At 40.5% G+C, this 72,089-nt stretch overlaps 1 protein-coding gene across 3 annotated transcripts; it reads left to right on the top strand.

The window, feature by feature from the left end:
* The first annotated feature begins 12,419 nt into the window (after positions 1 to 12,419).
* On the top strand, positions 12,420 to 67,030 carry Arhgap36 (Rho GTPase activating protein 36). 3 transcript variants are annotated; one of them, XM_060374787.1, is made up of 13 exons: positions 12,420 to 12,505; positions 59,134 to 59,292; positions 60,431 to 60,496; positions 60,953 to 61,191; positions 61,391 to 61,583; positions 61,802 to 61,857; positions 62,090 to 62,240; positions 62,781 to 62,929; positions 63,067 to 63,243; positions 63,441 to 63,538; positions 63,665 to 63,771; positions 64,164 to 64,340; positions 65,789 to 67,030. In XM_060374787.1, exons 2-13 carry the CDS (start codon positions 59,178 to 59,180, stop codon positions 65,947 to 65,949), a joined length of 1,689 nt encoding a protein of 562 aa, XP_060230770.1. In that variant the 5' UTR covers positions 12,420 to 12,505; positions 59,134 to 59,177; the 3' UTR covers positions 65,950 to 67,030. The 3 variants fall into 3 exon arrangements, with proteins under 3 accessions (XP_060230770.1, XP_060230769.1, XP_021483096.2); XM_060374786.1 differs by lacking the exon at positions 12,420 to 12,505 and adding an exon at positions 56,216 to 56,310; XM_021627421.2 differs by lacking the exon at positions 12,420 to 12,505 and having other exon boundaries at positions 58,996 to 59,292.
* Positions 67,031 to 72,089: the final 5,059 nt, after the last annotated feature.

Genomic DNA, 72,089 nt, shown 5'->3' with positions numbered 1-72,089 from the left:
GATTCTTACAAGCTTTTTTGTTTGTTTGTTTGTTTGTGTGTTTGTTTTGTCCTATCTGGAGGAGGTATTAGTTGAGAAGTATTGACTCAGTGCTTGCATGAAAATTGTGGCACACGATTTGGAGTCCAGGTAATAAGATAAATTAGTTTAGGAATCCCGTTGAGATGTTAGCAGTAAAATTGGAGATAAAACAACATAGTCAGTCAATATTATAGACACAGGAACTTTAAGATTGATTGATTGTTTGGATGTTTGGGGAACAGTGAATGAGAATTAGGGCTAAATTCCCAAGTGCCTAATTTGACTTATAAACTGTGTGATGGTAAATTAAGTGGGAAAAGTTTGTGTTGGATGGTGGACTCAGTTTGTCTGGAATGATGGGATTATTTCTGAGGTGTAGTTTTCTGTGGAGCATCAAAATAGAAGTGTCAAATTGTAAAAGGAACTTTTATTCTCCTGGTTAAGTTGCTGTTTGGGAGGCTTACTGCCCCCTTCTGCTATCCTCGGCCTGGTCCAAAAAGCTTCTGGCCTCCATAAAATCTAACCTAGGACTAGAATGTTTTCAGCCTCTGATATTTACTGCTTTATAAACTCACACTTTTTTATTCTTTTTGAGTTCTAGGCTGGCTGGATCAACTCAGCTGCTCTGGCTCAAACTCCTTTCCCAACAAATTTACTCAGTCTGGCTTTTCGCTCTGTCTCTGAATTGCTCTGCTTGGCTTTAAACTAGTTCCAGAAATCTGCTCTAATCTCCTGGCTCCTACTCCTACTCTGACTCATTCAGTCTTCACCTGAGTCTAGCTTGTTCTCTCGTTCAATGTCTCTTTGTAAAACTCTCCTATTAAAACTGTCTCTTCTCTCTTTTCCCTTCGTTTTAAGTAGTTTCCCTTTCCTCTCTTTTCTCCCCCAAATTGGACATATCCTATTTTGTAAAATTTTTCTCTATTTTGTCACTTTTTCTGCCACTCAATTAGACATCACTTTCAAACATAGGTGCTTCCTTCTACAAACTAACTATACCTTCATTGTTTGGTATTAAAGGCATGTATCACCACTCTTAGAACTAAGCTTTTCTTTATCTGATACTTGTTCTGTACCAGGTTGGCCTTGAACTCAGATTTGCTTGCCACTGTCTCCTGAATTAAAGGCATGTTCATATTCCAGTAAGATCACACAGACCTAGAAGGTCTTTCGCTGTGATCTTTAGCCAGAACAGCCAAGTTCTGGGTTAAAATTCCTCTACATCAAATAGGTGACTTACTCTATGGGTCTTGGACTCCTAAGAGAGAAGATGTAGACTTACAGGCAATGAACATGTTAGCTGCAGACATGAGTGGGAACCATCTGGTCCAGAAATAGAATGTTTAAATTAGACTTTGGTAGAAAAGAAAGAGTTTAACTTATACCTATAAATGAGTGAGCCAAAAATGATGAAGCAGAAATTGGTACCCATGGCACTATTTGTGAAGAACTGAATGTCTCTGAAACAAAAGGCAGAGAGAAAAATGTCCAAAAGCATGAACCAACATTCTTAATAGATCTAATAGGACAGTGGCTGAGAAAGACACTATAGACTTCAAGGTTAGCACAAGTAAAGATGAACTTGGGAGGGATCCAAGGCAAAGATTTCAGGAAAAGAGAAGTGTTTTCTCCTAAAGTAGCTTGCCGTTTCTACTCACCCTGTAAAAGAAGCTGCCTTGTTTCCTCCCTCTTCCAATGTCCATCCCCTTTTCCTTTCTGAATGAAGATTGAGCTTCTTACCCAGGGCCCTCTTTCTTGATTAGTTTCTTTAGGTGTACATATTTTAGTGTGATTATCTTATGTTATATAACTAATATCCACTTACAAGTAAATATATACCATGGGTGACTTTCATCTTCTGGAATACCTCACTCAGCATGATCTTCTCTAGATCTCACCATTTGCCTAAAAATTTCATGCTTTCCTTGTTTTTAATTGCTGAGTAGTATTCCATTGTGTAACTGTAGCATTTCTGTATCCGTTCCTCAGTTGAGGGACATCTGGTTTGTTTCCAGCTCCTGGGCCGCTGAAAGAATCTACCCTGCATGGTATCAAAGCAGAGGCTGAGACTCATAGCCAAATTTTGGGCAGAGTGCAGGGAATCTTGTGAAAGAAGGGGGAGATAGAAAGACCTGCAGGGGACAGGATCTCTACAAGGAGAGCAACAAAACCAAAAAATCTGGGCACAGGGATCTTTTCTGAGACTGGTACTCCAACCAAGGACCATTCATGGAGATAAACTAGAATCCCTGCACAGATGTAACACATGGCAGCTCAGTGTCCAAGTGGGTTCCATAGTAATGGGAAAAGGAACTGTCTCTGACATGAACTCAGTGGCTGGCTCTTTGATCACTTCCCACTAATGGGGAAGCAGCCTTACCTGGCCACAGAGGAGGACAATGCAGGCAGTCCTGATGAGACCTGATAGGCTAGGGTCAGAGGGAAGGGGAGGAGGTCCTCCCCTATCAGTGGACTTGGGGAGGTGCATGGGAGGAGAAGAGGAAGGAAGGGTGGGAGTGAGAGGGGATGAGGGAAGGGGCTACAGTTTATACAAAGTGAATAAACTGTAATTAATAATAAATAAATTTAGAAAAAGCAGCTGCCTTAATCCCTTTCTGGAGCCCATGCTGACATGACCTTCTTTTCTTTCATCTCCTGATCTCACGGAGAAATAGCAATCATTTTTGTCTTTTCCTAATGCTTCCATGAGCAACCACTGCTACTGCCTGCTCAGAAGGATATAAGTTGAAGCTAGACCCACATTATTTGACACTTACTACACTCTAGCTCAAAGCATATCTTGTCATTTTATGTTTTTCTTTCTTGTATACAATTCCCAGGGCCACCAAAATAAAATTATCCTTTGACTCTCATCTGGAGTTTTCCCTCTGTTCCTACATTATCCTTCTCTTTTTTTTTTTTTCCTAGTAACTCACCACTCCAACTCATTTTCTATTTCTTTAATTCTAGTGAGTCTTCGTAGATTGATATCATACATCATAAAGTCATTTCCAATAGATCAGAATCTTCCCTTTAGACTACCAAAACATTTTGTTCTCTCGTGGCATAAATTCTATTTTGCTATGTATTTAGTGTAAGTCATATTTACTCCTATTTTTTCCTTTAGTTTATGATGGGTTATTTAAAGGCATTAACCACACCCTGCTCTTTCTTGTGTCATACCCACCATATGAAGAAGAATATTTGAGACAAAATGGCCAATAATTGCTTATAGAATAGATGATTTAGTGGATAAGGGCAAAAAACCGTGATTTACGTGATTTGTGGAAGGATCCAGTGCTAGTCATGCATTACAAGTACTCGTGCGCGCACGTGCTCACACACACACACACACACACAGGGAAAGATAGGGATGGGGAGGAGAGATAGACTTCCCATTTTGGGTCTTTATTTTTGGTCTTTAGTATCTAAATTGAGTCTTAAAAATTGTGTTTGTTGTGTTATTCTAGTCTCTAAAATGTTCAACTGCATAGTATGCCATAGTTCTTCACTGCTAAGAATACAATGTAAGTTTCATTTTTTTTTTTTTTGAGTTCTACACATCCAGTGACGAGGTACTGCCCTAGTATAATATAAAAGGACAGTTTGAATGTAGAGTTCAGTTGGGTTGAAATACTAACATTATTTGATGTTTAGCCTTTTGGTTCCAGGACTTTTCATTTATACTTTCCGTGCTCTGTAAACAACAGTAGCTTCCTGTTCAGCACTCAAAACATATGCTGTGTACATGTTATTACAGCAATAGAGTGGACACAGGTCAAGTACTGCCATTAATGAGATAATTAATTTGGCTTGGAATAATACAATTCAGATTCTGTCCTTGTTGGAGAGATTGTTTTTCATCACCGTGTTCACTGTTGCAGAGCCCTGGGAAGTGACTTTGAGTTATGTAGATAATGCTTGTTAATTACATAACAATCTGTGGGAAGAAAGCTTAGAAAAGGTGGCCTAATGTGGGCAGCTTGGCTGGGAAGAAGCACAGATGACACCCTATGTCAAGTTAGTAATAATACCATCAGTGAAATAACGCAGGGGAAGGGGAGAGACTATCGAGGCAAAGGGTGGATTTTCAAGTACTTTGAGAAAGATGTGTGCATGTATATGTTCATGCCTATGCAGGAGATACAAGGTCTTTTCTTATAACTTGACATTTCCATAATAGCCCTTGACAACTTGCAAGGTATTCTCATAGCCACCATTTCTAAGATCAGAAAAATAGCATCTCTGCTTTACAAGACCACATCAAACTAAATTGGAAATGCATCTCCACATTGACCTTTGCCTTTCCTGTCCTCTTCTCTCATATCTACCAGTATCTTCAGTCACTCATTGTTAGAACCATGAGGACAGTTTTGGAAACTGAGTCTCAGGATGCAAAATACCTTGGACAATGGATAAAGTTAAGACTTGAATTTTGAGCTGATCTATATTTTTCTTTTATATTTTTATTGTTTACTACAATATATGATGCCCATCATACAACATCAAGGAGAGAGGAAAGCCTACGTATAGAAAACACATTTCATTCACATACAGCCTCCTATGGCTAACTCAATACTGGATATATATTTCCTTTTAGACCCCTTTTCTGTGAAATGTGAGCTACTTGATACTGCCAGTCATAAAATTATATATAGCAGTATAACTCCTTCTGCTTGGTGAACAGTATAGTATCCTTCTGTACTAGAAGGCAAAGGTTTCCCCAAATTCCTGTAGCCTTTCAATTTGTCTGTATTCTTAGCAATGCCCCTTTGGCCATTTACAGCTGAATTGAAGACTCTTTGTGATCCTAAAGGTAAAGGGAGTTTGGAAATCACACATGTGGCTGATGAAGAGTCTTAAGTGTAGGGCTTTAGACTGACTTAGTAAGAAGCAGCTCTGGCTCCTTTTCTAGAAGGCCCCTTTCCAGTCACTAGAGAACATTTCCTAGAACTTCCCTACTGAGCACTCTTTTAGCAATCTAGTTATGCCCATCCCTCCCATTTTTTTTTCCTACTTGGTGCTTTTTCTTGTTTCAAATTATCAGTTGACCCTGAAATAGCCTGCATGTGTGTCAAGATTTGATGATCATAAATATGACTTGAGAGAATGAGCATGTCTTCCTGGATTGTCAGGTTATTTAAAACAGCAACAATTTCTCCCTCTTAGTTTCTCTCTCTCTCTCTCTCTCTCTCTCTCTCTCTCTCTCTCTCTCTCTCTCTCTCTCTGTGTGTGTGTGTGTGTGTGTGTTCATGCGGAATCTTCATATTGGGCTATTTCTTGGTTTTCAATTGTTGTTTGGATTAGAAAGTAATCATTCCCAAGGGAGAGATTCTAGTAGTAAGAGTTCCAACTGCTATGGACAGAACTCCCTGAAAGATATTTTTTAAACCGATGATGAGCTTATATTTTTGGTGATGGTACAGTTTTTCACTGAGGGAGCCACAGTGGTGCAGTGTTCACTGGTGGCTTAATCCCCTGTGAGCTTCGATAACCGAGTACCCAGGGAAGTACTTCATTGAGCACTGCAATGAAGACAGTTATACTAATTATGTAGCCTGAAGAGAAGAGAAAAGATGTTTCTTTCCTCCACATATTTATGCATAGAACTGGGCTTTTTTAATTTTTATTTTTTTTATATTAATCACAGGTTGTTTACTTTGCATCCCAGCCATAGAACCCTCCCTCATTCCCTCCCAATCCTACCCTCCCTCCCTCATCTCCTCCCTGCCCCTTTCCAAGTCCACTGCTAGGGGAGGTCCTTCTCCCCTTCCATCTGGCCCTAGCTTGTCAGGTATCTCCAGGACTGGCTGCCATGTCCTCCTCTGTGGCCTAGCAGGACTGTTCCCCCCTCAGGGTGCTGAGGTAAAGGAGCCAGTCGTTGAGTTTATGTCAGAAATAGTTGCTGTTCCCCTTACTAGGGAAACACACTTTGTTACTGAGCTACCATGGGCTACATCTGAGCAGGGGTTATAGGTTATATCCATACATGGTCCTTGGTTGGATAATCAGTCTCATAGAGGGCTCCTGTGCCCTGATATATTTTGTCCTTGTGGAGCTCTTGTCCTCTCTAGGTCATAATAACTCCCCCTTCTTTCATATGATTCTCTGCACTCTGGCCAAGGTTTGGTTATGAGTCTTAATATCTGTTTTGATACACTGCTAGATAGAGTCTTTCAGAGCCCCTCACAATTGGGCTTTTTTTTAAATATTATTTTTATTTCCACTTTTTGCATAGAAGATTAATCTCATAGCAGACAATATTATTTCTCAATGTGTTGTATATGAACTCCTTACATTGGAAGCATTTTAGTTAAGGTCTGAGACTCTGCATTTGAAAAATATCCAAAGTAATTCAGACTCCTGCCAAAATCTAATGCCTAATGCTTCAGATCTTCAAATATTATATGAGAAAGAAAATGATGTATTGATTAAAGGAATTTTGGCTACACTGACCACTCTATAAATAAAACAACTTTATTCTTTTCTTCCCAGCTCTATATGGGACATCTATATTATGCTCTTCCCTCAAAAAGCTCTTTTAGAAAGAAGAAGCAGAAAGACGTTAAGAGCTAGAGGTGGTGGATGACTTCAAGAAAATAGTGTTTTCAGATACAACAGGATGGCTGGACATATGAGCTCACTGTGGTTGTGACAGCATGCACATGACCTGCATGTCAGGAAAAAAATCCCAGCATGAAGCAGAGGAGGTGTGTAGTAAGTTTTATCAGCAGGTGAGGAGCTATTGGTATTTGACAGTTGTTGGGAAACAGAGAGAGGAGAGTCAGTTTTTTTTTTAAACTTATGACTTTTCAGTATACCATGTTAAAGAGGCTCCACTTCCAGTAATAGTTGGGGAAAACAAAGTGGACTCTATGGTAGGAATGAAGAAAAATAAAAGTTGGATAAGTAGGGAGGTAAGGGTGGAGGTGGTGGAGATGGAAGGAGTAGGAATGAATATGCTCAAAGCAGAATTATGAAATTCTCAGAATTACTTTAGTCTAATTAATTCACATTATACTCTACACATCTCAGTGTATTTCTATACAGTTATGGTGGTTATTCTGAAGCAATGGAAGTTCATTTAGTGATTTGCACATTTACCATCAATCACATTATGTAGGTAATATATGCAAGTATTTTTATGATTCTTGCAATTTCAACACCCAGTAGGTAAGTTAATGTATCCATAATTTTTAAAAAATAAGAAAAACTATGACAGAGTTGAAAGTAGAAGAAAAATAGCTTTTTGCTCTCTTGGGGTATTCATAATCCATATTAGTATAATAAGTCTAAGACATTCTTCAAAAAGGAAATAATCTTGTGTCCAGAAATGCAAGATTAATAGAATAAGTTATAATACAGATAAAAGGAATACCTGTTGTCATTTTAACACAAAGGGTCCTGAGAGGAGGGTTGGTGTAGATATTAAGTATGTGCACTATGGAACCAGAGAGTCCCAACCTCAAGTCCATCCTGTATCAGTTAACAGGTATCTGATCTAGAAAAAGTTCTCTGAATCCATTTTCTTTTCTCCACAATGTTAAGGATAGTTGGGCTCATCTTATGCTGTTATTGTGAGTGGTAGATATAGGAAAATATGAAGTACTTTTGGACTTGTTCTTGGCACATGGAAAATGTTTTCATCATCACTGACACTGGAAAATGTACATGATATACAGTTACAGATATATATATATATACGTATATGTGTGTGTGTGTTATGCTTCGTATATATGCTTCATTTGTGTTAAAGATAGTATATGGTAAATAATTGCTTAGAAAAACATGTGTGAAAGAAGATGTATTATTCCAACAGGACAAGAGGTGAAGGAATTGTGATTGCCAATTTTTTGCATATACCATGATCTTCTGATATATATGGTAACTCAAGTTGGTTAACATATCCATTATCTCAGTAAAACCTCTTTCAGCCATCTTAATTGTACACTATTTTCTACAGTCACCACGCCATATAATACCTCTCTAAAACTTAAGCCTCTTGTCTAACCATTTGTAATTTTTTAACCAAAGATCTCTCCTTCTCTTATCTTTGAATAAGATCTTTTTAAATCTGAGAGATTAAAAAATAATCTTTGCTGGAACTGAACCTCAGTGTGGCCTGAGGAACGGCAGTGTAATCAGATGGGTACATGGTTCACTTTCTCCCATTTCTGGGGAGGCACACACACTTAAAATTTCCCCTACTTTGAGTCTACCATTCTAAGTCAACAAGCTGTCTGTCTACTGGCACTCCTGCCTCCTGTACTCTGACAGCTTCTCTGTATATAAATTTGTGTTTGTACATGTGAATTTCTAAATCCTGGTATTGGTTATTGCATTTCACAGAGGTCAATCAGTGCTCCAACCTACTGAAGTTGTTTATGATCTTAACTCCTACTTCCATTTTCTTAGCTGGATCCTTTGGGCTCCCATCACACTCACCCTTAGAGAGCATGACATCTGTCTTGATTTCCACATGAGTTGATGGATAAGAATGGCGACTTGACTGTAACTCATACAGAGACCAATGACCTGTCACCAGAGACCATGATCCACATTATTGGCAGCCACCTGCTAGCTCTGGAGTTTCACCTGAAGTCTGTATTTCTTCACCTGATCTACAAAGGCCTCACAGGAGCCCAAGTCAAAGGCCTTGTTAAAGTCCAGATGCATCCTGTCTACAGCATTCTCCTGATCTACAAGCTTTGTAACCTTATCAGGAGAGTAAATTAAGTTAGTTCTGCCATGACTTGTTTTCCTAAAGGCCCTACTTAGTGTTATTACTAAAAGAGATTTGATTTGCTCCCAATTGTAGTTTCAATTTAGACATATTTACTGTATTTCTCTACCTGCTTAGTGTCCTTTCTTATCCCCCAAGGTCTGCCTGGTGGTTGGAGGTAATTAGATATATAAATTCATGCAAAAGGACTAGCAGAAAACAGGAGCTTATAAATACTGCAGCAAGAAAGCTGTCCCAAATGTAGAAATGTTGACATATTTGTGAAGTTTGAATTCCTAACATTCAGTGTTGCATCATTGTACTTGGACCAAAGAAGGATTTTGAGGTTGTAGAGCTCCACATTAGACTGTGTTTTGAAAACCTTCAGAATGCCCAGTTCAAATGTATAAAAGATCACTGAGATGTATAAACTTTGGTCTGATTAATTTCAGTGTGTGGGTTTTTTTTTTAATTTTCAAATTTAACCAAGTTAATAAAAAATGACTTTGATGCTTTTTACACAACAGTAAGAAGTTATCCTTATATGTGTCATGAGACATAGTGATGAAAGAGTGTGTTAGTTTTTCATAAGGCTTTGGCCATAAATTCCCATCAACTACATGACTTAACACAATGGACATATATTATCTTAGTCTGAAAGTCAGAAATCTAATGTAAACTTAACCAATTATTCCCAAAGTTAACTTCCTTTGGAATGGTCCGGGGGGAAATATATTATTTGCCTTTTCTAGCTTTTGGTGGAGGATGGCATGCCTTGGTTTGTAACTACATCACTCCATGCTCTGCCTCTACAATCACATTGCCTTCTCTTCATCTGTAATTTCCCTCTGACTTGATATTTTAAGGACTTTTTTTTATTACAATTAGGACTTACCTGGACAATTCAAGATAATCTCCCCATCATAAGAGCCTTAAATAAGCTATATCTGCAATGTCCCACCCCATGCCATAGTCACAGATTCTGGGGGAGAAAGGACATTATTTAGGTTGTCATAAGGATCTATACTAAATGATTAGTGTATTCTTTTGCCATGCTCTCCTTAGTCTGCCTGAGGATGAGCTGGAACAAAGGAAAGCAAAATCTTACGGAAGAAGCCACTAGCTTTCCTTTATTCTTTTAGCCCCTTGTGCTATGTCCATTTGTGGTTCTGGTCATGTACATTTCAAGGTCCATACTATACTCAACCTGCAGGAAAGTAGCTTCATAAAACCCACTCCCAAAATACATCTTTGCCAGTTTTCACTTACTTGGGTAGCTTTCAAATTCCACAGTACAATTGCTAACAAGTGTTGAAACTTTGATGGGGAGGGATGAGATGGGGGAAGATTGATTGACTCACCAATAACATTTGTCTCTTAGGCTGGGAGTGAGCACAGAGGAGCCATTTGTGCAATCTAATTATTATGTCAATTGGGGAATGGAGTAATGTTTCCCAGATGTCATTTGGCACCTGGAGAGCGACCCATCAGCATGTTCATGTAAGAAACATTAATATGGATCACTGATTGGATTCCTTGACTCTATCCCTTTCCAACCCCGCCCCTTAACTTCTTGTTTTGGTTTACCTCTCTTAGCTCCCATGTTCAAACAGGGAACTCACACTGACTAGATGCACTTAAGGAATGAAGTGCAGTTCTGAATCACTCTCACTTTTCCTGACCTTACATCATTCAGAATATCAGAGGCCAGTAAGATGAATATTTAGGACATAAAAAAATACCCAATACAAGCAGGAGAAGAGTGATTAATAGCGATGTTTTTATAAAACTGGTGTCCTGAGCCTAGCAAATGGCTGCTCAGAGATTTTACTGGCCCTTAATTCTGCTGCAACATTTCCTTGGTGCTCAGGCGTTATAAGACCCCAATCAGATTTATTTTTGTTTGCTCTTTTCATTAGTACCTAAATAATCTGCTGGGATTAGCTTCAACTTATTACAGGGTCCTACCTCCTGAGCTAAAAAAGGAAATGGAGATTCCTCAGAATGTTTATTACATTTCCTTTCTTCCTCATCTTTCTTTCACAAATACTTCTCCCTTTTTACTCAGTGACAAAGGACTTCATTACATAGCTGGAGACAACACTTCAAATGGGGCTAAGGTCATGGAGGAAGACCATGTCCAGTTAAACTCACACTAAAGACTGCCTATTAGAGTAGGAATGTTAGAAACTGTCTTGTGTCTAACTCATTATAATGAAGAGAGACTGGAGAAATGACTCATCCACGACCTTACAGCAAATTTGTGGCAAAGTCTTTTCTAATACAAAGTTTATATTGGGAGCATCTTAAGAGTACTGAAAACAGATTTTTCTGACCACTTTTAAAACAACCTCAGTTCTAGGGCATTTCAAAATCTACCATTACTACAAGGCAATCACTAAAAGATTTAAAAATAGTCTAAAACCAAGGACCAAAGTACACACTTCTCTTGGTTCTGACCTGACAGCATTTGCCAAAAGTCCATATGTGTTATTTTCTGTCCACACAGTATATGCTATAGTGCCTGTCACACAGAAAACACTCAGTAAATGTTTCCTGAATAATTAAAAACATCTCTCCAGAAATATTAAAGGCTTTCCATTACCACTTACATGCTCTCTTACCTTGCTTCTTGTATACACATTGCTTAGAAAGCTGCCACACTTACATGTTTCATCTAGCACGGGACTAAGAATTATAACAGTGGTCAGAGATCCAAATTATTCCTATAGAATAATTTACAGTAGAACTCATAGTCCCAGCATTCCATGAATCATAACCAGAAGTACCCAGAGTAAGCTAGGATTTTAGAAGAGAACACTGTGTGTTCAACCTGTCTTTGGAGTCCAGCTACATCAGTTTTTCTCACTGTGTATTTTAGACTACCTAAAATGGGGACTGCAGGTTCTAAGTAGGAATTAGCACACCTTTTACTCTTTTAGGAATCCTCTCTCTATGGGCACACAGGATAAGGATACAGAAGACACTACAGGGTTTTGAATAGGTCTATTGAATATTTATAACTTGTGGGAAGGAAGTAATAACAATGTAAGTTGTCAAAAATCTTCCTTTAGCATTAAAGTATTCACTCCCACCAGTACTACCTCCTTATTCTTTTCCTTTGCTGATATGCCTGCACTCACCTGCAGGGGATGTGCAAACACATAACCCCTGTCCCCAAGTATGCCTACCTCTCATCAGGCTGCCTCAGTTAGGTGAAACTGCTATTTCTCCTGTGTTCTTGGCAGAAGCTTTCAGTCAAGGATGACAATGACGAGACATATGAAGACAGCCCTTGAGACAAGGCTACCTTCAGATCCAGATAAAAACAAGATCCCACAGCTAAATCCACTCCCGTTGGCTGGCGGCTTGGCATTGGCAGACACTCCAGAGAGACTTCTGTTAGCCTGGACCAATGAAAAGGAGCCAAAAATAAAATCTCTTTAGCCATTAAAGAGACACATCCACCTATGATTGGTCTCAAGATCATTCACCTCAAGGTTCTCTCATTGGCTTAGAACAGTAATGCTGGCAGCCAGGTCATCCTGTGCTGAGCAGGCACCTACGTAGGCATACAACCAAACACAGCCTTCTACTGGGCACTCAGGGGAGAGGCAGAAAGAGGAGGAGGTATTAAGATCCTCCCTCTGCCTAACTGGTGACATCTTGAGAACCCACCCACTTCTCCTTTCTGTGCCTCTCCCCTGAGGCTGGGCCTGCTCATTCTTCTGGTCCAATTTTCTAAAGGACTTCGATTCCCAGGTATGGTGGTGACTGGCAACGCATGGTGAGATGTAGCCTTTTCTCAAAGTTATTTGCATTGTTATAGGGGATTCCTAAAATCAGAAAGGAAGTAATGATCAAAAAAAGTCATAAGTCCATATGATTATGGTGTGAAAGGAAACTTTGGTATAGTTTCCATTTTATGGATGGGTTAGAGAACTGAGGTGAACTCAGATCTAATACTGCTTTCTCAAAGGCATATAACTGGTTAGTGGTGGGTCTCTCTACACAAGAAAGGACATTTTGGATACATCACAAATGAACAAGTTATAGTATTTCATGTACCTTTCTAGTTCTCTTGGTACCATTGATTTTATGCCCCTTGGGAATTTTTAGTTCCACTGGGGAAGTCTTCAGAACACAAATGTGGATTACTTACTTTTAGCCATCTTTATGTGTGTTCAGTAGAAGAAGGGGAATTGTGCCCTGGGCTTTCTTTCATTGGTATTCTCTTCTTGTTATTACTAAGACACAGTAATAAGTTGACTGTGGCCAAGACTCTGGAATCATGTAACCTGCTACCTACCTATAAAGCTGTTCAGTTGAGGACTCTAGCCAGTCATATTATGACTTGTGAGCCATCACTGTTCATTGTGCAGCAAAAAGAAAATTTCTAAATAGCAGAAGGTCCAAGTCTATGTTATTGTCTTATTAACACGAGTGAATCATTTTTATGCATCTATTTTCCAAATCACTTCACGTAAGAAACCTGGTTTTATTTGACTGTGTGGAAGATGAACCTTTGAAGAGTTTCAAAACTGGCCAAGGGTAGGCTTCTATCATCAACAACAAAAAGGATAAAAGGGTTTTCACCTTTTCAGTGTAGCTTTCCTTTGGTTCACTTTCCTCAATGCTTCTCTTTCCTCATTCTCCCTGTTTATTCTTTAAAAACAAACAAACAAAAAATTAAGTCCTTTCTTGTCCATGAACCTTTTTTTCTACCCACATTAATCTCTCCTGCCTTTTGATTCTAGCTGTCTTTCCTGTCTATCTTCCTAAATTAAATTTAATTATGTTCCATTTTGTATTTTTCACTATTGGATCATGTATATCTATCTCATCTTCTTACTCAGACCAAATTCCATAAAGGCAGGGTACACATTCTATATTTAAGTATAGCCACTGTGTCTGGCGAACATTTAAATTGCACTGGTTCTAATATTAACATGAGAAATGCCCTGCATATTCTTGAGAGTGTAATTCAAAACACAAAACTCTGTTAAAATTTTGTGAAAGACCTGGAAACATAAGCAAGGAAGGAGGAAATACACTAAAATGTGTAGGAAATGAAATGGCAAGTGAATTTAAGCTTTCATGTATTTATCTGGTTGCTTAAATTTTAAACAAGAAATATGTATTACTCATATAAAAATAATAAAAAATATATCTTATTTTTTTAAAGACATCACAGATTTGTTGGGCCTCAAAAGTAGAATGGGAAGAGGTGGTGGAGCGCGTATAAGTCCTATTCTCTTCTATTAAATACGAAGAGCTTGGGGAATTGCTGTAGGAGATACCAAACTTGTGATTTGAGGTTTCTGCCCTCTAGAAGCAAACAGTCTTGTGCCCCAAAGGTAGGAAGCTGAACCTTTTAACTTCTAAAATTTATCTACCTGGCTGGCTTTCCCTTCCAGTCATTTTGCTAAGAATGGTCACATGATCTTCTCTCACTGGAGTTTCCTGTGTTTCACTGGAATCTCCTGGATGGGAAAGCTTCATGATTTAACTGATTTATTCTCTACTCCTTTATCAATCTCTTTGGGAACCCTTGGTTTGTCTTTGGAATATACTAGGACTATAGAACATAGTACTCCTATTCCCCAGCTAGCTGGAAATAAATATCTACCTCTATGTTGAACTGTCAATACAAGCTCACTGAATTCTGCATATTGTCCTAAAGGGAGTTCTAAACTGACTTCCACTTACAAGCATTGCAAAGTCTAGTTGAGAATAATAGTATTTAAACAAAAGAACCCCAATTTGTTGCCTGAAACTCATTCTTTCCTTTCATACTGCATACAACAAAATAGTCCCAGGAACCTGCCATGCCAACATTTCTCTTCTAGTTAAATCTGTATTACCCACAGCAAGAAAAAGGACATATTTTTATGAGTGATTACTATTTGAGTACCAGAGATGTCCATGAGATCCCTGGCAGGGCATTTATGATTTGTAGCAGATTTACATGGGGTGGATTTCTGTAATAGTGTTCCTCTTGCCAGCAATGAAATTTCATTACTCACAATTGGGCACTGTGAGAGATATAAAAACCTTATTTAATGTGCATTTTTCACTTATTTGGGAAGACAATCACACGTAATGACCATATTATACCCATCTGTACTTCTATCTGTCTAACGGTTAAAAAAAAACAAACAAACAAACTAAAAAGAGGTTCTTACTACAATTTATTTTTCTTATTATTTTTATTTTTAAAAACAGGGTCTCACTTTGTAGCTCAGGTTGGCTGAGAACTTGCTAGTCAGACCAGGCTGGCTTCCAGCTCATGGCAATCCTCTTGCCTCAGTCTCCAAAGTGCTGGGATTTCATGAGCCTAGCAATTTCAATTTTTAAAAACACAAGGCACTGAAAACTAAAAACTTAAAAGTCTGACACTAAAACTCATTTTAACTTATCTCAAAATTTATCCACATTGTTGCATGAAAATATTACTTTTTCATCCCACTCAGCATGAATATTCACGTATTTCATAACAAAATATGAACATGTGTGATTGTATAAACTATGTCACTATCTGGTAAATGTATCATATGATAAAAACAAATGCATATGATTATCTTGATAACACCTTTCAGTGTCACAACTTTGAAATGTATCTGGCTCCAAGAGTTTTTCATTAGGCACTTCAATATCTTAGATGTCCAGATGAAGAAGTATTGGACCAACTACTCAAATTTGGCAGAGGCAAAAGAAGATTCAGCGTAAGAAGTGTAGGCATTGACATCTTTAGAGAGAAGAGCTTGCTGAGCTTCAGAAAAAGAAATCTAGTTTGGTCCCTTAGCCTTTAGTCTAAAGGGCATGAAAAAGATTGCAAATAGAAAATGGAACAGTTTTGTGGGGGAAGACAGAGATGCAATAGAGCAAGAATAATTTGGGAAGGGGAAAATAGGATTCTAGGCAATAACAGGTACATGATGTCTCTGACTTCAGTTTACTGACAGCTGTTAGATACAGGCTTGGTTCAACCTGGCTTTAGGGATAAAATATCACTGTAGATAAATACAGAGACACAAAAAGAGCCTTAAATCCCATTGCCAAGAGTGTGAGAGGATGAGTGCCTTGAGACAAAGGTGTCTGAATTTTTCTTAACTCTCTTTTAAAGATTTCTCTTAAAATATACTACATAGAAAGAAACACATAAATCACCAATGCATTGTTTATTACGTGAAAGACAGTGTTATCTGTTACCCAACTGAAAAGCAGAATATTTCTTCTGGTAACCATGGTATAGTCTTCATTAATTTGAGAACAGACTAGGCTAAATACTGGCTTCAAGTCTAGCCAGTCTAGAACTGTATAGTAAGACCTTGCCTCAAACATAACAACAGAAATAGGATATCAGCATTCCTAATTCCTAAACTATGTCTGTTTTCCTAACCTTAATCCCTTTATTAACTTCTAAACTGTAACAACTGTTATTTTACATGAATGGTTTTATGGCTTTTTTTACTCAAACAACTTACATAATTAAACATAAGTTTTCCAGTCACTGACTTTTATGAAATAATTTGGTAGGTACTTCTTAGCATTTGGATTTTTCATTCAATGTTATATTTGTGAGATTCAGCCATGCTGTAACATGAAATTTCTATTGTTCTTTCTTGTTGTTATATAATATTCCTTTTGTGACTATGCTACTGTTGATTTATCCATTCTAGTAGACATGAAAAGCTAATTTCTTCCAGTTTGGAGCTATTTGGATTAACATCACTCTGAATATTTTTGTTTTTCTCTTGGTGCATATGTGCCTGTATTTGTTAGGAGTGGAATAACTGAGTCATAACATATGCACATGTTCCATTTTGGTAGCTGTTGCCAGTTTTCCAAAGTGTGCACCAATTTACACCCCTTCATTGTGCCAAACCCTTATCAACACTGTTTTCAGATTTTGAAATTTTAATCATTCTGGTGGGTGTACAGTGATATCTCACTGTGATTTTAATGTGCATCTCTCTGGTGACTAATAAGGTTGAGCATCTTTTCATATAGTCATTGGTCTTTTCTATATTCTCTTCCACACAGTTCCTATTTAAACTTGCTATCCATCTTTTTTTCTAGTATTTTGTTCTTTTCCTTATTAATTTTTAGGGATTCTTTATAGATTTTATGTGAACATCCTTCTATATAAATATATGAAGGATATATATTTATCCTGCCTCAACCACAGATAAATTCCTAGCACAGTGGCTTCTCAGTTAATACTTGGGTGTCATTCCCACTACCCATAATTTCCATCAGACTTCCTGAGCCCCAATGATGCCCATTTTGCTAAGCCTTTTGCAAGCTCAGCCAGATAAATGGGAAAGGGTCAACTTACTAAGCCTGCAGAGCTGTTTTCTCTATCTCTCCTTTCTTTTCTAATCCCTCCAGTTGAACTTCCTTTCTTCCCTCAAACCTTCCCTTCTCTTCCAGGGTGGCTTATTATTCACAGAATGTATACCAATGACCTTTGTCCAGTCATGGTGCCAAGACTTTAGATTTACCAGGAAACATTCCTTCTAGGGGAAAAAAATTCGATGATCATGAATAATGAGAAATGGGAAGCTCAGATGAATTAAAAGACTTGCCCAAAATCATACTGCAAATTTAGTGTTCTACCAAAGACTAAGATCTTGCATGCATGTCACAGATTTTCCAACTGTGCTAAGAAAGCCCGGGGCACACAGCTGCATATTGAGTGGAATGGTCTTTTTGAAAGTAAGTGCTGTCTTTGTGTAACAGCGTAAGGACAATGGCTCATGTCTGTCTGGACCCAGGTTGAGAGATCACATCACCTCTGCTACTTTCCCATCTCCTGGTTGTCAAAGCCTGAGGGACAACAAATGGCTTGAGCAATGAGATGAGTTAAGATAGTGTCTTCCACGCTGAATTATGTGCCATTTCCCGGACTACAGGATTCTGCCACAATCCATTTACACAAGAAATTAAATTGAAGATCGCAATGTAATATTCATATATTAAATCCTGGAGGACAATCAAAGTAATTAAGACCAAATGCTCTGAATCATCCTGTGGCATCATGAAAATTCTATTGCTGGGTTTGTAGAAGGACTTATTTCTACAACCAGTTATCTTGGAAATAATTATGGCTCCTTCGGAATGTGAATAATTTGATAGCCACCTTAGTATTCAGTAACACTTGAAACCTCTCACCTCCATGAAAGAATTCTGCTAGACAGAATTGTTAGAAAGGCAAAGAAAGTGATTTTCAAGGGAAGAGCATTAGTGGATAAGAGCCTTAATCTCATTGCTTTGTTTTACAAATGGAGCGGATATGTTTCATCCTAAACTGAAACAGTTAAAAGTGAAGCAAGGTACTCTGCTAATCTCAGCCACAGAGTGGTCTGCTTGCTGTATTGCTCTCTGGATCATAAGAATACATCCTACTGTTTTAAAAGAAGACATAGAGGAAAGGAGATTGCTCCTCATCAGACCCAACACCATACATCCGACCCCTCTCACCATACATCACCAAAGTTTCCCTTATCATTTAGTCTCACCAGCTGCTCCTGTCTTTTAGCTCAGTTCACCTCATTGTTTAGTCTCAGTTCTTCTCAGTTCCTTTCCCCCAAATTTCTCTTAAAGCACTGATTATAAAGCTCTCAAGTTATCTATTGGTACGTTAAGCCCTTTCATAGGTCTAGGTATATTGGAAACTTCCCAGTGTTCTCACACTTACCCAAGTATGTGAGTCAGCAAAGGTGATTGTTATATGGTTGTTAGATACTTGAAATGAGTGCAAGTTCAACAATGTGCACCAAACTCTCACTATTTGGGAATGACAGGGTTATTGTCATGGTAGCATCAAAGAAAGTTTATGTTCCCTTATTTTTCAGTAAATGTCTAGACACTCTCCCAAAACAATGATCTCAAACAATTACCAACAAATGAAACCCTGTCACCAAGACTGTGCAACTAAAAGATAAAAAATATATATATATTTAGCTAACTTGTACTTTTTTGAGCTATACTTACAAAGCAAATTATTTCACCTAACCTAATTATAAGACTTCTGTGAATTCTGAATATTGCATACAAAAAAGGACCTCTGATTCAACTGTTTTGCCTGGGGGGATAATTAAAATGTGCATATACAGTAATATTCTTATCAAATTATTTCTTCCCATAAACATTTATTCATAGCCTAAGTTTGTTGATTTTAAGCAACATTGCTATTACTATTACTATTGCTTCCTTTCACTCTATCACAATCTGGATTTGAAGATGAGGTATTAAGTCTGTGTTCCCAGCTATAGTACAGAAAAAAGTTGGTGCAGAAAAAAGCATTCTGTGAAGAATGAACAAAGGAAGGAAGGAAGGAAGGAAGGAAGGAAGGAAGGAAGGAAGGAGATTTAAGGAGGCAGACCCTCTAAGTGGTGCTACTGATCATCAACGTAAAGCTATTCACTTTGGTTCTTTATGTTTGCTGCAGGTTATAGCAATTCAAAGCCCTTAGATTATCCTGATTTCCAGTACAAAATACCATTTCCTTTTCAAATGCAGTTTCTCACTCTTTCATGTGCTCAGCACTAGCCAGAAAGTGTGGTAAAGCCTTCATGTCATTACATGCTAGATGGACAGACACATAAATGCCATAAATGTAGCTTATCTGGTAGAGGCTGTGGAGGATATATATTTCACGTTATCGGGGGGCTACCAGTCAGTATTGAAAGCTGTGCCAAGAAATTTTCCTATTGAGCAAAATCAATAAATTGGGGCCACAGCTAAATATTCATTAGGAAGACAGTGACGTCATGTTAGTCCAGAAAATCCAATCAACTTCTCTTCAATTACTGAAAGTCTAGATTGGCATGATCTTAGCTCTTTAGAAGAGCTATGAAGACCCCCATGCAGACTGAGTAGCAAGTGGACTACATCTGAGCAGGGGGTATAAGTCCTCTCTATGCATGGTCCTTGGTTAATTTGGTCTCGGCAGGACCACTTGAGCCCAGATTTTTGGCTCTGTTGGTCTCGTCTAGTTGTGGATCCCAGATTTTAAGTAGATATTAGCCATATATTAAGGGATAAACATACTAAAATCTATAATCCTAAAGAAGCTACACAACAAGGAGGTCCCTAGGGAAGATGTTTAATCCTCATTCAGAAGGGCAAACAGGATAGACACCAGAAGTTGGAGAAGACAGGGAACAGGACAGGAGCTTTCCACAGAGAACTTCTGAAAGACTCTACCTAGCAGGGTATTGAAGCAGATGGCTGAGACTCACAGTCAAACTTTGGGAAGGGTACAGGGAATCTCATGAAAGAAGGAGGAGATAGAAAAACCTGGAGAGAACAGGTGCTCCACAAGGAGACCAAGAACGAAGCCAGTTTCTGACATTAGAAAACTCTCTGAATGCAGAAGGGATGAATTGAGCTAAGGATGAGCCTTCTCCTACCCTGGCTGTCTATCTCTTCCTATGGCCTTTTTTTTTTTTTCTGAGTCTCTGTCATAACTCTGTGGTTGTGTATCTCTACATCTTCTCAGTTTTCTGCCTGGGTCCCCTCTTGTTGGACTGGCTTTTGTGAAGTCGGATTTGGACAATGTCTTGCTTCTTTTGGCACCTAAATATCTGGATTTCTATCTTTTGTGTCTCCATTTGCCAGAGACAGACAGAGAGAGAGAGAGAAAGAAAGAGAGAGAGAAAGAGAAAGAGAGAGAGAATGTGTTTTTCTATATGTTTAGATCTGCATCTATACAGATGGTTAGTCCCAGCTTTGTTTCTACCTTTAGTGCTTTTTATTACAAGACTAGTGAGCAGCTGGTGAGAGGCAGGGAGCATTTTATGTAATATTTTAAAGTTTTTTTTAAATGGTATGTGTATGAATATTTTGCCTGCATATATGTATATGAACCACATCATGCCTGGTGCCTGTGCAGACCAGAAGAGAGAGACCATCAGGTCTCCTGTAACTGTAGTGACAGATGGTTGTGAGTTACCATGTATATGCTGAGGACTGAACATAGATTCTCTGCAAGAGCAGCAAGTACTTTTTTCTTTTGTTTTGTAAATATATTTTTTAATTTTTAAATTTAATTTTATTTATATATTTATTTATTACAATTTACTCACTTTGTATACCCACTGTAGCCCCCTCTCTCTTCTCCTCCCAGTCTCACCCACCCTCCCTATTCTACCCCTATGCCCTTTCCTTAGTCCCCTGATGGAGCAGGACCTCCTCCTCTTCTATCTGACCTTAGCTTATCAGGTCTCATCAAGGCTAGCAGCATCTGTAGCTGACAAGGCTGCACACTCAGGGGGAGGTGATCAAAGAGCCAGAAGACACATATGATATACACTCACTTATAAGTGTATATTAGCCATATAATATAGAATAAACATACTAAAATCTATAGTCCTAAAGAAGCTAAACAACAAGGAGGACGCTGGGGAAGATGCTTAATCCTCATTCAGAAGAACAAACAAAAGAGACATCTGAAGTAGGAGAAGACAAGGAACAGGACAGGAGCCTTCCACAGAGGGCTTCTGATAGACTCTACTCACCATGGAATCAAAGGAAATACTGAGACTCACAGCCAAACTTTGGGCAAAGTGCTGGAAACCTTATGGAAGAAGAGGGATATAGAAAGACCTGGAGGGGACAGGAGCTCCACAAGTAGCAAGTACTCTTAACTGCTGAGTCATCTCTCAGGCAACAAGGGAGTCAACCTTCTAAACAAAGATGGAAACCTAACCATTTTTAAGGTCAACCCTGGGCATCACATTGAAAATGTATATGTGTTCTGCAATCAAAGAGGGAAAAAGATACAATTGGGGAAAAGCATTTCTCATCCCTCTAAAGATTTGTTTCTTTTTCCACATTTCTCAGATTTCATTCATTGTGTTTACTATCTCTTATTTCCATGCCTTTTCTTTTAATTGTCTTTTTGTCTTTAATGATTCTACTTTTTATTTATCTTATTAAATTTTTTCTAGTTTATTTCTCACGTTTTTCTTCTGTTATTTGCTTTTCCTCCAGACTTATATTTTCACATACAAATTCAGTTTCTGCCTCTACTCTACTATCATTCCAAATATCTTTCTGGATGAATGGGGAGGAGGTCCCCCCCATCAGTGGACTTGGAAAGGGGCACGGTGGAGATGAGGGAGGGAGGGAGGGACTGGGAGGGAATGAGGGATCGGGACACGGCTGGGATACAGAGTTAATAAAATGTAACTGATAAAAAAATAATAATAAAATAAAATAAAGGTAAAATAAATAAGTAAATAAATAAACAAATAATTCCTTTATATAAAAAAAAAGAAACCTGATAGACTAGGATCAGAAGGAAGGAGAGGAGGACCTTCCTTATCAGTGGACTTGGGGAGGGGCATGGATGGAGAAGGGGGATGGAGGGTGGATTGGGAGGGGAGGAGGAAGGGAGATTCAGGGGGGATACAACATGAATAAACTGTAATTAATAAAAAATACAAAAATAAAAAAAACAAATTTCTTTCTGAGACTGTTTTTGTTTTTATTTTCCCCTCTTTTTTTATTTTCTTGAGTCTTTTTTTTTCTGGCTTTCTTTTTCACTGTAATCTTCTTATTATTCATGAATTTTCTGAGATGTTTTATTTTATTTTTCTCATCTCTCTGCTCACTCCCTATTTTATTCTTGTTTATCTCTAGTCCTTTACTTTTGTTTCTCTTTCTGCTGTCCATTCCTTTTATCTCTCTTTGAGAAGTTTCTGGTATGTCAAAGTGCCAGGCTCTTTTCTGCTTTATTTCTTCCTTCACCAGGCTCTAAACACCAGGAGAGGTCAGGAATTGATCCTGCAAATCTTGGGCTGACCTGTGGGTGGGTAAGTTTATTATCTTCTCACAGGTGGGTGGAATTGTCACTGCTTGGAGGGAACCTAAGCCCACCATGCTTTCCTGGCCCTAAGGACCCATCCTACACAGTCACTGTTTCAGTCTAGTCACTGCTTGCATTCCCTACACGTCCCTTGCAAAGCAAAGTGATGAGCCCCCAGGTGCAGTGGGATAATTCATCAGCAGCTGACAGGACTAACGATTTACTCCTGAGAAATAATCCATATCCAGATAATGGATCACCCACTACTCCCTAAGACCATTTGTTGGCACATGAATGGCACCAGAATCCAGGTACAGAGCAAGGTCTCTATCCCAGGTGCATTGGTAGATGAATAGGCTGGAATTACAATGTAAAGGATTACGATAAGGCACACTTTGAATTTTTGTAATGCTTTTAAGCTCTATAAATTTGGAGGAGATTAACCTTTCTTGGCTTGGCTCTCTTAAAGCTCACACACTGGACCCTGCCTGCAGATTCAGAAGCAGGGGACTTCAAGTGACTCCTTAATGCTCTACCACTTGATACTGGAAGAAAATCAGAGAAAAAATATTTTCTGACTTCTTGAGACTGTTCCCTCTGGCTGCCACATGGCCTCCCAACCTTTGAATCTTACTGTTTGTATATGAGAATGGAGACTGATAGCAAGATACATATGAGTAGTTTATGAATGTTCACAGGTTTGAATCTTGACTGTATTATTAGCTAGCTGTGTATTCTTTGGCAGGTTGCTTAGTCACTCAGATCCTCAATGTCCTTTTCCATGAAATAGGGATCTTAATAACCCTTCTTCATAGAACTATTATGGGATCAATAAAAGTTATACATGTAGAAGGCTTATTATAGTGCCTGGCTCATAGCAAAAACTACACAAGTGTTAGATATAATTATTACAATGGCATGTCTCATTGTAGGCTGCTAAGTGAGTTCATACAAATGCATGAGGAAATTGGTCTGGAGAAAGGGAAGAGATAATCGACGCTTCTACAGCATCCCTGAAGCCATCTATGGGGAAAGGGACTAGGAAGGGTGAATTCTTATGGCAGGAGGCACTAAGGCTTACAGATCCTGCAAACTCTGGAAACAGGCAAGGAGAAGGTAGAAGACCTAGGGCTGCATTTAAGATCTTAAATGTGCAACAGGATTAGCTGCTGACCTCAAACTGATGAAAATTATTCTTCTGTGGTCTTGGCTGTCCCTGCTTCCCTGGGTTGGATTCCATTCCTCCAGAATGGACAGGAGGCTGTTTTGAAGGAATGCTAAATCTAAAAGGGATTGAAAGAGCACAAACTAAAAATTTCAAAATCTTGTGCAGGAGCCTTTAGTGTAAATGGAAGTTCCCTGTAAAAAATATAAGGTTATTAATATTCCTAATAATAAGAGACACAATCTTTAGAACTTATTGTATAAAGTGTGGCTGCTAGAAGTTGACACATTGTTTAGATGGAGAACATTCTCAGAGTCCATCTGCATGCAGAATCTTAGAGTGTAGTCCCCCCCCCCCTTTGGGACCTCACTCTCTCAGACACACACACACACACACACACACACACACACACACACACACACACACACACACACAGCACAATTTAGCCTTCAGTGAAATGATTCTGAAACTTAGAAGCTCCCTTTAGAATAGATGCTGTCCAGAGGTAGAGAGTGTGAGCTCCTGAATTCAAGCTGCAGGGAGGCGAGGAATTGATACATTTAAGCAACAAAGTCTCACTCTTTTGGAGATAAAGGTTTTGTTAAAACATGATAGTTTATTAATAATTCTTTCAAGTGGAGAGGGACCCATGCTCATCTATTGTCACGTATTTAGTAAGAACTCTCTGTGGGGCATCTAAATAGGGTTGGAAGAGCTGATGTGGTTGGGGAGATGGACCACAAGCATATGAAGATTGTTTATAATACGAACAGTGCCTTTGACAAAGAGAAGTGAGCACCCAGAGGGAAATGGGAAATATAGTCATCAGAGTTGATGTCACATAGTCACTCTGACCCTTGATTTTCTTATCCTTTTAGAAAAGCACTGTAGTATCATTGAAAGAACATTAACTTTGTAATAAGACCAACATAACTTTAAATTACAAATACCTCACCAACTATAGTTTGTAAAGTTACTTAACTCCTATGAGCTGCAGTTACGTATGCATATATTTAGGCATAAAATATCCCCTACCTCATAAGATAATGCTCATGATTAAATGAAAACATTGAAAGGTCTAAGAATAATGCTTAGTGCACGGGAAGCACTCAGTCATTGGTTCCTACAACTATAATATGCAACGAGAAAGGCAAGCATTGTTTGGAAACAGAAATGTTTTAGTTTCCCTTTCACGTTTTTATATGCCTGACAGTAAATTTCATAGAAATGAAAACCAAAACATAAATGTAAATAATAATTATAATATTACTTTATAATACCTTTTGTATGCCTTCTCAGTATGGCCCACTTGATTTATTGTGATCAAATTACAGAACAATGAAATAGCAGAGGAGGCAGATTTATATGCTCCTTGTGATCTTGGACTCCTGTCTGAGTTTCTGTTTTCCTATTTGTAAAATGTAACTAAAAACACCCACTTCACAGTACTTTCTGAAAATTTAATTAAATTGTGTATGCAAACACTTGGCGTAGAAAGGGCTGAAAATAAATGCCTGCTCCATTCCACTACTTTCCTCAGCAAAAACTGAGAATAAGACAAAACCACCTGCACAGGGATATTATGAGTATGGATTCAAATAAATATACAGAAATTGCTTTTAAACTGTAAAAGTCCAAAAATGACCTTCATGAAACGTTTTTTATGTATCACCCACTGCATAATTATCAAATGCTAGTGAGTTAGGTAAAAATTAATTGTTTGCTCTACTTAGTATATTATTTCAGGTACTGGGAATGATCTAGAGAGACAAGGGCCAATAGAGAGATGAGCCTTTCCCAATATAAGGTTAGAGCATCAAGCCTGGCATGGTGCTGCATGCCTTTAATCCCAGTACTTGGGGAGTTGGAGGCAGGCAGATCTTTGTGAGTTCGAGACCAGCCTGGGTTACAAAGTGTGTCCAGGATAGTCAAGGCTACACAGAGAAAGCCTGTCTCAAATAAACCAAAAGGCAGGGGGTGATTAGAGCTTTAGTGACAGGAGTCTGAATAACAGAGATACCAGAGAAGCTTTATAGATGGAGGGGGGATTTTGCATTGTCTTCAGAGACAAGGTAAAAGAGACTTTTCATGAATACAGATTCACAGTGAAGGATTTTGCAGAGGAGGCAAGTCAAATTTGGGACAGAAATATATCATCTTGGATTAAGTTTACAAAAGAACATTGACAACATCACTTATAAAAAGTGAAGCACTCATGTGTGTGCATGTGTGCGTGCATTCATCCGTGGGTGCTTGAGGGCCTGCTTGTGGAGTGGAGTGGTAAAAGCCATCTTACTTTGAAGGCAAAAAGTGGTGTATGAGAACTCCACAAAAAGATCAACAAAGCCAACTAACCAGGGCCCAGAAGAGTTTGCTGAAGCATCAACCAAGGACCATGCAGGAACTGGACCTAAGTCCCCTACAAAAATGTAGCAGATGGGCATCTTAGGCTTCATGTGGTTCCTCTAGTAAGGGAAATGGGGACTGCATAGGACAAGGACTAACTTGTCAGCTTTTTGATTAGTTTTCCCTGGTGGGACTGACTTAATAAGCCACAGGGGAAAAGGACACTTCAGTCCTGATGCAACTTGATGAGCTGAAGTGGATAGGAAAGGAAGCTCCCCATTTCTGAGGAAAAGGGAAGGGGGAGGGAGAGAGACAGCGACTGAGAATGGAGGAAAGAAGGGGCTACACGAATGTAAAGCAGATAAAATAAATAAATGAGAATAAAATTTAAAACAATAAAAAATGGTGTATGAGGAAATGCTGCTAGGCATATGGGACCAAGTCTGAGAGAAGGCTGAATAAGAGCTGGAAGGAGAATGAAGAAAAAGAGGAAGGTGGTTTTATCTAGGAATATATTAATATCTTCATGGAATGCTATGGAAAAAACTTACAGGAAAAGAGAAATTGTATAAACAGGTGTGAGACAGGATGGTGGATAGTCATTCTTAGAGACAGGATTCTTAGAGATGAGACCTGGGATGCTCTTCTATGAGAAGGGGAGATTTTTCATAAGTAAAAGGGGACCAGGGGTAGCAAACAGTGTGGCTGAGTGAACAGAGAACTGACAAGGAGTTACTGCATCTAAAATTGTGAAACAACTACAAAGGCCTTCAATAGCCAGAGAAGATAGGAATAGGTAAAATACTTAGTAGATAGCAGAGACAAAACATTATAAAAGTTCCACAGACCAAGAAGTAGTATATAAAACACCAGAAAAATAAACTTTATGGAGAGGGATGGCATACACATGGGCAGAGGGTAAGAGTCTGTGAGAGGAGAGGCTAAAAGGCACAAGAAGATAAGAGGTTCTTGATGATTGAGATGAAAGCTAAGGAGCTGAGCTTCAGAGAATAGCCATGCTGAAGACTGGACTAAGAAAAGGTTCCCTTCTTTTTATGGGATGGGGATGAAAGATCAAAAACATAGCTTGTGTTTTTGGTCCTTGAACCTAGTCCTGGTCAGTAATATCCCATCCTTGAGTCCATGATGTACAGGGTATCTCAGCATGAATGATAAGTTGGAGAGGTAGCTTTGATGACAACAAAGTGTGACTTGAAAGTTCATTTGGGGAATATTTCTCTTTTCCTAGGGTGTTGGTAGTAAGGTGTGGTCCCAATTTCAGAGTACTAGACCACAGAGCATGTCCCACCATGACTGTGGAAGCCTACAGTACATACCTACGTCACACAGTCTCTTCTTTCCTCATCTCTGAAATTTCCACCCAGGTATCCACTTACAGTCAGGTTGCCAGAGGTGATGGCATTATGACTTTAATTCAGGCATTCTGGAGGCAGAGGCAGGCAGATCTTTGTGAGATTGAGGATAGCAAGTTCTACAGAGTAAGTTCCAGGAAAGTTAAAGCTACACACAGAAACTGCTTCAAAACAAACAAACAAACACAAAACAACAACAAAAACCAACAGCAACAACAACAGAAAAACAGTCAGGGCCCATAGTCATTTAGAGATGACTTAACTACTTCTCTTATTTGTTAAGGTATTGGGGGCCTAGATTCCTGAGATCTAGCTGAATACATCCTCCACTAAAGGAAAAAAACGATATTTCTACATATAACTACTTCTTCAGATCTTTGATATACACACAGTGTGATGGATGTGGCATCTGGTTTTCATTCTACTTGGTTTGGCCCATTTATGGCTCCTCTTCTCCAGCATGGCACTTCCTGGTCTTATGCATGTTCTTCTCTAGCACCACCCTATCTTGTTTCTTATTTTCGTGTCTAACAAATCTCCTGAGATCTAGACAGTAGAACAGTAGGACAATTATAATCCTTGGGTGCTTGAAAGTAAGAGAGGGTGAAAGGTAGGTTCCAGATACAAAGATGTTATAACAGTTGGTTCTTAGCATCTTTTGTTTTGGTATTGGACCAATTCTCCAGTATGTTCACACACTTAACTTCTGTAGTGTCCAGAATGTGAAGACATGGGGAAAGAAGAGCAACTGTCTCATTAGTGAGGCCTGCATTTGTTAAAGGCTTCAGTTATCTCAAAAATAAATTACAGTAGAGAAAGGCTTATTTGGATTGACAAATGGCAACTAATGGATGCAATGATTAAAAGTGAGAGAAGCTACAGACGCTGAATCGTCAGTGGTTGGAGTGCAAAAGAATTCCTTCAGCACATGTTCTCTTCCCATTCTTCCTCCTTTCGTGCTTCTTCTTTCTCATGTCCCTTCTCCTGCTTGCACCATCCACCCCCACTGGCAATTACTGATGTGATTTTTCATGATATACAGTCAAATGCCATTAATCCAGACAGGCATATGAGAGTCCAGTTAAACTGTCCTATGAACAAATCTTGTAAGCAGTCAGACCAGGGAAAACAACAGGCAGACAGCCCTCACCATGCCCCTCAAGGGTAGTGGCACTTAAACCAATGAACCAGAGTGCCTGTCCCTAACGTAATCATAAATCACTGGGGTCCAAGAGAAGTAGAAACCTCCCCAGCAAACTGAGCTGAGTACATTTGCTATTATCTCTTCTGCCTTGAATGCTCATGGCACACTAGCCACACAGGCCAGCTCTGAATGTTCTCAAGGTGCTCCTCCCAGATTCTGCCTGGCCTGTCTCAGTTTCAGAGGGAGGCCATTCATTCCAATGGGATGTGACAGGTGCCATCTTCAGGCGCCTGGCTAGAATCCCAGTAGCATGGAATGTTGCTGCCTGCAAATCCCCCAAGTGCTATGCTGGTCTGAGGAGAGCAAGCCCTGAGGGAGTGAGATGATTTTTCAAGAACTCAGGAACTCAAGGTGGTCTGGCAATGTGGTGTTGCAAAATGAGTCCTGGGCTAAAAGTTTGGACATCTGGCTTCTAGTTTCATTTTATCTACGAACTTGCTAGATGAATTTGGGTAAGTCACTTCCTTTTCCTAGATTTCTGTGATGGCCCCTGTGGTGTGAGAAGGTTAAACTAGATTATCTCTAATGACACTCTTAGCCTTAATGAATCCTGAAATTGAAACTGAAAAAATAAACACTTTTAAAAAAAATCTCCATCTCTAGATAGAATTTCTTTGGGGATAACTTCTCCAGTGCTTCAGTTTTGCTGACTTATCACCAAATCTTTCACTCCCAAATGGTAACTCAGTACTTGGTGACATCTACCACTATTCAAGTTTCACCTAAGAAACAGAGACCTCATAGAGTATGTCTAGCCTTTTCTCTTTTGTTGTGCCAATTCTGCCTTTGGGGCTGGACCATCCTGGGGAAGTGCTGTGAGTGGAGAATGAGCCATTGTCACTCAGACTTCAACCTAGGCAAGTGAGGCAGCTGCCTAAGAGAAATTTTTCCCTCAACTTTGTATTTTCAAATATTTGTATGTTGAAATAACTGCACAATAGTTGATTAGAATATTAAAATGCTGATTTCATAGAAGTTGAAAACAATGTGGTTGTTACCAGAAGCTAGGATTTAATTATTATAATGCACATGTGTATCAAAATAACACATGATATCCTGATATCTTACAAATAAGTACATTTTTATATGACTCTGTATCAGTCAAAAGTAAAAAAAAAAAAAGAAAGAAAGAAAATACTTGTACACGCCTTCATATTAACAACTGTCCCATCTACCTCAATGGGAACTATGTTGCATTTAGACTCTGGGTTTTAAACATTTTGGAATACATATAGGAATGGGGACATCTGTAGCTAGAAATATCATCAGGCTTTGTAAGGGCTTTTGAACTTTCAGTAAGGGGAGTGTGTCTAGTATCTGACATTGGAGTTATACACAATCCAAAGAGTGCCAATAAGTACATAATGTATAGATTTTAGTGTGCATATGTTTAGCATATTCAAGGAAGGCAGGCAAAAGAGAAGGAGACACAAACACCTGTTCAAATAAAGTCTTAAATAAAAAGGAGTGACCTTGGACAAGTCACTTATCTTATGTGATCTTTAGTTTCTTCATCTATGTACCAGGAGTTATATTAATCCGTCCTTCACCAGCTTCCCAAATTTACAAAGCTTAAGAAGTTCAAATCCAAAATGAAAGACAAGAGCCCTTTATAAGCTGCTTAAAAATCTATAGGCCATTGATATACAAAGATGAGTTTCAGAGCTAGTGAAGGTCAGGAGTGTCTCTGGCCAAAAGTCTGGAGAACTCTGGTAATACATCAAAATGTATGCTTCCTTTGCTCATTCTCCAAACACTTGTAACTGGAAGTCACAGAATTTTCTAGATGAAAAAAGAAACTAATTAGTTTGTATCTTTTGTAGTGTATTCTGTAGTTCTACATAGCTCTTTTTATGTAATGCCATTTGCTCTTATCAATTGTGGCAAAAAAGAAAGGATCACCTCCCCAGTTCTTCTTTATGACATTTTCTGTATCCCCTTAGTTTGTACTAATCTTCTCACCCCACCCTGTTGAGACCTACAGAGTTGGAAAATTCTTTCATCCTGCCTACCCCCTCATTCAAAGAACAAAATGTTTTACAAAATTAAGTGAACATTTGGGATTTTTAACTTGATTTTTATCTTTTCATTCAACCAGAGGGGTATGTGTGTGGGAGATGCACTTGTCAACTAAAAGCAATTTCTCTGCCTCCTTAGGGACTGAAGTGTAATCGTGGCTCTGTCTTTCTGATGTCAGGATGAAACTTGCATTTTCTTGAGTGGTGTCAGCACACTGACAGACAGCCGGAGATCTTGCAAAAAGTACTGACAAAAAACAGGCTTGGGGGTGGGCAGTGAGAGCACTGGAGACTGGTCCCAGCTCATCTTTCTTCCCCTGGGTGACTTTAGACTAGTCACTTAGTTTACCTCACTTTTGTAACTTAAAAATAAGAGACTAAATCTCTCCATTTCTATATTACCAAGGTTAGTAGAGGATTTTGCCAGGCTTTTGTTTGAAAATAGAAGAATCATAAGATGGAAATTCCATGGAAGGAATATATCCTAGTATGCTATTAAACAGCTGAGAAGAAAGGTCCACGTTTTCTTGTACAATTCTACCTAAGGGACAAGAAAGACATGGCCATTTGAGTTTTGAGACCCACACAATTCCTTCATGATTTCACAGATAGAGTCACCATGAACCCAATTAGCCTTTACAGGCAGAAGAGAAGAGAGGCAGAATCTTGAGGTCCTTCCTACTAGGGTTTCCTTTATTGAGTATGTATGATTGCCATGAACACCCAATGGGCATTCTGATAGTTTTTTTTTTTTTTCCAAAACAGAGAGTTTTGGGAGCCAGAGTTGATAATCCATCATTCCCTTCATAGACCCATAGATGGGAAACATTATTATCTCTCCTGAGGGATCTGGACAGAAGGAGGGGAAGACTAAGACTCACCCTCCATTTCACAGAAGCTCAGGGAAGCAGCCTTATTCATATTTACTCAGCTGGTCCTATAGCATGGTATGCCAGCCTCATTCTGATGTCTTAACTTTAAATACTCTGCTCTTTCTATGTTGATTCACCTCCCTCTTCCTTAATGCAAAGAGACGAACACACAGGATGTTCAAAAAACCTGACCAGGCAATGCCAATATACAAGCATTCTTAGAAAATTCAAACAGATGAATTGTGTGGAGTATGCTGTTTTGTATATATCCTGACTGTAAAGATTACACTTTAAAGGCTTGTCTGTTTCATGTGGTACATATTTATTTATTCATTTCCCCAAAAATGAAGTAGATTGAATTAAAGGGATAATTTTTCCCAGGTGACTGCCTCAATGCTTCTTATAGCTTAGATGCAATGGGAAGAGAAAGGTAGAGAGTGTTCAGGGGCAGATTTATTTCCTTGGTATTACAGTTTTTCCAATTTTAGTGACCATAAAATCTCCAATGAGTAACCTGAGAAATATATATTTTTTGGTCCATAATTATGCCCAGAATGTTTTTGTTTGTTTGCTTGTTTTTTGTAAGGAAGCTTTCCTAAGGATTGAATCTAGTGTATCTCACATGATAAGAAAGTTCTTATTTTGAGATAGGGACTTACCTGTTGTAGACTGGCTTGCAATTTGTGATTCCCAAGCTTTGATCTGCTAAATAGCTGGGATTGCAGGTGTGTGTCATCATGCTAGGCCAGAAATTCTTAGTGAGTACAACTGGAGTGAAAGCAAGAAGTAAGTGTGCACTGTAGTAGCACTTCCTAATGGATGTGTCTTGCCCCAAACACAATACCCTGAGAAGCAGTGACCATTAGCAAGACCTTTGAGTCTTACAATTGTACTTAATTATCAACAATTGTTTGCCTGGGAAATGAGTACTTTTGTGCTTCAGGGAAAAGAAAGGTCTGAAGCTTTCCTTTTCAAGGTCAACGAATCTTTAGAATAACTTCATCACTGCAGCTAAAGAGGTCACAGTACACTATGGCTTAAATTAGGAACAGAAGTAATGGCTCTCATTGTATGTATACAGTAGGAGACTTCTTGATAACTAATAGTTAAGCTTTAGGCCTTGAACTGCCAGGGCAAAGACAAAGATGCCCAGTGAGTCCTAGGAATGAGGGGGTTCAGGTTCATGTGAATAAGCTCCTGACACTTTGATGGGGCTGCTGATGACTCCTTTGCACTAGGAAAAATGCCCTTGCTGAATATGTGCCCCTGTGTAGAAAGTGAGCCCTGCACTTTACTCAGAAACCAACTTCTTCAACTTTTTCTCGGTCAACAAAGTGACTAATGCCATTAGCACATCCCCAAACTACAATCTCAAGTAATTAGTTTATTTGCCTTAGTCCTTTGTTCAACTCAGATATTACTGTTTTTTATGAGTAGAGTTTTCTAACTCTAGAGAATAATGTGTTTATTAAAGAAAAATTGGAGAATGCTACAATATGAAAATAATAAAACAATTAAAATTGTGCATAATTGCATTGCCTAAATATATTCATGATTAAGATTCTGCTGTATTTCTTTTCAGCCTTTTTTTATATATATGTAGGCATATTATTTATTTTTTCTGTCTGGATTATAGTGTTCATATATTTTATATTCTGGCTTATTTTCATTTAAAAAATATTGTAAATGTTGTTTTTCTCTGTGCCCTACTAAGACTGCACCCCCCTCCAGGGGGAGGTGATCAAAGAGTCAGCCACTGAGCTCATGCCAGAGACAGCCCCTGTTCCTCTTACTAGGGAACCCACTTGGAGTCTATGGGCTATGTCTGAGCAGAGGTTTTAGGTCCTCTCCATGCGTGGTCAGTACCTGCAGGACCCCAGGGCCCAGGTTTTTTTTTGTTTGTTTGTTTTTGTTTTTGTTTTTGTTTTTGGCTCTGTTGGTCTTCTTTTGAAGCTCCTGTCCCCTCCAGGTCTTTCTATCTCCCTCTTCTTTCATAAATTCCATGCCCTCTGCCCAAAGTTTGGCTCTGAGTCTCAGCTTCTGCTTTGATATCTCTAGACCTGATAGGCTAAGGTAAGATAGAAGGGGAGCAAGACCTCTTCCATCAGTAGACTAGGGGAGGAGCATAGGGGGAGAAGAGGGAGGGAGGATGGGATTGGAAGATAAGGGAGGGGGCCACAGTCACGATTCAAAGTGAATAAATTGTAATAAATAGTTAATAAAAAATTCAAAAAGCATTAAAATTAAATAAATATAATAAGTGTATTTTCAGATTATCATATAAGCTTCCAAGTTATAGATTTAAAAATAATTGCATAATAATTCATCGAGTGAACCAATGTTACTTGCAAGACTATAAGTATGGCAGCTAGAGGACATTTGGTTAATATTTATTGAATGAATTAGGAGAGTGATAGATGAATACATTGCTCTATTATTGTGACAATGTGCCCTATTATGTGCCCTATTATTATGAGTTAAAAATATAAGTTTTTCAAATGGAACTTTATTATTTTCTTTTTAGAATTATGAACTCCATATTTCTATTTATTCCCCCTTCCCCAGAACTGTAGATGCTTTGGTTTGCCTGAAGCTTGCTAACAACTATTAGCAACCACACTTTACATATGAATAAAGCAAGAGTTAGAACAACTTTCTCAAGTTTACATAAGTAATACATACCACAGCTGGATTTCCCAATAGGTAATACTTACAAACTAGGTTTGTAAATGTTCTGACATTTTTTTCCTTTACCACATCACACTTCTTGAAAAAAAAGGGGGAGGGGAGGGGAGGGGGATCATAGAGAAGGATGACTTCATTGGTTTAGACTTCAGTTAGAGATATTCTGAAAGCAAGAAATTCAGTTACCAGAGAACTAGAAGGGAACAGGTAAGTGAGAGACCAAAAAGTTTAATGCCCCAGCCACCTGGGAAAAGAAACTATCTTAATGCAATCTTTCTCCACCCACTAGTTTTACAGTTGCTACGAAACCATCCCATATGACCAGGCCAGAACTATTTGTAGTCTTGGCGCCTAAAGTGGACCAACCATTTCAAAAGTCAATTTCCCTTACCAAATTATGTAATGCCAAAGCATGTCAAGTCCTTGCTTGCATTTTTTGCCCAATAAAAACCTTGTTCCCCTAGACCTGGGGGCCCCATTCAACTCCTGTTTCCACAGGAAGTTTGCCTCCTGTGTTCGAACGAGTATACAATTAAAACACCTCATGTATTTACAGCGGAGTCTATTCCTTGGATGGTCAGGAACTCTGCACAGCAGTAAGCAGTAAGCATGTAGCCTTTTTGTCATGAGTGAGTCAAACAAAAATTCATCAAGCTTTTAAAAATGGGAATCCACTGAGGCTGTAAAGAAGCTGGTGCTGGATAAGCTCAAGAGAAGTCAGGTCAACACCCAGAACCTGAGGGTGAGCTTTTCTAGGTGCCATACTTGTTAGGCTTTGGTGAGTGAGTATTTGCACAGCAGAAATTGGTAAAGGAACAGGTATGGTGAATATTTGTTATTTTTGATTGCCTTTGGTAGATATGTGAAATTGGAAATGGTTTAGAAAATGGCACAAAAAATGAGGGGTACCGTGTTTCCCAGAAAGAAAGAAAAAAAAAGAGTTGAAACTCTTTAAAGTCTAGTTATAGTTCTACTTTACTTAGAATTGCATGGCTGAGTACAGGTGATTTTTTCGTTTTTATGCACTCCTTTTGCCACATTAACACTAATGTGGTTAGCCAAGCAAATGGCATATCTACTTTCCTCAAAGGACCTGTGATTTCAGCTTTGACTCAAGCCCACAAGCAAAGGCTTAGAAGAAGATTTTCTTCGTTTGTTTCCACAATCTCCCTGCATTTTGATTGACAGAACACCATTTTCCCAGCGGAGAAAAACCTGAGCACAGTCACATCTGTACATCGCGAACCATGAAGAAAAGGGGTAGAAATTAATGTGGGTCTTTGACTATATCTAGCTAAGGATTAAGGGAGAAGTAGAGATGCTTTACTACCACCAAGAGTCCCAAAGATGGAGCCCACAGCAGGACATGCCTTGCACATATATATAAATATTAAAAATATAAAGCCTTAATAGAAGTACAAAGAAATCCAACACAGCACCACTCCTCAGTGAAATATCAAATTATTTCTAAAAATAAATGTCATTGCCTCTCCTATGCCAGTGCTCTGACAAAAGCATTGGCCATAGTTGTTGGAGGCACCCACATTTATGAGTAATGGACATTGTATATTTCTAAGGCAGGTAGGAATCAATCCCCTGAAAAGAAAAATTTCCAGCCAGGAGAACATTGATGCTCTCTTTCCTGGGAAAATTTCAAGGCCAGGGAAATAAAATTCCTCTCAGATTCTTCCTGTGGAGAAAATGTCATCTCTCTTATTTACATTCTGGGTCCTCTACAAGGAATCAGAGCTTTAAAATCATAGCAGATTTGGTGCTACACTTGCTAAAGTGAGGAATCTTCTAAAATGGGTGAGGGGAGTGGTGGTCAGGAGTGGGAATTGTTCCTAAAGATTAAGGCCTCATTTAGATTCAGGGTTTTGGAGACCAGGACTAATTTCTGCTGAGACTCGGCTTCCTGACAGCTGAAATGACCTCTGTTAAAACATGGGGATTCTAGGGTCTGGGATATAGATCTGAGGTACCCTGAGACAGGTGCACCATGTTTTCCTCAAATGGAGGAGCTTCTGGAAACAGACCTGATTTTAAATGCTCCACCAAGGGCAACTGGGAATCGAGGAGGGAAGGCCCTCCTCAGATTTGGGACTCACCAGGGCTAAGATGCCTTCACCCCTCAAAATGTGATCTCCCAGAGGGTAGGGTCAGGGTACAGTCAGAATCGGACCTTCTCTAGACAGAAGCTCTGTCCTAGACTCCCTCTGGGTGGGGGAAGGGGTTGCAGGGCAAGAGGCCCTCCCCTCTGGCGGGAGGGGACCTCCCATGAGGCCATGCCCCCTTTGTGACACGCTTGAGGTGTCCGGTGACCAAGATTCTCAGAGCTGGGTGCAGGGTGCGGCCCAGGGCGTGGTCACCGGGGGCTACTTAGAGCAGCCTTTGCAGGGCAACTGCATGGAAATTAGCTAGTAGCTACAAGGCTGCCGGGCACTCAGCACGGGTTATGGCGTGGATGCTGGACTGCCTTTTCGCGTCTGCCTTTGAGCCCCGCCCCCGCCGTGGTGAGTGGGGCCCACTTTGTCGCAGGGGTGATCATCAGGGGGTTGCTGAGGGGTCTGTAGCCTCAGCTGGGTGCCCTAGGGCTTGGCTCTCCGCCCTCCTTGCCTCCTTTCCCCGCTGGCTTTTAGCTAATTGTTCTTGGCTCAAGGTACTGCCCCGTCGAGGACCAGCATAAATCACCAGCTTTTGCTGGGAACTCAGAGCAATCGCACTAATGGCTCAGCAGGACGTGGGTGAGAGCGGGGGAGGAGTTGCTGGCTCTATCCTAAGGTGGGGGTTGCCAGAGCCTCCTGGCCAACAAGCCATCAGGCAGCCCAGGGCTCTAAAGGCCCCAGGAGGACCTTCTCTTGCAGGGCATCAAGAAACCAGGGACCTTAACTTGGAGGTGGGGTTTTCTTTTGCCTTAAAGCCTATCCCTGTTGTCCCAATCTCAGCTGAAGAGTAGCAGCCCTGGCCCCTTTGAGTAGTCTAATTCAACCTCTCCATTTAAGAGATCATGACATTGACGCTCAGACAAGGGCCTGCTCAAGGTCATCTATGGAGTTGGCAGCCAATCTGAGACAGTTTAGGCTATGCTAACTGCTCAATGCCCCAAACTGCTTAGTTGTGAAGGCCTGGGGTCTTTATTTTGGGTCTTTCCTTGGGTACTTGATGTCAGTGCTTAGTTCCTTTACCACCATGGAATGGCGGGCTTAAATGTGCAACCTGTACAGCTTCTGTGTTAAGTTTATGGATCCCATTTCTCCCTTCTGGAATGCCTTCTATAAAATAGATTTGAGAAGCCTATTTTGGTTTCTTAAAGTTTCAGAGGCTGATGCATTATTTTGGAGATTCCGTAGGAACCTGTCCCTGAGCCCTGCACCCGCAAATGTACACTGTCCTTCACTTCCCTTTGACTAGCCCCACCCCCATCAGGCTACCATCTGCCACCACAGCCACCTGTTTTTCCATAGTCTCCAACTCCAAAATCTATATTGGTGAGCATGCGTCATTAGTCACCAGCCATAGACCAAACCTGGAGTCTTCTCTCTTCTGCACCCTCACAGGCAAGGGAGGGGAGGCAGCAAGGGGAGGGGCCTCAGAAACTTAATTCATCAGAGATCTGATTTTGGTTCTTGCAAACTCCACCACCCTGCTGACAGTCATCACAGCAGTCTCATCTCCTGCTAAGAAACTGAAGCAGCTTAGCCAGTTCAGGTATACACCCTGACAGGTCATAATCTCTCTAAACTTAAAAATGATCTACATCTACTGAAAGTTAATTTTTTTTTTCTTTTCTGAATCTTTAACGTGCGCAATCCTGGTGAGAGAAGGAGAGAAAGGAAGGGAGGGAAAGAAAGGGAAGGGGAAAAAAAGGAAAGGAAAGGAAAGGAAAGGAAAGGAAAGGAAAGGAGAAGAAAGGACAGGGGAAAGAAAGGAAAAAGCTGGGGGGTAGTGGCATTAGTTTGTTAATGCCAGACTAGGAATGCTGCAGGGGGAAGATTGAGAAGCCAAGGTCCATCTATGCTAAATAGTAAGTCTGAGGTCAACTTAGGCTATAGTAAGATAAGAAAAGAAAGGAGAAGGGAAGAAGGAGGTATAAAGAGCAGGGAGGAGGTCAGGTACAAGGGAGAGAGGAAAGGAAGGAGTCTTATGCTTAAGGCCTTATTCTAAGGCCTTAGGTCTTGAACACCCTTGAAGGCTATTGTGCAACACCAATGAAATCAAGGTTATGAATTCTACTCCTTATGGGGATTTGCACAAGGAATCCCACTTCCACCATAAAACAGCAAAGTTTATCATAATCAAAGGGTAATTAATATCATGGGAGTTTCTGCTTGTGACTCTGGGCCTGAACATTGGCAGCCTTCTCCATTCTCCCACTTACTGCAGTTCTTATCATTCTGATCTCCCCAGTTTCTTCATTGGTTGAATATGTGACAGGGCCCACCAGTACCTGCTCCTGTTTGAACATACTCCAAGTTATAAATGTCAACAACCAAATCAAACGACGATTCCCAGCTGTGTCCTGTAAATATAGCCCTGAATGGCTGACTTACTCTCTTCTGGAAGCCTACACTGCTCCCAAGGCACATGTATACATACATAGCCATAAATATGTGTATCTGTACATATCCCAAACCTATGCATATTTCTGCACAAAGCCATAAACAAATGTAAATGTATTATACATGGATTTCATAATTCCTATAAAACACAATACTCTTCACATCATACACACATGTGCCACCCACACATCCCATGCAAATTCTAAGCAGTTGAAAGATTTTTAATATTGCAATTATTTTAAAATAAAGCTACTTTAAAAATTAAGTAAACACAAGTTTTTTTTTACAGTGCTCATTTTCTGTTTAGTCTGTTTAAAACAAAGACAAGAATTTGTTGCTGCATTTACAAATGGAGAGATCTATCCACTAAATACTCCTACAACACAGCATTACCTACACCAGGTCTATTACTCACACAATGACAGTTAATATATACAAAATGTTACCTAAATGCTAGACCTTTGAGCTCACCCTTATATGCATGGTCTCGCTCATATCACACAACATCATTTTTAAGTATAAAATGACCAGGTAGTAGTATATACTCTATTGCACTGTCACTGAGAAACACTGTGCAACATGAAGGGTAACTTTGGGAGTGGAATAACTATTGATATTGTATGGCATTATAGTTGCCCTTGTTTCCTCTTTTAACATGCCTTTTAAAAATCCCGAGACATCTGAAGTGCAAGAGATACATGGCCACAGATTGAATAGAATGTGGGAGGTATTCTAAATAGTCCCTTTGTCAGAGCAATCTTTTGAGGTTGGTAGTGTCAATGGACAATTATATGAAGGTATTTGGTAAGGGTATCACTAAGATCTGCTAGACATGGGTAGGGGGCAGAAAGGCCTTTCTCAAGGAAAGGGAGAGCACCATTGACCCTCTTGAAATTCTCTTCCCAGTTCACTCTTGGCAGATGATTTGGCCTCAAGCAGTAGGACTTTTATATAGCAGCCAAAACTCTGAACCTGAAGGGACCCTGGGGTCCACTTTACATATAAATTTAATCTTTTCTTGGAGACGATACCTAATCAATTTGCTAAGGCCAGGGCTGAGTGGGCTACAGCAAAATCATTTTCCAGAGCAAGGACAAAGTTGCTAATGACATCTCATTCCCCTGGCAAAGGGGTCAGATAAATATGCAATTCACTAAGAACACCACTTCCCAAAAAAATTCTTTGTGAATGACTTCTTGATGCTTCAAGACATTTCCCCATGGGGAGAACAAGTATGAGGTCAGAGCTAAGCTTACCAGTTCAACTACACTCTAGTTACCATGAGGATGAAACACAGAATCTGTGATGAGAATGGGCAGAAATAATCCATTTGCAAATGTACCCCAGGCTCTAGTAATGGAGCTGACATTCATCAAGCTTAAATATCAAATGACAGAAAGCACATTGAACATTGGGAGAGCAGGATACTAGGTTCCTGAGGGTGATTATGTCAATTGTGAAATCAACATCATTCCTTTCTTTTCACACTTACCTACTAAGACAACCTAAATGACCAACAGTAGTGCAGTGGCTAAATAAACTTTATGCCAATCTACATGATAGGATACAACCATAAAAATGGGGTCTGTGAAGAAAACATAATAACATGGAAAATGGCCATAACTGTCACAAGTGGAAAAAAAAAAACCTAGGGGATTCTAGAAAAAGAGCAAAATAGTGCTTAGGTTTTTTTTTTTTCCTCTGCTTTCTTAAATCTGCATAAAATTTGTCCCTTAAATTATTCTTTGAATTTTAAAAGCTTATAGAAGGGCTAACAAAGAGCTATGGCATGCAATCAGCTTACATAGTAAGCTTAAAATCCATTATACACAGTTCAATCTAAATATTTCCTTCATATTTTTGTTTACATATAATGACTACATCAAACCAGCTGATTGTTCTTGGTGATTGTGAAATGTCCCCTATTGCTTGGTGAGAAAAAGGCACAGCTGGTTGGAATCATATGCCTGATCCTACAGTGTTGCTACAAGCCTGTTGGTTCAATTCTCTTAAAGTGACATGCCTATATTGTTGGGTTATTAATGACAGTAATACTTATCATCACTATTGTACATGAAATTATATGATATGCTATTTATGCTTCAGGTATCAAAAGATATATATTTTGTTTCTTCTCCAAATATTTACCAACAACCAGGCACTTTGCATAAACTACCTCTTTTTACTTTCAGAACAACTCTTTAAGTTATTCTTTCTAGTTAAAAAAAAAAAACTCCAGAAAAGTTCCCTAATTTGCTCATTTTCACAGTGACTGAGGAGAAGTTACAATCCCTTTTGACCTAACTTAAAAATGTGAGTGAGAGTAAAAGGAATAATGACATAAGCTCCCAGTACTCTGCTGATATACAGCAGTTAGCTCCAAGGTGGTCAATCTGATATCATTGGTGATAGCCTGCCTAGGGTCCAAATTCTGTAGTTTAAACTGTTTGACTGACTATGGATTCTTATATGTGAAAAAGGTGCACGTTTCAGTGGGGAGGTGCAGTGCAAACACCACCTGTCCTTAGAGCTATGGTTGTGAGTCACTAGGAAACGATTTCTGTTTCTTTCTGGCAGTAACATCAATTGTCACATGCATGCACAGAAGTGGTAGATGGGATGTTTTATGAGCCTTGGCAGATCCTGTCATGTCTCAGATATACCTCTTGAGGAACCGTGCGGCTTCTTCAGATGGGCACACAGTACCCAGCACCCAGTAGTCCCTGCTTAATAAGGAAACTTATGCAATTAAATGAACTTATCCTAAACTGAAGCTCCAACCATTCTCTGTATGATTTGACTGACTCTTAATTATTATTCCTCTCAGTTTTTTCTCAAAGCAGAGGTTTCAGGACCTTCTCAGATGCACATAAGACTACTAAAATAATACCTTTCAGAGTGGTTCCAAGGGTCCACAAGAATGAGGGACATATAAAGGAGAGGGTGGAATTTAAGTATATTTTAGGGACCAATAATATCAAAAGGCTAGCCTCTCAGAGCTCTAGCTTCCATGAATATCAGTATTTTTCTCATCTGTCATAGTTTTGGGGCCTCCCTAAAATTATACCAACTGAGGCTACACACACACCCCTCATTCCCATCCCTTAATCTTACTTTCAGCACTAAGTGACTTTAGCTTGTAGTAACTTGCTTTAGTCTTTAGAGGGAGGCAATAGCATCAGGGAGGAAGGGGCATGATCTCCTCACCCTATTTTCCTCTTGCCCTTGGGGTTTGCTAGAACTTAGGAACTCTTCTTATTTCTAGAGTAGAGATAAAAAAAAAAAAAAAAACAGCACAAGGCAATCTTGGCAAGAAATAGTCTGTCACTTTTTTAGTACAATAGCACCTATTTAGGAGGCATGGTTGGGGCTGGGGCTGCAGATGGGGTTGAGGAAGTCTGAACAAGTAGCAGAAGGTTTTGGGCTTTCCTTTGTGTGGAATATTACATCTCAAACCCAGGTCTCATTAACACTGCCTGGAGAAACTACAGAGTGAGAATTGGGCTTAAGGTTCAATTCTTCTGGTTTACATTAGGCTGATCAAATCATCATCCTAAAAGAAGAGGGGGCTGTTTCAAGAGTGTCAGACAAACCAACAATAAGAAAAGAAAAATGTCTGCTTAGACAATGGGCAGCACCTCCTGAACATCCTGGTTGATACTCTGTGCTACATGAGAAGGGGGAAAATGGAAAAGGGAATTAATTCACCTTTTCTTGAAAATTTATGATGAGTGTCAGTTATCTGGCTGATGCTTTCTATGGTTCGTCTCCCTTTATCATCTAAGTAATTCTAAGGCAGCCATTTTGCAGGTAGGGAAACTGAGGCTTAGCAAAGTGAAGTAACCTTCCCCAAGATCAGACAGCAAGTGTGGTCTAGCTAGAATACAACTTTAAAGCTGTCTTACATCAATGCCTGTGATTTTTCTCAGCTCCCACAGAAAAGACAAAAGACCTGATACTCAATGACTTTATTTTCATGGGAAAGTGAAGTTGTTTTTCCCTAGGATGATTCACATTTTATTGTCTTGAGCCTGTAGATCTTTATATTTTAGGATGAAGATAAGAAAATCTCTGTTTATGTTTAAGGGCAGTCTGCAGGCATTCAGGCACTTTCATCTTTACAATACTTCATATAGTCCTCATTCTCTAACAACATACTTCCCATACTCCAAAGAAAGATAAACTTATAATAGCAGTTTTAAAATATAAAGAAATTGGTGTGAGATGTGTGTGTGTGTTGGGAATGGGGCACAGAAAGGAAATCTTTTAGAAAGGAGAGGATGCAGCTGGTTGGCAGTGAGAAAACAGAAAGAAGGCTGGTGTCTTTGGAAGGGGAGGGTTGGAGAGCCAGAGTGACCCATGTAGGACTGAGTGCCTGAGAGCAGATGCTGAGAGATACTATAGTTTGAGCTCCTTGTACAGATGGAAGTGTAGTGAAATCAAAGCTTCATGGTAGTTTCTGTCCATTGAATCTCAGACCTTCCACTTCTAGTCTTTTGTTTTTTTTTTTAACCCCAATAAAGCCTTTCTGTGTACCTAATACTTAAGCAATGCTTTTCCTGCCCCCATCCCACCCAGGATGAGGTGCTGACACAGGCCCAGTGGGGGAGGGCAGCTTATGGATGTTCCTACTGCTTTTCATCCATACACTAGGCTCATTTGTGCTAGCTGAAAGAGCACAATAATAACAGTGGCAATTCAAATCATGCTTCTCACTTTCCCCCCTGAAAAGTGGCAAAGTGACTCACCACCATTGACTTGTCCCTCTCTCTCCACCTCCTGACCTCTTTGCAGTAGTCCAGGATGGTTCCCTGGGGGCCCATATGGGAGCAGAGGCTTCCAGCCATCCATTGGCTCTGACTAGGCTGACACCATGGCCCCCATAAATGTGTTCTCCCAAATGCAATGTATTGTTTTAATTAGAATTTCTCAAATGAAGTCCCTTGGAAGGCATTAGAGCAGCTTGAGCCTCGTTAGGCAAGCACAGTACCCCCTCCCCTAGAGCATGAATAACACAAAATAGGGCCCATTCAGTAATTATTTCAGGGTTCTACTCTTTTCTCTATATCCAGTTTGATATGGAGAGGACTAATTGTTTTGAAATTCAGTGCATAGTAACATCTGTTGAGGTTGCCATAGGAGCAGGTCTAAGGAAGCTACACAACAATCCCATACTCTTTCCTTATCCCTCACCTCCATCCCTCTCCGTTTTCAATTCTGCATTGCTATGAAGGAAAACAAACAAACAAACAAACAAACAAACAAAAAAGCAAACAACCAAAGAAACAAACAACAAACAAAAAACCCCAACTCATTCCTTGTTTTCTTTCAGCACCAGACTAAGGAGAGCTCCCAGAACTAGAGCTGGTGAGGTGCAATTAGATGGAGAAGCTTCTGCGGTCTGAGACACACACAAAGTAATTATGCTGAGTATTCTTGGTTCTGTCAGTAAACTCAAAATAAAGAAGCCCTGGGAAATGATACTGTTTCATAAAGACTTCACTGTCTAGCAGGAAATCAGAGGACTTTTGTTTAAGCTGCCTGCTACAGGAGCACAGCAGACCTGAGTTCAAACACCAGCTCCGCCTCCGATGATCTGCATGACATTGGGGAAATGACTTAACAACTCTGAGCCTGATTTGTAAAGTATAAAATAGTGATAATTATACCTTTGTCTTCCTCACAGCCTCCTTGGGAGGACTCCTTGGGAGATAATACATGGCACTTAGCACCATGCCTGGTACACAGGAAGTGATTAATAAATGAAAACAGTATTAGGATGATTATTACCATTCTTCCTGTATGCCATGTGTTCTCTGTACAGCCCCACATTTGAAAGGAAGGTCCAGTAACTGCAGCTATGTATGATCATGCCATAAGAAGTACAAAGAGGGTAATTGTGATAGTTCAAAGGAGGGAGACTTCAACCAGGATGGAGAGGTAGAAAAAAAAAAAAAAGCAGAGAAAGTTTTGTGATTCTTGAGTTCTTAAAAAAATAAGTAGGAGTTTGTCATTAGGCCCAGGGGGAAAGGACTTCCGGGCAACTGAATCTGCCCACACAAAGTCAAAGAGGTGTGAAACATCCAGGCCTTGAACAAATACTTGTGCTCAGCTGGAGACAAACTGGAACCTCCTGGTGTGGTGGTGGTGACATTGGTCAGTGATCAACAATATTTCCAGATTACCCCCACTAGCCCATGCATGCGCATTAGGTGCCCTACCTGGCCAAATCTCCTGCGAAGCCCTCCTCTTCCTTCTCTAAGCAGCAGGTGAGTTCACACCCTGCCTCAGCAGACCTGGCAGGCACAGCATTAGAAGAGCAGACCTCCACAGAGGGAAGAGATAAAGCTTGTGGGCACTCCTGCTGGGGTTGCCAGCCCATACCTCCTTCGTTGTGCAATCTTGGTGCAGTGTACACACACACCATGCCACACCACACCACACCACACCACCACTACCATGAAAATACCACCTGGGTTCATTCAATAACCTTGTCCTTTCACACACTATACCCAAACACTCCTATGATTTCCCTCCAAGACACACCATATTCAATCCTCTGTGCATGCATATAAACTGGATACACACCTCCAAATCACACACTTGAACATAACAGTTAAAATACACATAAAACCCTCACATGCACAAACCTTTGTACACAAGCACTTCAGTACTCTAATAAAGGTGCCTTGCTCCCAAATGCACACACCACACATTACAATAAATACTGCCAATAAAACCACCTTGGCATGACACATCTAAGTGTAAGGACACATTAAACATACATATACACACAAGCTTCAGCAGGCTCACACACTGTCAACCTTCACACACTTGCTACAGCAGAACCACAGACCCCTGCAAAATCACACACTGAACACACCTACATTCAGACTGCACCCTCATAGTCACTCTACGGTCAGGCAGAATCATATATCCTACAAGCATGCACACACAAACAGCACGAGCACACACCTCCCTGTATCAGAGAGCAAAGACACTATACCAAACACTTGGGTTAAAATATGCACTTCACCCCCCACCCTCATCGCACACATCTTCCTGACCACACATGAATACATACACAGACCTGCTGTACCCCTGTGCTCACACGCCCACACGCACACACGTGAACATGCAAACATACATACACACACAGCCAGTCCCCTCCTTCTCTCAGGGCGGAAGATAAAGGGGCGAGGAGTGGAGGCGGGGAAGAAAGGAGGGAGGATGGGCGTGCAAAGGAGAGCGGCCAAAGAGGCTCTTTTCCTTTTGACCTGAGGGTGCTGCCCCTCTGTCCCAGGTCAAGACAGTGAGTTGGGTCCAGGTATGGTCCAGCTGGAAAACAGCAAAGTCCTGGGATTTTGCGAGCAGGCGCGAGCACTCAGCGAAGACCCTGACTCAGATTGCGGTCGACCATGCTGGAGGCTCCTCCTCCCAGTACCCACCCCCTGTCCTATCTGTTTGACCTCTGCCCCCTCCCCAGGGTGTGTTGCTTTTTTATTTACGCCCGAGAGTGGACTTCTGAGAAGTGTGGGACTTTACTGATCTGAAAAAGTAACGAGTTGAGATTTGCATAGAAGCTTTTTGAGAAACCCCTATCTTCTAGCTCGAAGACTTCTTTTAATGAAGAGCTCATTATTTTGCACAGCAACAGATTTACTACACAAAAGGCAGTGGCAACTAGAAATCGCTGACTCCGTGTTGCGCTGGACACACAGTAGGACACTGCCTTCCCTGCTTCCCTTTTATGTCAGCAAATCTAGCAGGGCTATGTGTCGCCTAGCACAAACCTGTGCCTGCTCTCACACAGCCAGAGAGCTCTTTTTTTTTTCCTTAGCACACCAGCCCAGCATGTCTCATTCCTTTCAAGAACCTTATAAAAATATAAGGATATGTGGGCTTGGGGACAGAAATCAAAACAGTTCTAAGGGACTTGGCCACTAGCTGATGCTCCTAAGCCAGATCAGGAAGGCAGAGGGTGGCCAGGGGTTTAGCCAACTTACAGTTTCTCAAGCTCTGTTTCTGTGTCGAAGGGAAATGCCTGCATGGATGACTTAGTGATGTTAGTTCCTAACTCTAAGAAACTCCTCGTCACAGCTCCAGTTCTTGAGATTGTAGTAAGGTCATCTCTACCCATCAAAGGAACTTTCTACCCCTCTCACATAATTTCCCCTTACCAAAGTGGTGTATTAATGTTCATAAATTTATAGTGAACATTCACTGGGTGTTATGAATGTCTCCTGTTACTTTATATTCTGCCAGTATCTAATATACTAGATACACACAAATGTAATGCATAAGAGAGATGTCCTGGGTGAATTGCCTTGGCATAACAGAGACTTGGAGGTTCAAAATATAAAGAACACAGAAGTACTTGAATAGGTACTGTATGGATAGAGGGTAATGGTTTGGGGCAAGGGGCTATTTGATTTCCCTTTAAAGTCTTCCATCTCCAAGTATGACTAGAAGGGTAGGTTTGTTATTTTGTTTTTGTTTTCAATGAAACTGAGTCTTCTGCAAAGTAATTAAGGAGAAAGCCACTTTCCTGGAGGACAGAAGCCTTAGCCAGACAAAGGGTGAGTCACCACCTAGGAGTAGGGCAGCTGAGGGGGTGCTGAAATGGCAATGAATCGGTCCACAATACCACAGAGAAATTACCTGAATGGTAATGAGAAGGGGATCAGACAGGAGTTTGAGCCTCAGTCCCCCTAGGCAGAGACTAAGTGATAGAGTGACTATATTCATATGTACAGAATCAACTCCTAACAGGTTTCCCTACTTCTATGTCCACTAAGTCCCTAAGGATAGTTCTGGAAGCCTTCTTAGAGGATAAATTAGAATGGAAAGCACTCATTTTAGTACCAGGGGTATGTGAAGAATTGGGTTCATATCTGATTCTACTATTTGTTTGGTCATCCTGGGCAAATTCTCTTTCTTCAGGGGCTTCAGTACTAAGGTAAGTGCTTAGTATTTGCAGATGTTATCTGCTCACTTTTCTACAAAGCATTGGTGAAAGTAAACATTTATTCTTCTATTTTGCAGTTCAGAAAACTGAAGCTGAGTATTATTTGCTGCGGGACTTATTTAATACCTCAAATTGTCTTTGTGTCTTTGCAATCATTGCAATTTAAGCCATGAATTCCCAGTTCTTTGACTAAATTGGCTTCCTATGATTTCAGGTTCAAACCCTTCCTTCCTGCTGCCTTTCAACACTAAAATGTTGCTGGTTACTTAACTGTATTTTTTTTTTCATCTCTGATAACACATCCTTCTCACCAAGTATTAGTCTCTGTCATGTTAATCTAAACTTCCACCTTAAAAGGCAAGCAAAATAACTGGGGTGGGGGGTAACTCATTGGTCACGTGACTGCCCGGCTTGCCCAAGACCTTGAGTCTAGTCCCTAGTACCATCCAAAGCAAGCACTAATAGAAAGATGTAACTCAGTATCAGCCCTGTATCAAAAGGAGGAGGGGAATTGTTCTGCAGGGTGTTTCAGTGAGAAAGAACAATGCAACCAGGGACAGAAGGAGAGGCTGCAGAAAACTCTAGAAAGGGACACACACACCTACACCCCCCCCCCCCACACAAACAGAGAGAGAGAGAGAGAGAGAGAGAGAGAGAGAGAGAGAGAGAGAGAGAGAATGAATATGCCAGGGACAATTGGACAAGCTTTAAGTAAGTGCTCTCTCCCTCCTTTTCTTCATCTCCTGGTCTGGTGCTCTAGAATGTATAAAGGGGAAACACCCAGAGAGGAAGTCAGCCTCTCCTTGAATGGAAAGCAAACTCATCTTGAGCTTCCAATTCTGAGTGGGGTGAGATTTATTTAATTTCAGGGCAGCAGAGGGAGAGCTGAAGATTTTCATTGTGGTAGTGATGGTGGTACTTGAAAACCCCAAACAGCATGCACATGCAGCCAAAGACAGAAGTTTGCTTTCTCTCTTCTCTCTCTCTGTTTCCCTCCCTCCCTCCCTCTCTCTGTTTCTATTGTTCTACTGTATTCCTCTCAGCCCCCTCCTCCTTGCCACCCCTCTGAAGAGAAATTTGCCACTAAGTTTGATCTCTCTTCTAAACTGGATTCTTCAGAGTCACATGTCTTACTTTTAGCCTTTGGTGAGGTCAAATCTTCCTAGACCATCTCCTTAGCCATGCATGCCCAGAACAAGCAGTTGCTCTCTAACTTTTCCTTTCTCCTTTCAACTTTCTCTCCTCATCCTGGACTATCTCCCTTTTTTTCTTGCTTGCCTCATACATAGTCTTTCTCACAGGTAAAGAACATTCTGGACTCTTACCTTCTCCATTTTTTTTTTAACATTTTAACAATCATATCTCCTGTTCTCCATAGACTTGACCTAAGAAAGCAAGGAAATCAGTTGCAAGGGGAAGCCACTGTACACTGGAAGTTCCTCTCAGATGAGAGCTTGCATCACAGCACCTTATTGCTTTTGATGCACCATAAGAGAGTATTTTATATACCTTGTTCTTGGAAATAATAAATTGTTGCCTGGTGTAATGTTGAGTTGTAAATATGATTGGTGGGCTAAAGATTAGAAAAGGGCAGTTTTGGAAGAAGGTTTAGATGCATGGTCATGTGGCTTCCGCAGGTCTCTAGACATGTAAAATTAATATGAAAGGATGAAGATGATAGTAATGGGGTGGGGGAGATGGGCTAGGGGAGATGACTGAGACCGTTTTCATCCAGGCAGGTAGAGGACTTTTTGAAGATGGCTACTGTCTGCTTCTCTAGCTCACTGAACTTTGAACAAAGTGACCTTTTAAGAGAAGAGGCAGGCCTTGGACAAGAGTGGGAATGATGGAGCTGAAAATCTGAGGCAAGATGTGAGGGTGGTGGTCTTTAGGTAGCCCTTACATGTAAAGGGTCCACAAAGAATGTTCTCTGATCATGGGAACCAGGTCAGACAGGAATAAATGTGCTATATCAAGTAGGATGCCAAACTGGGCACCAAGAGGTGTAAACCCTTACTTTGGCCTTGGAAATAATTAGCCCAGTGTTTGGGGCATACATTTCTAAACATTCTGAACCCTACTTCTGACTTTCCCTCATCTGTAATATGAGAATATGGAGCATGGCCTAGAGAGGTGGGCATTTGGAATGCTCAAGAAAATGGGACCCTATATTATATGTCTATATGAGTGAGTATATACCGTGTGTGTCTTCCTGTTTCTGGGACAGCTCACTCAGGATGATCCTTTCCAGTTCCCACCATTTACCTGCAAATTTCATGATTTCCTTGTTTTTCATTGCTGAGTAATATTCCATTGTGTAGATGTACCACAATTTCTGTATCCATTCTTCAGTTGAGGGACATCTGGGTTGTTTCCAGTTTCTGGCTATTACAAATAAAGCTGCTACATAAACTGATTGGCCTGTTCTTTGATCACCTCCCCCTGAGGGGGGGGGGGAGCGGCCTTACCAGGCCACAGAAGATGACAATGCAGCCACTCCTGATGAAATTTGATAGACTAAGATCAGAAAGAAGGAGAAGGGGATCTCCCCTATCAGTGGACTTGGGGAGGGCCATGCGTGAAGAAGGGGGAGGGAAGGTGGGATTAGGAGACGAGGAGGGAGGGGTTTATGGGGGGATACAAAGTGAATAAAGTGTAACTAAGAAAAGTTAAAAAAAAAGAGAAAAAAATTGGGACCCTTAGGGCTGAATCTTAAAGATGAGATTGTTTTGAAATAAGAGGAGAAAAGATTGTGTAGTACTTGGAAAAAACAGTGGGAGTAGCCTAGGGAATTAAGCACCCAGGTATTTCTAAGGCACAAAGCTGGCTGCTGTGTAGAAAATTGCTATGAATCAGTCTCTACCCCACCTCGGAAAGCTGTACACTTGCAGGGTGGGGAAATCGGAATGCAAGAGCTGAGTGCTCACAGAGCCTGCACCTTATCTCAAGACTAGTAGTGGCTGCATTGCCAGGCTGACTAGTAGGTGTCCAAGCCTCTTATCCCTTGGCTGGAAGCAAGTGAGTGACCAAGAGGTAGAGCAGGGCCTGGATGTCAGTAGGGTCCTCTGTGGAGTGGTGAGAGAAGGGCCAAGGGACCTCACACTGGAGCATTTCCCACCTGTGAGAAGAGAGGAGAGCACAGAGTTTTGAACGTTTTGCTAGAATTTTCAGTACGGGCACCAACGAGAAAGTTCTGAAGGTAAGTTGAAATTTTTTTTTTTCATTTCTCACTGTAAGGCTAACAGTGGAGAGTAGTTTCTTTGTGCTCTGCAGGGGAGTCTTGGTTTAACTTTGCAGATTAAATGCTTCCAGGGAACTACAAAGGGGAGGCACAGGAACTGGGAAGTCAACTCAGTCTGAAGGCCTAGCTCTCTGGGGCAGTGGCTGCCACCTGCTGAGACTAATCCCTTGATTTCAGGGTACAGAGTTTGTGCTGAAACCCTGCTCCCAGGGGTCAAGAGCCTGCAGTTGGGCCCCAGCTTAAATAAGACTACCAAGGAGACAAGCTTAGTACCTTCACCTTTGACATTCTGGACCCAGAGGGGGGTCTACTGAGGAATGGAGGGGTGGGGGTTCTCTCTTTTGAGTAGGAAGTATGGCATCAGCACTGCAAACCTCTGTCTTGGAGTTCATTAAGTCTCTACTTAGAATAAGCAAGGACTGCCATCACAAGGCTCTGTCTCTACAGTGCTGTTTAGAGAAACAAGATAATGATAAATTATGCCTGTTGAGTTTTGGACTTGGAGGTGCATGCTGACTTGGCCAAGGACACCCAGCTACATAGTCATTAAGCAGGCCTCCTGATTCTTGGTCTAAGGAATTTTTGAAGAGAGTGGTCTACTTTCGAGAGAAAGCTTGAGTAGTACCATACTGGTGTTTTAGAAATATGGTTATCAGAAGGTAGTCTTATAATATTCCTATTCATGAAAACTACAGGGAAAATATATTCCACAGCTCAATTCTTTATGACAGTCACTCAGATGGAATATTGAAAAAGAAAACTGGCAGAAAATTGTATTCTTGTTGAGGAAGATATAATCAAAGGGAACGAGTGAGTCGGTAGGGAGCACAAAAATGAAGGAGTCTGGGCTGTAAGATTTCTTTATTCTGCAGGTTTCCTTGATATAGTCTGGGAGACTATTTCTACTGTTTTTTTCTTTCTCATGTGTCCTGGGTAGAAGCCACAAATGTGATCTGGAAAGGCAAATGGTTGATGATGTTTCATTGAACTGATTCTCAGTTCTCTCTATTATAGTGAACACAGTAGAGAGAAGTGCTTGTGTAAATATGTGGAAGAGTGTCAGGATGTGAGTATGTATATAGCTGTAAGTGAAACAGAGAGAAAGGGGGAGAAGGAGAATGACTATGTGGGAAGAATGTTCTAGCATTTACTAAGTGTAAACAGAAAGCCTACAATTGAGTAAGTGTCGGGCCAGTGCAAGTAGGCTTGGAGACAGTCAATTCTTGATATCCTTAAAGGAACAAAGGAAATGGATTTAAATTAGTGAAGAGAAACATAGAAGGATGACAATCCCTCTCTCTTTCAGTCCTGTGACATGTGACCTTCAACTAAACTATAAGATCCCAAGGGCCAGAGATGGGATCTTCCATGGGAATAGCCCCCCCCCTTCCTTTCTCTCTAGCAGACCTGGCTTATGTAAGATGCTGAGCCAGCCACTACTCGGTTCCTTTTGTTGCCCAGTTAGTTTTCTCTACATTTCACAAACTAAACTAATCTCCCCACATAGAGCAGCTCCCATCAAGCAAGAGGCTGTGAAGAATAAGCTCTCCTTTCCCCTCTGAAAGTGTGCTTCCTGCTGGCAGTAGGTGAATATTCAGTACCACCTTTTAAAGCTGGGTCAGAGGCATTCTTTCAGCAGGGAGAGATTCCTCCTCATTCTCAGATTTAAAAAAAAATAATAAAGTGGTTCACCCTAGCAGTCTTTGCAAAGTTGACTTGAAGCGTTTTTCTTTTCTTTTCTTTTTCTTTTTCTTTTTTTTTTGAGGGGGGGGGGGGTTTCTCACTCTGGGACAAATTATCCTTTAGAGGATTCTTTCTTCCCATCCTACCTTTGGATATGCATCCCCAACATGTACTGTGTTTGTTATATATATTAAAAGGGCATAGACTTGATACAGAAGTGAGATATTCTGCTCTAAGTCACTTGGTGTTTGAATATATAAGGCTGAAATTTGAATCCAGGCTTCCAGTATGAAATAAGCACACACACACACACACACACACACACACACACACACACACACACACGAGAGAGAGAGAGAGAGAGAGAGAGAGAGAGAGAGAGACAGAGACAGAGACAGAGACAGAGACAGAGAGACAGAGACAGAGAGAGATAGAGAGGTAGTGAAGGTGAGATAGAGACAGAGAAGGAGACATGGGAGACAGAGAGAATCTTTATTCCCACTTCTCTCATGATTTTTGTATAATCTGCGTGAAGCCAAAAGCTCCGAAGAGCTCTGGTTTGTTGTCTGTAAAGAGATAATCCTAACCTCCTCACTTCCTGGGATTGTTGTGAGAAGAAAGTGGCATGATTCATTTGTTCATGAATCATGGGTAGCTGTTTCAATTGTAAGAACTTTACGTTCTTGCAAACATTTAAAGTTTATAATCCTATGATACACCCAATGAACACTTATTGAACACCTACTGTGTGTCAGGATCTAGACATAAGGATATATAGAAAACTTTTTAGAAAACAAGAAACACAGGGCAAATTAAGCATTAATTATTTTTTACTACTAAGATGATAGACCATCTTATTTTCTTTTTACCTTTTCTGCCACCATTTAATAGAAATAACAACTAAAAGAGGGAAAAGATGACATAGCTTGCGATGGCAGCACTAATATGTACCCTGACACGTACTGCATATAATAGTGAGAAAATCTACATCTTGTATTTGATGTTGCCTTGCCTTGTTTACAGTGTCCTTTGGGATGTTTATAGCATAAAGTTTTCCTTTCACTGTTTTGAGCTGGAGATGTTTCTTTAGTTTATAAAATTTAAAAAGGTCATACCACAATTTATGAAATGATGATTTTACTTATTGTATAAAGATGGTATAATTTCTGGTGGTTGCCTGCCTTCTATATGATTTTCTCTGGCTTTGTTGCAATAGACTTTGATTACATATGAATTCTTGTCAGTACATTAACTAACAATGCAAACATCTTGCAGCTATTGAGAGAACTGGTAGATGGGCTGGTAGAAAATGCCCTGATACTGAGAAATGACTTCATGTCTAGTCTCTGTTATTAAATTGCTGTGTTGCCTTAGAAAACTCCCTGTTGCTGAACCTCAGTTTTCCGAAATGCAGATGAGGTTTTGGAAGACGTGATAGCTAAGTTTAACTCCAATCTTCATAGTACACTGTTCTTGGAGCATAATTTTAGGCACAGGCCTTTTCTTGAGATATTTTAGCAGTACTATCTCCATTTTATGACCCTCTGTTATGGCATGATAGTCTGATTGCATAGACCGAATAACACTGTCCCCAGATTTAATTACCTTGGGGCATTACCACTGCATAGGCTTAAATGAGTCATTTTGTTCGCTGCATCTACAGCTTTTGCTGAAATGGAAGTTATAGGATAACAACTTAAAGGCTAACTCATTAATGCCTGAGATGAATGAGGTAATGTGTCAGCAGAAAAAATTGACACCCAGCTGTATTTAGCTAGAGTCCCATATCTCTTTCCCAGGTTGTGTTTTCTTTACCCATTGTCACCACCTATACACATTTGAATAATGTTGATGCAATACCTTCTGGGCACCTGGCCCCATGCACTATCAATTTCTCAAACTCCATGGAGCTTTCAGTGTCTTGGAGCAAAATTCTAATGATGCCACAAGGTGCCTAATTAATAGATTTCAACCACATCATCAGTGTGGCCCCTGTCTTTTTTTCCATCCATGTTTGCTAGTGAGACCTATATCAACCTTAACTATTTGATAGCAGCATCAGAATAAATCAGGCCCTCACATTATGAGGCTGTGAGTTAATGGTTCCCTGAGAACATTTCTGTCCTCTCCATGTTGACGTGGTTGACCTTTCCAAAGTTAATTTGTTTCCCCATTTGTGCCATGCATTTCAGGAGGACATGGAGAACAAGCTTGATGCCACCCAAGGATGCTCACCCCCTTTGCCCTGCTCAATACTTGATTTGTCCTTTTGACCTTTGTTCAGATTCTCCTGCTTGGTACCTGCTAATTTCTGAACTCCTTTCCTGACCTAAGTGATATTATATGTTCTTTCGCTGGTAACATGGCCAAACTGGATGATTTGAAAGAGAAATACATTTAGGAGCACATCTGCATTTTACTGATCTGAATAACAGCATTTGAAATATTTAATTATGCAGTTAGTTTTTCTGACTCTTGTAAAATGATTAAAAGTGCTTGAAATTGAAGAGTGAAGAAGACAGAGCTTTTTCTAATATAGACCTCCAGATCTCTTCATCTGTACTAATTTAATTCAAACTTAGAAACTGAACAGGAGATACTAATCAATGCATAGATGCAAATTTCTATTTTATGCCACCATTCTTGCAGCCTGACAGGTTCAGACAGATTTGGGCCCCCTGCAAAGAATCTTTGATATTACATGTTTATTTAAAAAAGTGCTGCTTATTACATATACAGTATTCACGTACTATGAAACTGTGGAAATAGAAGCTACGTTATTTCTGCCTTTTACCGAGCAAGGTCACCAAGACTCAGAATTCAACTGGTTTTCCTATGCTTATATAGCTAAGAAATATAAAAGCTTTGTTTTGGCTCTTACTTTATTGCCAACTGCATGTATTCATATAAAGAAATTAGTTTTTGCAAATATCTTGAATTCTAGACCAAAATTCAGCTGGTTTGCTTTCACCTTCCTCCTTGGGTACTTTTTGATCTCATAGTCCTTTCACACTAGAGCTATGACATGCTGAAGTGGGGAAGGGAAGACACTGAAGCAAGAGAGATCTCTTGGTACTTTGTTCCCTGTGGTGAGCCTTCTTTTGTGTTCAGCTTGGAAAGTCAGTCCTGGGGGCAAATAGAACTTATTGTGTCTATCCCTTAGTGCTAAAACATGTTTATCCCTTCCCTGTACTCCCTATTTGCTCTTCCTTGGCTATGCTAGCCTTCCTAGCTCTGCTATATCTGAGAGGTTTAAGGGTTTTCGAGAGGCAGTCAATTTTGTTGCAGTACTGCAGCCTATGACTGTTGTTAAGTTCAGCCTTGTATGTTCAAGCAGGGAGGCAATGACAAATGGTTTATTGTAAGGCCTTTGATTTCCCACGGAATTGCAAGCATCTAGGCTGACTCATGTCTTAAAGATTTCTCGCTCTCTCCTCTTTCTCTCATTTTTGGGCTGATGAGGATTTGTGATTTCACTGTTTGTTCTTACCTTTGTTTTTGTTTTGTTTTTGAGGAGGGGAGAGATTTATTTCCATACTGTATATTTGGGGAGGGGGGGGGAAGAAGCAGTTCTGCTTTTTGGGTGAACAGCTCTGGTAAGCTACAAGAAGAAACAGCTGAAATTGCAAGACAGGTACAAAAATGTTTGGATTGGGATAAGGGAGGTAGACTGTGATGTTAGAAATCTATTTATTTATTTATTTATTTATTTATTTATCAGTTACATTTTATTAACTCTGTATCCCAGCCGTGTCCCGATCCCTCATTCCCTCCCAGTCCCTCCCTCCCTCATCTCCACCATGCCCCTTTCCAAGTCCACTAATAGGGGGGACCTCCTCCCCATTCATCTGATCCTGTTTTATCAGGTATCTTCAGGACTGGCTGCAAAGCCCTCCTCTGTGGCCTAACAGGGCTGCTCCTGATGTTAGAAATTTTAAGCCAAAGCTAGACTGTGTGCCAAGATGAGACTGAGACAGCAGTTGATGGACTTTAGACCTGCTATTGTAACCAGGGCTTGCTAGAAATTTAGTGTGGAACTACATTTAAATCCATATACCTTTGGTTAAAATGGTCTCTTTGTGGTTGTCATTTGGTAGTCAGGCTTTGATGTTCACTTTGGGTTCAGGGTATGTGCTTTTCAATTGAAGGAGCTTTAGAATCTATGGACTTTCACCTCGGCTTCATCTAAAAGCCACAGAAAAAGCCTTCATTTTTTTTTTTCTCATGCTGTACCTCGTTTATCTAGCAAGTATTTCTTGTATCTATGGAATGCCATTAAGGTGAGTGGGTAAAAGATTTTTGTTGATAAAACTCAAGAAGTATATTTTCTTTTTAAACAGTATTGTTAATTTATTTAGATGTTGTATGATAAATCTTTTTCCAACCTCTTCTCTGTCACAGCCATCTTCTTGATCTGTGGATTTTAAGCCTCTCTCAGAATAACATATAGAACATATTTGTAAAACTTCCTATAAAAGTAAACCTTAGAAAATGACATAAGATTGCTTCTTTTTGTCAAAAGAATTATTCCCCCATGTCCCAAATTATTTTCTCTTGCAGAGACTAGCATATCCACACAAACCATGCACTTAAAAGATATCCTAAACATTTCTTTTCCATTAAAATCAATTTTGCCCTAAGTCTTGTCATTTCCATGCAGGATCTCTGATATATGTCACCAGTCCCCCTTCCCCCCCCCTTTAGCTGATCTACCTGGTTCTGGCTTTCTACTCAAAGCAGGGTTTTTCATGACTCTGTGTGATTTTTCAAAGGTACAGCTATGACTCAATCACTCCCTGCCTAAAACCCTATAGCAGTTAGTGCCCTATTGCCTGGAGAGAGAAAAAAAAAGTCTGTCTCTTTAACATGGCATTATGGGGCCATGATTTATCTTCTTCCAACTTCTGTATATTGTTTTAAGTAGATAACAATCTTTCTTCTATCTCATTGCCATTGTGCAAACTGTTCTCCCTCCCTCCCTCCCTCCCTCTCCCTCTCTCTCTCTCTCTCTCTCTCTCTCTCTCTCTCTCTCTCTCTCTCTGTTTGGCTCTCTGTCTCATTCCTCCCCTGACCCTGTCTCCAGGAAGACTTGGATATTTTCTCTTTTTTGTTCTCACAGCACGTTTTGTTTTTACACTTTTGCCAGCTGACATATCAATAGGTTTTGTAAACTGTTGCTAACCTGTGCATGTCATTCACTGCAGTATTAAACCTTTTATGAAAGGAGCAATATTATCTTGCTCATCCCTTGAATTGACTACCTGCTTTAAAGTGGACAATTAATACAGATTTCTTTTTTTTTCTTTTAATGAATTGTTGAAAGAAAATATGCATATGTGAAGTCCAGGAAGGGCTCCACTGAGGGATGTGCAACCTGTGCACAGTGTCAGATAGGGCACTGGAGGAAGGCCATATAAAACACTTTTGCCATCACGTTAAGACAAACTTCACTGTGATTACTAACTCTGCAAGAGTCTCACTAGGAATGGTCTAGAGATGAAGTTTATTTGTTTTCATAAAAGTTGGCTTTTTTCTCCAAGAAATGCAATATAATAAGGTTTAATAAATGAGAAAAAGTAAAAACAAACAAAATACTGTTTGTAGCAACTATTTATTAGAATTTGGGTGTGCTTCTTTCAGTGTTTTATGCAATCGTATTTTCTGTATTTTGTACTTGTTGAAAATTTCTTTATAAACATTGCTGCATGACTTCATCATTTTCCATACTATTTATTACGTAACCTATATAACTAATCTCATTTCTGAGCTGTTTTTTATTGGACATTTCATTTGTATATGATGTTTTCTGTCTGTAGCAAGATTTCATTAGGATAAATTCCTAGAAGGGGAATTACTAGGTCAAAAGGCCTAGGGACAAATTTTGGCTCCAGATCTCTGTGTCCAGTCTGTCTTTTGAAAGAGTTATTTAAATTTACAGTACTCCTAGCTTGGATAGATGCCTCCTTTTTACCTAACCAAGGTATCTTAGGGCATCATCATGGAAGAAAAATTAAAAAAAAACCTATCAGTGTTATAAGCAATTAATAGAAAATATTATGTCTTATTGTTGTATCAAAGTGGTTTTTCTAAAATAATATAAGGTTGCTTATGTTTAAAAACCTGTTTTCTTTCATTTTTGTTAGCTTTTTTTTCTCTTTTCTGGACTGTCTATTGAGAGCTGGGTTTTTTGTTAAGTTGTATTTTTTTTTTCTCTTCCCCTGAATAAGCAGAAGAGAGGCAGTTCTGCTTGAGGGTGAAGCCGCCTCCCAGTTTTCCCTCCCTCTTCACTCCCCCCTCATAGTTCCCTCCACTAGGTCCAATGACAATTGGATGATGCAGCCTTGATAATCACTGGATCCCAGAATGGGTAGCTGCATTCCTTTTCTGAAGGCAGCAAGGACACGATGTCCCAGAATCATGCCCCTTTTGCTGTTGTTGTCTGGCTTCATTTATTTAGTGAGCGTCCTGGGAGGAGCCCCAGGACAGAACCCAGACCGCAGGATGGACATGGTATCCATACATAGCCTCTCCGAGCTGGAGCGCCTGAAGCTGCAAGAGACTGCTTACCAAGAACTCGTGGCCAGACATTTCCTCTCTGAATTCAAGCCGGACAGAGGTGAGTTAGACCCGATATGTGGCGTCCTTGCTTATCGGCAAGTAGACCCCCGGGCGGGATAGGGCAGATTGGAGGTCTAGGAGGGTGAGAGGAGTTCTTAGAAACAGACCAATCTCCTAGTGCCCCGGGAACGGAAGAAGCAGGAGTTGAATACTGTTTGTTTAATTTCAGAAAAGGTTGAGTCGAAGCCTGGGATTTTGAGGGGACAGTAAGCTCGGTAGGACCACGGTCAGATGAAGAAAAGGGGCTCTCCAGGTGTGGTGGGAGAATTGGGCAAAGAGGGACAAGCTCAAAGGGTCACTCTAAAAGAGTATTGGAGAGAGAAGAGAGTGCGAGTTTGAGAGAGATACAGTGAGAAAGCGGCAGAGAGATGCGCATCAACCAGGCAAAGAGCTGGAGGGCTGTGCGGGTTTGGGCATGGCTGCGGGGAAGTCAAGGGATCAGGACAGGACCGGGCTCCAGCGCTTCAGGAGATGTCGGGTGTGCGCACAAATTTGGTTGTGGGCTTTAAGGGAGGCAGGAGATAGTCCCACTGCTTCAGAGACATTCCCTTAAGACTGGGAAGTGCAGGGTTGGGAGCCAGGTTCCCCAGACATTTACCTCTGGTGCAGCCTGAACTGAGTGAAGCAAAGGGCAGGGGGACCCCGCCAGCAGTCTCCACGGAGGGGTTTGGAGAGGAGAGATAGCTAGGTGTCTCGGATTCTCTCACAGCAGCACAGCAAGCCTATGGCAAATCCGAGCGCGCGTGAGCGCTTCTGCAGTAACTTGACCCTCAGCTGTGGTGGCGCTGCAGGCGGAGCCCCTCCCCTCGCCTGTTGCATGATCAGAGCGGAGCGCATCTGAGTGTTTGAGTTTATGTTTTAAGTAGGTTGAGATATTACTGGTTTATAGCAACTAAACTGGCGCACTAAACTGATTAGCTTAAATTCTTCAGACTCTTGCATGTGCTAGATAGGACTAGTCTTGTTGTCAGGTGGGGAACCTGAGGCAGGCGAAAGCAAAACACTTTTCTTGGAGTGGATAGATAATCCCCTCCCTCTTCCCTGCCTGCATATCAATGCATTGCAGATGTTTTAGTTACCTACAACTTCCTTCATGTATGTGAGTGCATATGTCTTTTCTTTTTTCCTTTTTATAGCTCTACCCGTTGACCGTCCAAACACCCTGGAGAAATGGTTTCTGATTCTGAGAGGACAAGAGAGGGGTGAGAGGACCTTTTTCTTTTCCTTAGGAAAGAAATAAAATGCTAACTCCCCTCTGGTAGTGTGGCCCTGAGTAGTGGAGATGGCCAATGCCTATTGCTCCTGAAGAATCTTCCCTCTCCCTCTCAGTAACCCCCTAGAGGCATATATCAGAAAATGGAGGAATAGCTGCTGGCCTTTGCGGTGGTGCTCCCAAACCTGCCTTAGCTTCCCTTTGATGCACCCCAGGCAGATCAACCTGAAGAAATCTCCCTCATTGCCTCAAGGTGGTCATGCACTGACAAGACCCTGAGTGGCATTGAGGTAGTAGAGTGAAACGGAGTAATTTTTACCTAATCTACTGCAGGGTCTGGCTCCCCTGGAAGGGGCGCTGCAGGCCTAGAGGGGGTGGGGTAGATTATGGACACGATTGCTAGGAAGAGTGCTGTGGATTGTTGACATTTCTCATTCTTTCCCAGCTGTATCTCTCAAGACCTTTGGCATCCGTCTAGAAGAGGTGCTGGTGAATGAGCTCACCCGCCGCAAGCACCTTGAACTGACAGCTGCGATGCAGGCTGAAGATGCCACAGGTCCCTCTGCAGGTCGTCGCCGCCAAGGAAATGTGGTGCAAAGGATGTTTGGACATATGAGGCACTTTTTCAGTCGCAGGAGGAATGAGCCCACCCTGCCCAGAGAGTTCACTCATCGTGGGCGTCGAGTGAGTTGAATCTTAGAGGTTTCAGCAAGGGACCTTTTGTGGAGAGCAGGCACAAAGGGTGTGGGGACCCAACAGAAATAGAAGGAGTGGGCTTGCCATACCACAGGGAGACTGTCAGGTTTTGAATGTCATTCAGAGCTTAGGAAGGTCCCAATGGATGTACCTTCTCCATTTCAAGATAGTCTGGATTTTTCCACAGGGTGCAGTGTCTGTGGATAGCCTGGCTGACCTGGAGGATGGGGCCCTGTTGCTTCAGACCCTGCAACTCTCACAAGTATCATTTCCTATCGGGCAGCGACTTCTGGGATCCAAGAGGAAGATGAGCCTTAACCCAATTGCTCAACAAATTCCTCAGATTGTTGAGACTTGCTGCAAATTCATTGAGAAACATGGTAAGGAAGCCACAAATGGTTAAATCAAGGGAGGAGGGAACTGAAGGGGAAAGGATGTTCTAGAAAGGGAGGGAAAGAGAAACTGTGGGATGGAGGGCCTGAATAGCATTCCCCCAACACCACTGAAAGTTGGAATGCAGCTACTAAGGGAGAACAAGAGAAATGTAATTGGTGAACAGGGGTCATAGATGCTTAAGATCTCTGGTTTTTTCTTTCAGGCTTAAGCTCCATGGGGATTTTCACCATTGAATACTCAGTGCAGAAAGTGCTTGAGGTAAACTGACTGTATTTACATGTTTGGTTTTTAGCTAGTAAAAAGGAAGATAGAAATAAGGGGTCTCTTATAAACATAGGGTAGTGTCATGATTGATGGGGAGGGGGACCAAAGGCTTTTTTATAGACCCCTAAATACACTATATTGCCAGCTGTTGGTTTTTGAAGAACTGTTCAAACCTGGCCTATGGTGGGCAAGGCAGACATTTCACATCTTCTTTCCCTTCTTTCAGCTTCGTGAGTTATTTGACAAAGGTCTGGATATTGTGCTGGATGACAATGTGAATGTACATGATGTGGCTGCACTCCTGAAGGAGTTTTTTCATGAAATGAAGGACTCTCTGCTGCCTGATGATCTGTACATGTCCTTCCTCCTGACTGCAAGTGAGTCTTCTGTCCTCCATTATTGGGGCAAGAAAAAGAAGCAATCCAGAAATCTAGAGGGTAAAATGAGAGAGCTCAGGTTATAGAATCTCAATAATTTAGGGTACAAACAAGATCAGAATATGATACATACATCTCCAGAATACAGTCATTATTTGTCAATTAAAAAATTAAACACACACACACACACACACACAAATAAACCCTTTCCTGGCTGCTTTTTTTGTGTGTCTCTTGCTGTTCCCTTACAAATCCCTTGCTTGGAATTTATCTTAAGCTTCTGGAAGTTGTTGGTTGTCCCTCTCAGGGCAAAGAAGAACCCTGACTCTGTAGAGATTTGATTTTGATTTTGAGGTTGAGAAGGGCACTTTCAGAGACCCTGGATCTCAGTCAGATGTATGGAAAGGAAGCAAAAGCATGTTGCCCAAGTAGTACTTTTCCCAGAGTTGCCAGCAACCATGAAGTAGAAATATGTTTTCTTTGATATCAGGCTGCTGCCAAAGCTAGCACTCTAAGCTACCCCTAATTTTCTTCCTCTAGCTCTGAAGCCCCAGGATCAGGTTTCTGCCTTGCAGCTGCTCGTCTACCTGATGCCACCCTGCCACAGTGATACCCTTGAGCGACTTTTGCAGGCCCTGCATAAAATCACTGAGAACTGCGAAGACTCCATTGGCATTGATGGACAACTGGTAAAAATCTGGGGGGAAGGGTAGTAAAAAAGAGTTGGTTGTAAAGTGGGTAAAGAGAAAACCAACAATAAAAAGATATACATCTATTTGTACACCTTCAAGCAGTACCTCAAAGTTGATTGCACTTCTTTGCTTAGATTCCAGGTAATCGGATGACTTCCAACAACTTAGCTTTGGTGTTTGGAACATCGCTGCTGAAGAAGGGGAAGCTGGCCAAGAGGGAATCCAGGAAGACCAGATTGGGCATAGACCACTATGTCGCATCTGTCAATGTGGTCCGTGTGATGATTGACAACTGGGATATCCTATTCCAGGTAAGTTGGATTTTTTGAAAACCCTCATTTCACACATTCCCCTTTAGTTCACAAAATAAGGGAGAGTTCTGTGTGTTCTCCTATTCTAGAAATTCCCCCTTATCTTTTGGTTATAGTCCCTTCAGTCATGAATACCTAATAAAGATGAATATAACTGAAATTGGATAATTAACTAAGGTTACTACTTTTATCTGCAGGTGCCTCATCATATTCAGAAGCAGGTTGCTAAGCGTGTGTGGAAGTCCAGCCCTGAAGCACTGGATTTTATCAGACGTCGGAATCTTAGGAAGATACAGTGAGTGTGGTTTTAATTTCTTGGCTGGTTTATGTTTAGCTTATAGGCTTTATAATTACATATTGTATTGATATTAGCCAACTTTAGGGCAAACATGTTAACTTTCTCAAATTCCTTTCCATTCAGGAGCGCTCGCATAAAGATGGAAGAGGATGCTTTACTTTCTGATCCAGTGGAAAACGCAACTGAAGCAGAGGCTGCTATCCTTGCCCAGAGCCAGCCCTTTGATGAAGGTCAGTTCCCTTCTGGAGATCAGACCCCTGTTAAAAGGTCAGGCCGTTTCAGAGAGCTAGGTCCTTGTTAAAGATAAGCCTGTTCAGGAAGGTGAATCCTCTAAGAATGATATGTCTGTAAATGAAGAGTTGGTATTTGAATATTTTAGTGAGTGAGTGGTTTGTGGGGGAAGTACCAGTTCTTGATATCCCCTGTGACCTTGGTATTTATCTTGAGGGCATACCAAAGCTTAAGGAAGAAGATGATGGTGAAGATGAGGAGAATGATGATGACACCTTAAATTTTGATGATGTACCTTTTCTTGAGGATATTCTAGAATGTGATGCTGAAATATGAGAATTCAGTGAGATCCCAAGTTTTGAAGAATAACCTTATTTTTATATGGTTTCAGATCCTGAAGAAGCTCCAGATGTGCATAATATTTTGAACCTTGGAGAAAACCTGAGCTATGACTTTGAGGAAGATCCAGATTTTGAAGAGGAGGACAATCTGGATCTTGCCGAGGTTCCCTATCTTGATGTAATTCCAAACAACGAAGATGACGACTCAGATGCTGATGAAATCCCAGGTAATGATGAATTCCTAGACATTAATGAAATATCAGATAATGTAAATGCCCCAAATAATTATTAACCCCTAAGATTCCAAGATTCAGAAGAAGTTCCCAATCTTGAAGACATCCCAGGAGCTGATGAAGTCCCAAATGATGAATCTTCAAGTGCAGAAGAGACCCCAGGCCGTGAAGAATATTCAGAAGTTAATGGAATTTCAAACTCTGAAGAATACCTTGATTTTGATGAAGTTCCAGTTCTTCATGTGGTTCCAAGTCCCAAAGAAGCTCCTGTAAGACATGATATACCAGATCATGAAGACTACCAAGAGGTTAAATGGACCCTCACATTTTGATGAAGATCCAAATCATAAAGAGGTCCCAGATTTTAATGGCAAGTGATGAAGAAACCTCAGATGCTGAGGAAATCGCAGACTGTGAAGAAGCTCCAGAAGTCAATGGAATTATGGAGTTGGAAGAAGCCCTTAACCTTGAAGAAGTGCCAGCTCTCCATGTGGTCTCGCACCCCTCAAGATATATCTCAGATTCAAAGACATTCAAGAATAGGAAGAATCCTCAGAGGTGAGTGAAGCACCAAGCAATGAAGAAGCTTCAGATGATGAAGAAGGACATGAAGAAGCCTACAATGTAGCAGAAATCAGAACTCTGAAAAAACTCTGACCTTGCGGGAAACTTGGTTATCAGTACCTGAGACCGAGAATGCTCAAATTTACAGACAGATCCTAGATTTCAAGAAAGACTGAGTGAGTGCTTTTGATGAAGATGAAATTAGCGCTGTAGCTCCAGAAATTGAAGATGTATTCATTCTTAGTATGATTCCAAACCTTCCACAAGATCTGGCTGTCAATCTTGAAGATGTCATGAAAGTAAAAGGAGTCCTTGTGCCAGAAGATCCCCTTCTAATGAAGGTCAGAATCAAAAAGCTGTTTGTTTCCAAAAAGGTCATGCAGACAGTGCATTCCTGTGAAAACCAAGGCTCTGCCTGGCCCAGACATAGCCTATAAGTCCTTCCAAGAATCACTAAAGAATAAGACATGCTTTCTGCCCTCCACAAGGTTTTGTCACCTTCCAGCTCCAGCTCTGTTAACTCATTTGGGTGGTAGAGTTAACAAGGCTACTTGTATGGTGATGATCCTGATGGTTAGAAGTTCACCCTTTCCCCTGTATCTGTGATGGTGTGATCTATTTGTTTGAACATGGGGTTTCTACCTCACTCTTTATGATTCCTAGCCCAAACCTTATGGCAAAGTCCACATTCTCCTGAATTTAAAACTCTTTGTTCTACTGTTAGGATTAAGTTTTCTTACATGTTAGATGGGAGTGATTTTCTTGCTCTGCTCTTTTGATTCATATTATATTTAAAACTTAAAACTAGGTCTTAGTGTCTTGGGTGCAAAGTATGAAGTCTAGAAACATAAGAAGTTAACATTGTTACTATTTTCCAGGTTCCTCTGAGGAGCCCACTGTGTCTCCTGGCACTGCCCATTCTCATGAAGACAAGGAAGGAGTGGGTAACTACCCCAATGCAGAGCAAGACCACCCATTGCTCCGTGTGCCCAGGGAGAAAGAGAAGAAGGGCAAATCTGGCATTCGCTTTTTTCGTTAGATGTTTTCTCTTCTGTAAGGGGAAAAGGGTGGGGGTAGAGCTGAAATGTCACAGGAAACACCAAGGAGTCATGAAGACAAAGAACTAAGGATAAGAAGTTCCCCCTGATGCTCGGGTCAGGAAGGAAATTTCAAATACACTGCCAGCCCCTTTACTGGGGATGCTTAGTATCTTCAGTTGGTAAAAGCAGAGATGTCTCTGTGTGATGCCCAGGCTCCCTGGTGCTACCTTGCCTTCTCTTTTACCCCTGATCCAGGCTTTCTCTCACTACAGCCCCTTCTTTTAATTGATGTTACATTTGTGATAAACATCTGTCCCAGAGAAGCTCACAAATCTCGAGGTGCTTTTCCTCCTCATAAGGGGATTGCATGTTTTTCCTGACTTTCCTACCCTCCTCCAGAGAGCTCACTGGAAAGGCCCTCAAGAGGCATGTTAGAATGTTAGGTCAGCCTACTGACAGCTGACAAACAATTAATGCTAAACTGTGTCACACCAACTCATAGCCCTGTCCCCGCAGCAACTCCACTGCCTCAGAATTTCTATCCCCCTCAAATTATTTAGACCAATGGCTCATCAAACAGCCACTCCCAAAATTCTGTGCAGTTTTGCCCAGGACATGTCAACAGGAAAACCTCAAGTGTAAGCCTGACTAGTTTTTTCTGGGGTCAAAATTTAGGGGAAAAAATTAGATTTCAGTCCTGGACCTGTTTTAAAGACAGCTGGTGTTCATACGCCTGTTGTTAGCAAAACAACTATTTAGGCACAGACACATAGTTCCACGTAGTTAAAATCACCTGAACACAAATTCTCTTATTATCTCTGTATTTCCTCTATACATGATGGGACAAATTTGTGGGACTTGCTCTGGTAAAAACACAGATATGGGTTATGTATGACATCCAAATTACAACTGATATTTTTGGGTTACAACAGCTAAGGTCCTTAGAGTGAAGAATGTATTGTATTGAGGGATAGAAATTGATCACACAATGGGTAACAACCATAGAGCTCGAAGATTTGTGATTGTTAAAACTTCTCTGGCATTTCATCATTAATAAACATCTGTGTTGTGACAGCAGCATATTCATGGTGTAAAGTGTGTGTTTTTTTCACTTCTTAGAATTTGCGGGATGAGTTTTAGAAGCTCCAAGTGGAGATCTGAAGGGGAAAATGAGACAGAAAAGAGGGATAAAGGGAAGGGGTTGATATGAAATGTAAAAGAAGAGATGACATGATATAAAAGAAAGAAGGGATGTGGAATACAAAGGAAGAGTGGATGACTTGAGATAAAGAGGAGGGGTGAAGGGGAATAAAGAAGAGGATGGCATGGTATAGAATGATGGGATAAAGAAGGAATGACATGAAATAAAGGGGAGAGATGATGGTGGATGAAGAAGAGGAGCTGATAAGGGGTTAAAAGGAGGGATGATGGAGAATGAAAAAGAAGGGGTGGCATTGCATAAAGCAATAAAGAAGAAGGATGGTATAACATAATATGGAAGGATGATGGGAAATAAAGAGCAAAGGATGACACATAATAAAGGGAGGGTGTGATTGTGGATAAAGTAGAAGGGTGGTATGGAGTAAAGGGGATAGACTATAGTGGATGAGGGGGTGATATGGAGTTATAAGGTAGGATGATAGAAAATAAGATGAGAGGACATGGGGTAAAGGGGTGATCAAGAATAAAGAAGAGAAGATGAAGGAAGAGAGGATGACATGGCATAAAAGGGAAGGATGATAGATAATAAAGGGGAGGAGGTACTAGGATAAGTGGGGTGATTTTAGACAAAAAGGAGGCTATGGTTTGGAACAAAAGGAAAAGATGGTGGGTACATGAATGACTTGTATGGGGATGACACAGGAGTGATATGGAAAATGAGGGTATAAAATAGGATAAAGGTAATAGATAATAGTGTATGAAGAGGAGGAAATGATACAGGATAAGGGAGAAGCATGATGGAGAGAAAAGGGAAGATGGCATGGGAGAAAGGGTAATGATAATGGTGGATAGACAGGATGATATGGGGAAAGGAGGAGGGAGTGATGGAGAATATAGTTAAGGGGATGACAAAGGATAAAAAAGAAGGGTAGGTACTAGGGAGTTAAGAGGAAAGTATGACATGAGATAAGGCGAGGAGTGAGGGGGAAGAGGAGGGCATGATATAAGGAGAAGGGTGATAGAGTAAAAAAGGATGAGACAGCATGGAATAATAGGAAGGGATGATGTATAATAAAGAGGATGATATAAGTAAAATGGTAAGAGATAAAAGATATGAAGGTTGGGAGAAAAAGAATAAAAAGTGATAGAAGATAAAAAGGAAGGGGTAACAAGAGTAAAAAAGAGGTGAGAAAGAATGAAAGGAGAGGAGAGTGGTTTTTGGATAGATACAAAGAAATGGTATAGACTACAGTGGGCCTCTATATTAAAGGTCCTCAACCAGTGGGTCATGACCCCATTAGGGTTGGATATCTGATATTTACTTTATGATCCACAATAATAACAAAAATTACACTTAAGTAACAATAAGCCAGGCATGGTGGTGCCAATGTCTTTAAATACCATCATGATGGAGGCAGAGGCATGTTCTACAAAGTGAGTTCCAGGACAGCCAGGGCTACACAGAGAAACCATGTCTTAAAGAACAAAATAAAAAAGTTACAATGAAATAGTTTTATTTTCGGGGGTCACCACAATATGAGGAACATATTAGAGAGTCACAGCATTAGGAAGGTTGAGAATCCCTGACACAGAGAAATGAGAATGGGTTATATTCAATAAGTGGGAAAGTGGTATGGGTTGAATATAGGGATAGGACAACTTGTAATCAAGGAAAAAAATCACATAGGATAAGGAACAACAATGACATAAAATAATAGGGGTGGGATGAAGTATAATGATAGGAAATAAAATAGGAAAAAGTGAATTCCTGTGATTGAATAAAGAGACTTGAGTCAAAGCAAGACAAATGGTTAAAGAAAGGAAACCAAAGGGTAAATTAATGGGAGAACCTATAGTTTTGGAAGCAGGAGGCATAAATGGGGAAATGGTAGATTTTCTCAGTTGAGACATTTTCCTTGATTTTTGACAAATAAAAAAAACTCAAAGAATTTGGAAAAAATATGACTTCCAGGTATAAGAATGATGTCAAACTAAAACTGGATTGACTACTAAATCCTTCTTGAAAGCTAAGGCATCAGGACACAATGAGAAATTTTGCATGTCAAAAGTAGGAGCCCCCAAAGTGGAATAGTGTTATTTGTTTATTTAAATATTTTTGAGAATTTCATTAGAGTTAATGTACATACACCATTTCTCCTCCATAGTCTCCATCCAATTACTTCCACACCTGTTGAACTCCTTTGCAAAACCATGACTTCTTTTTTTAAATTTATTTTTATTAATTATAATTTATTCACTTTGTATCCCCCCATAAGGCTCTCCCTCCTCCCCTCCTAGTCCCATCCTCCCTCCCCCTTCTTCACACATGCCCCTCCCCAAGTCCACTGATAGAGGAGGTCCTCCTCTCCTTCCTTCTGATCTTAGTCTATCAGATAACATCAGATGGCTGCATTGTCATCTTCTGTGGCCTGGTAAGGCTGCTCTCCCCTCAGGGAGAAGTGATCAAAGAACAGGCCAATCAGATTATGTCAGAGGCATTCCCTCTTTCCCATTACTATGTAACCCACTTGGACACTAAGCTGCCATGGACTACATCTGTGCAGGGGTTCTAGGTTATCTCCATACCTGGTACTTGGTTGGACTATGAGTCTCTGGGAAGACCCCTGTGTTGAAATTGTCTGGTTCTTTTGCTCTCCTTGTGAGGTTCCTATCCTCTACAGATCTTACTATTTCCCACTTCTTACATAAGATTCCATGCACACTGCCCAACAGTTGGCCATAAGTCTCAGCATCTGCTTTGACAGTCTGCACGGTAGAGCCTTTCAGAGGCCCTCCTTGGTAGGTTTCTAACTTGTTTCCTGTTTTCTTCTTCTTCAGATCTTCATCCTCTTTGCCTTTCAGGATGGGGATTGAGCACTTTAGTCAGGGTCCTCTCTCTTGATTAGTTTTTTTAGATGTAGAGGTTTTAGTAGGTTTGTCCTATGTTATATGTCTATATAAGTGAGTATATACCATCGTGTGTCTTTCGGCTTCTGGGACAGCTCACTCAGGATAATCCTTTCCAGGTCCCACCATTTACCTGCAAATTTCATGATTTCCTTATTTTTCATTGCAGAGTAATACTCCATTGTGTAGATGTACCACAATTTCTGCATCCATTCCTTAGTTGACGGGCATCTGGGCTGTTCCCAGCTTCTGTCTATTACAAGTAAAGCTGCTACAAACATGGTTGAGCAAATGTCCTTATTGTGTACTTGAGCCCCTTTTGGAAATATGCCTAGGAGTGATATGGCTGGATCTTGAGGAAGCGCTACTCCTACCTAATTGTCTGAGAAAGTGCCAGATTGATTTGCAGAGTGGTTATAAGAGTTTGCATTCCCACCAGCAGTGGAGGAGGGTTCCCCTTTCTCCACAACCTCTCCAGCATGAGTTGTCACTTGAGTTTTTCATCTTGGCCATTCTGATGGCTGTAAGGTGAAATCTCAGGGTCGTTTTGATTTGCATTTCCCTAATGGCTAATGACACTGTGCATTTCTTTAAGTGTTTCTCTGCCATTTGATATTCCTCTACAGAGAGTTCTCTGTTTAGCTCTGTTCCCCATTTTTTATGCTGAACAATATTTTTTATTTTACTATTAATTACACTTTATTCATTTTGTATTCACCCATAAGTCCCTCCCTCCTCCCCTCCTGATCCTACCCTTTCTCCCCCTTCCTCATGGTTGCCCCTCCCCAAGTCCACTGATAGGGGAGGACCTCTTCTCCTTTCTTCTGATCTTAGTCTATCAGATCACATCTGGAGTGGCTGCATTGTCATCTTCTGTGGCCTGGTAAGGCTGCTCCCCCATCAGGGGGAGGTGATCAAAGAGCAGGCCAATCAGATTATGTCAGAGGCAGTCCCTCTTCCCATTACTATGTAACCCATTTGGACACTGAACTGTCATGTGCTACATCTGTGCAGGGGTTCTAGGTTATCTCCATGCCTGGTAATAGGTTGGAGTATGAGTCTCTGGGAACTTCCCTGTGTTCAAATTTTCTGGTTCTGTGGCTCTCCTTCTGTTCCACATTTTTTAATTGGATTGCTTGGTTTGCTGCTTTTCAGCTTCCTTAGTTCTTTATATATACTGGATATTAGCCCTCTGTCAGATAAAGGATTGGTGAAGGATTCTTTCCCAATCTGTAGGCAGTCGTTTTGTTTTGATAAAAGTGTCCTTTGCTTTACAGAAGCTTTTCAGGTTCATGAAGTCCCATTTATTGATTGATGATCTTAGAAGCCTGTGCTGTTGTTGTTGTGTTCAGGAAGTTGTCTCCTGTGCCAATGAGTCCAGGGCTCTTCCCCACATTTTTTTTTCTAACAGGTGTATTGTGTCTGGATTAGTGTTGAGGTCTTTGATCCACTTGGACTTCAGTTTTGTGCTGAGTGATAAGTATGGATCTATTTTCATTTTTCTACATGTAGACATCCAGTCAGACTAGCACCATTTGTTGAAGATACTGTCTTTTCTCCATTGTATTGTTTTGGCATCTTTGTCAAAGATCAAGTGTCCATAAGTGTGTGGGTTTATTTCTGGGTCCTCTGTTCGGTTCCATTGATCCACCATTCTGTTTCTATGCCAGTACCATGCAGTTTTTATTACTCTTGCTCCATAGTACAGCTTAAGATCAGGGATGGAGATACCTCCAGAAGATCTTTTATTGTAAAGGATTGTTTTAGCAATTCTGGGTTTCTTGTTATTCCATATGAAGTTGAGAATTTTTCTTTCCAGGTCTGTAAAGAATTGTGTTGGTAATTTGATGGGAATTGCATTGAATCTGTAGATTGCTTTTGGTAAAATGGCCATTTTTACTATGTTATTCCTGCCAAGCCATGAGCATGGGAGATCTTTCCATCTTCTGATATCTTCTTCTAATTCTTTCTTCAAAGACTTGAAATTTTTTTCATACAAGTCTTTGACTTGCTTGGTTAGGGTTACACCAAGGTACTTTATATCCTTTGTGGCTATTGTGAAGGGTGTTTT

This window comes from Meriones unguiculatus, chromosome X (genome assembly GCF_030254825.1).
Source record: "Meriones unguiculatus strain TT.TT164.6M chromosome X, Bangor_MerUng_6.1, whole genome shotgun sequence".
NCBI lineage: Eukaryota > Metazoa > Chordata > Mammalia > Rodentia > Muridae > Meriones > Meriones unguiculatus.
This window is presented reverse-complemented; position numbering and strand designations above follow the sequence as displayed.

What these genes read in the sequence shown, in the direction of transcription:
- Arhgap36 (XM_021627421.2), top strand. Translation starts at nt 59,040, where the DNA reads ATGGGTAGCTGCATTCCTTTTCTGAAGGCAGCAAGGACACGATGTCCC. An exon ending in TGAATTCAAGCCGGACAGAG is followed by an intron (nt 59,293 to 60,430) that starts GTGAGTTAGACC and finishes TCCTTTTTATAG; the next exon opens with CTCTACCCGTTGACCGTCCA. An exon ending in AGATGCTGATGAAATCCCAG is followed by an intron (nt 64,341 to 65,788) that starts GTAATGATGAAT and finishes ACTATTTTCCAG; the next exon opens with GTTCCTCTGAGGAGCCCACT.